The sequence below is a fragment of the Nicotiana sylvestris genome, chromosome 2, assembly GCF_000393655.2.
Source record: "Nicotiana sylvestris chromosome 2, ASM39365v2, whole genome shotgun sequence".
Taxonomy (NCBI): domain Eukaryota; kingdom Viridiplantae; phylum Streptophyta; class Magnoliopsida; order Solanales; family Solanaceae; genus Nicotiana; species Nicotiana sylvestris.
In genome coordinates, this window is record NC_091058.1 from 181,326,061 (window position 1) to 181,398,149 (window position 72,089).

At 38.5% G+C, this 72,089-nt stretch overlaps 1 protein-coding gene across 1 annotated transcript; it reads right to left on the minus strand.

Moving 5' to 3' along the window:
- Nucleotides 1–35,875: 35,875 nt before the first annotated feature.
- On the minus strand, nucleotides 35,876–39,328 carry LOC138886029 (uncharacterized). Its single transcript, XM_070167052.1, has 2 exons — nucleotides 39,006–39,328; nucleotides 35,876–35,891 (listed from the first exon to the last, which is right to left on the minus strand). Exons 1-2 carry the CDS (start codon nucleotides 39,326–39,328, stop codon nucleotides 35,876–35,878), a joined length of 339 nt encoding a protein of 112 aa, XP_070023153.1.
- Between the last annotated feature and the right edge of the window lie 32,761 nt (nucleotides 39,329–72,089).

Sequence of the window (72,089 nt, forward strand, 5' to 3'; positions counted from 1 at the left end):
AAGTGCCTGAGTCGGTGAAGAGATGCGGATAACGGTTCCGCATATTGAACTCGAACTCCCTGGTCGATGCCTCAGCAGGCTGACCTCTCCAGTGAACACGAACAAAAGGAAAACTTTTCGATCTCAACTGACGAACCTGCTGGTCTAGAATAGCTACCGGCTCCTCCTCGTAAGACAAGTCCTTCTCCAACTGGATAGTGCTGAAATCTAACACGTGGGATGGATCGCCGTGATATTTCTGAAGCATGGACACATGAAATACTAGATGCATGGCTGATAAGCTCGGTGGAAACACAAGTCTATAAGCCACCTCTCCCACTCGATCAAGAATCTCAAACGGGCCAATGAACCTAGGGCTAAGCTTGCCCTTCCTTAAAAACCTCATCACGCCCTTCATAGGCGACACTCGAAGCAATACCCGTTCACCGACCATGAATGCCAAATAACGAACCTTGCTGCCAGCATAACTCTTTTGCCATGACTAAGCTATACGAAGCCTATCCTGAATAATCCTGACCTTGTCCAAGGCCTCCTAAGCCAGATCCGTACCCAACAACCGAGCGTCTCCCGGCTCAAACCATCCAATCGGAGACCGACACCGCCTACCATATGAAGCCTCATAAGGAGCCATCTGGATGCTTGACTGGTAGCTGTTGTTGTAGGCAAACTCTGCTAAAGGCAAAAACTGATCCCACGAGCCTCCAATGTCAATGACATAAGCTCAGAGCATATCTTCCAAAATTTGAATGGCCCGCTCGGATTGCCCGTTTGTCTGGGGATGAAATGTTGTGCTCAACTCAACCTGTGTGCCCAACTATCGATGAATTGCCCTCCAAAACCGTGAGGTAAACTGCGTACCTCGGTCCGAAATGATAGACACGGGCACACCATGAAGGCGAATAATCTGCTGGATAAAGATCTCAGCTAACCTCTCGGAAGAATAGGAGACTGCCACAGGAATGAAATGCGCTGACTTGGTCAGCCTATCAACAACAACCAACATTGCATCGAACTTCCAACCTCACAAACTGATTGGTGAAAGCCTGAACGATTGACCGTGCAAGCACATGACTAGGCTCAAAACATCCAACCTCACGAACTGATTGACCAAAGCCTGAACATCCAAAGCAAGCAGTCTTTCACTAACCGAAATATAAGCAAGACTGCCCATACTGGCTGACTTCCTACTTAAAGCATCGGCTACCACATTGGCTTTTTCCGGATGATATAAGATGGTGATATCATAAAACTTCAACAACTCCAACCACCTCCTCTGCCTCAAATTCAACTCCTTTTGCTTGAACAAATACTGAAGACTCTTGTGATCCGTGAACACCTCACATGCCATGACATACAGATAATGCCTCCAAATCTTCAATGTGTGAACAATGGCTGCCAACTCCAAATCATGAACCGTATAGTTCTTCTCATGAATCTTCAACTACCGCGAAGCATAGGAAATGACCTTGCCATCCTGCATCAACACTGTACCAAGTCCAATATGAGATGCATCATAATAAATTGTATAAGGCCCTAAACCTATGGACAAAACCAACACCGATGCCGTAGTCAAAGCTGTCTTGAGCTTCTAAAAGCTCGCCTCACACTCATACGACCATCTGAACTGGGCACCCTTCTGGGTCAATCTGGTCATCGAGGCTGCGATAGATGAAAACCCTTCCACGAACCGATGATAGTAGCCTGCCAATCCCATGAAACTCCGAATCTCTATGGCTGATGCTGGTCTAGGCCAGTTCTTGATTGCCTCAATCTTCTTCAAATCAACCTGAATACCCTCTGCTGATACAACATGACCCAGAAATGCAACTGAGCTCAACCATAACTCACACTTCAAGATCTTAGCGTATAACTAACTATACCTCAAGGTCTAAAGAACCACTTTAAGATGCTGCTCGTGCTCCTCCCGACTACGGGAATAGATCAAAATATCATCAATGAAGACTATCACGAACAAATCCAAATAAGGCCTGAACACTTGGTTCATCAAATCCATAAAAGTTGTTGGGGCATTTGTCAACCCAAATGACATCACCAAGAACTCATAATGCCCGTACCGAGTGTGAAAAGCTATCTTAGGGACATCAGATGCCCTAATCCTCAACTGATGGTAGACAGATCTCAAGTCAATCTTCGAAAATATCTTGGCACCCTGAAGCTGATCAAACAAATCATCAATCCTCGACAATGTATACTTATTCTTGATTGTAACCTTGTTCAACTACCGGTAATCAATGCACATTCTCATTGATCCGTCTTTCTTCTTAACAAACAACACTGTCTCACCCCAAGGCGAAACACTCAGCCTAATGAAAACTTTCTCAAGAAAGTCTTGCAACTGCTCCTTCAACTCTTTCAAGTCAGGCGGGGTCATACGATATGGTGGGATAAAAATGGGATGAGTGCGCGGAGCCAAATCAATGAAAAAGTCAATATCCGTATCAGGTGGCATACCTAGCAGATCTGAAAGGAAAACCTCAGGAAACTCACGAACAATGGACACATAATTATTAGAAGGAACCTCGGCACTAGAATCACGAACGTATGCCAAATAGGCCAAACACCCCTTCTCGACCATACGCCGAGCCTTCACATAAGAAGTGACACTACGGGTTGAATGACTAGGAGTCCCTCTCCACTCTAAACGAGGCAAACCCAGCAAGGCTAAGGTTACAGTCTTTGCATGACAGTCTAAGATAGTGTGGTAAGGTGATAACTAGTCCATCCCCATTATGACATCAAAATCAACCATGTCCAGAAGAAGCAAATATACATGAGTCTCAAGACCTCCAATCACAACTATACATGAATGATGGACTCGATTTACCATAATAGAATCACCCACCGACGTAGACACACAAACAGGAGCACTCAAAGAATCACTAGGCATGACCAGATATTTGCAAAATGTTACAGCCCGCAATATTACGCTAATGTTACACTTTGTAGTATTAAGTTACGACGATATTACACCTTGTAGTATTGTACGTTAAATTTGTCGTAAGGTAATTGACATCAGTCCAAGGAAAATATTATTCGGAGATTATAAGGATTATGATATTTCAAACAAGTGATAAGTAAATTCATGAAGGTAAAAGGGTAAGCAAATCAAAAGAAATGAATTTCGTTGAAATTTGGCATTTTGGGATAAAATACGGCTCGAGCTAAAATACCCGGTATTTATGGACTAGTGCCATACAAGGTACGACATGGCCATGATAGTAAGGTTATAATGTATGTTATAGGTGGGTAGTATTTTAAGTAATTTGAGATAATATTTAATTACATGGGTAATTGGTTGATTACCGAGCAACGGGACATTACCTAGTTAATTAATAATTAGTGGTTGTATTTGGATAAGAAGTAAAAATCAACAAACGTGGCAGCCCATGCTTTCAATTAGTGACCTTACCCTATAATTGATAAGGTGGCAACATTTAACATTGCATGAATATGAGTAAAATTGGGTTCAGCGTTAAAGAACCAAGGCTTCTTACTGTGTATAAACAAAATGGAAGCAAGTGAAAGTGAATTACCAAGACCATATTAGAATACCTCTATTTCCTAGTAAACAAACACTTGGTTTCTACAGTGAGTGTTTCTCAAACTATATATCAAGCTTAGCCATGGGACAATTCCCACAAAATAGACCACTTTGGAAAATCCACATATTCAAATACCCAACAAAAAATGCAGCTGGAAGTGTAATTTTCAAACTTCATAATTCTCTTGGAGATGGTTATTCTTTAATGGGAGCTCTTCTTTCTTGTTTACAAAGAGTGGATAATCCTTCACTTCCTTTAACATTTCCTTCACGTCAAGGAACAACTTTGAGTTTGAAAGATAAAGCTTTTAGTATTTTAAAAAGTTGTGCCTAGATTTTTCAATGGGATTGTGAATACAGTGTATGATTTTGGAGAGAGTATTTGGAAGAGTACTTTGGTCGAAGATGATCGGATGACAATACGATCTAGTGATGAAGGAGTAGAGTTTTGTCCGATTGTTGTTACTACCAAAACATTTTCGCTTGATTGCCATAAACAAATCAAGGCCAGTTTGAACGTGTGCAAAGTGAATCGGATATTACTTCTTAGTGATATAAATTAACATGAAGCTATCAAGAATGCAACCCAAGTTTGATCCAATGTCTATGACCATCAACGAGTTCGTATGTTCATTCAAGGTTAGATGTTTATCAGAAGGATTTACTAGTCGAAGTCATCCAAAAGATGGGTGTTAGAGGAATTTTTAAGAGAATCGGCTCAGGTATGTTAAGGCTATCCCTTATTTTTTTTGGCATGATCCATATGATATGAACGAAACGTGCAAATGCACAAACTCCATAAGTGACTCTACTCATAGAAGTAATAGAAATATCTATGTTCTTTAATTCCCATGTGTCATAATATTTTATCATCTGTTCATGGGTCTTAGAAAAATACGAAAGTTGAAAAGAGTTTACTTTATGATATTGCTCAAGAGGCAAAGTAGTCTTATGACCTTCCGAATGATTTTATTGACGTATTTTTCATGCATTGCATTCATGTGCATTGACCCATGACCAAATGGCGTTATATATGCGTATATATGTAAATATATGTATATGGAATATGGGAGAAGGTTACGGCGTTATATACGCACCACCACCTGATCAGCTAGTATATGATGATGATGTTGCCCACAATGGCCGAAATATGATTCAAACGGCGTTATATATGCATATATATGTAAATATGATTCAAACAATGTTATATACGCGTATATATGTATGTATATATGTATATGGGATATGGGAAAAGTTATGGCGTTATATACGCACCACCACCTGATCAGCTGGTATACGATGATGATTTTGCCCGCAGTGGCCGATATGATATGATGGGATGCCCTCAGAGGCTAATGATGTTATGAAACATGTACCTATGCACGACATGACATTCATACACATACGCATGACGCTAAAAGTAATTTATGATTTACAAAGTTATTTAGACTTACAGGTTTAGTCATGTACTCTATATGTCTCCATGTCTCTTATGTATTTATTTATGTGTCTTACATACTCAGTACATTATTCGTACTGACGTCCTTTATGCTTGGGACGCTGCGTTTCATGCCCACAGGTCCCGATAGTCAGGTCGAGAGCCCTCCATGTAGGCTATCAGCTCAGCGGAAGATGTTGGTGCGCTCCATTTGCTTCAGAGTTGCTTGTTTGGCTAGTATGAGTTAGACGTATATTGTTTGGTATGGCGGGACTCTGTCACTACCTTTATGATATTTATGTATTCTTAGAGGCTTGTAGATATATGTCGTGTACGTGAAAGATTGTATGGCCTTGTCGACCTATGTTTTGAGTTTATAAATGATTATGTTGGCCTATTAGGCCTGTATGTCACGTGTATATGATGATGTAATAAGAAAGATGCATTACGTTGGTATTCGGTTGAGTAAGGTATCGGGTGCCCGTCGTGGCCCATCAATTTGGGTCGTGACACAAAATAAGATGACACATACGAGTAAGTAGACCCTGGATCAAATAACACTAACGCATCTCTATCACAAACAATAACTGTACATGTGATAACTGCATCTGAAGCCTCAGCTTCGGGCCTGGCTGGAAGAGCATAACATCGGGGCTGGGCCCTACCACCCTAAACTACATCTGTGGGATGGCCTACTGCTATCTGGCCTCCACCTCTAGTGGCCTGAGCTCCACCTTTAATACCTCTACCTCCACCTCTACCACCTCTACCCCCACCTCTAGCTGGCTGGAGGGGCTGTGGAACACCTAGTGCCTGGAGCATAGAACGGGAACACTGATGCTGAGAGCTACTCGGTGCTCGAGGGCAAAACCTAGCAATGTGACCCATATCACCACAAGTGTAACAAGCCCTCGGCTGCTGAGACTGCTAACCTTGATGACCTGAATGACCACCCCGAAAACTCTGAAGTAGCGGTGCATTAATAGGAGCAGGTGGTGCACTATAGTACTGTTGATCAGAATACTGCATCTGAGGACCACCACCACCTGAAGCACCATGAGAAACCTAAAGTGCTGACTGAAAAGGCCTAGGAAGATGGACTCTACAATATGAATCCCTGCCTCTAGATGAGGTACCACTGAATTGGCCTGAATGACGGGGCCTCTTGTCCGATCCATGACCAACTCCCTGCGACAGAACCATCTCCACTCTCTTGTCCACATTAGCCGCCTCCTGGAAGGAAATCTCACTCCCTGTCTCCCTATCCATATGAAGACTAATCGGCTGAATAAGTCCATCAATAAACCTCCCCATCCTCTCTCTTTCACTCTCGGTGGGAAGTATGATAAGAGTATGACGAGCCAAGTCGATAAATCTAGTCTCATACTGGGTGACAGTCATAGAACCCTGTTGGAGATGCTCAAACTGCCTCTGATAGGCCTCTCTCTGAGTGATGGGGAGAAACTTCTCCAGAAATAGCTGAGTGAACTACTCCCAAGTAAAAGCTGGCGATCCGTCCGGTGTAGCCAAACAGTAATCCCTCCACCAAGTCTTGGTTGATCTAAACAAGCAAAAAGTAGCAAAATCAACCCTATTGGTCTCAACTATCCCCATGTTCCTGAGAACCTCGTGACAGCTGTCTAGATAATCCTGGGGATCCTCAGAAGATGCACCGCTGAAAGTAGTAGTGAAGAGCTTGGTGAACCTATCCAACCTCCACAACGCAGCGGCAGACATAGCTGCTCCATCACCTATCTGAGCTACCACACCCGGCTGAACTGCTCTAACTGGCTGAACTGCTGGAGCCTTAACCTGAGGAGCTACCAGCTCCGGAGTGCGGGTAGTAAGAGTCTAAGCTCCTCCTCCAGCCTAAGAGACAGCTGGTGCTACAGGAAGCAAACCTGCCCGAGTGACACTATCCATAAGTCCCACTAGACGGACCAGAGCATCTTGGAGAACTAGGGTAGCGATAAACCCCTCTGGGACCTGAGCTAGGCCCGCCGGAACTGCTGGTGCCGGAACCTCATCATCAAAATCAACATAAGGCTCCGCTGCGGGTGTTACTGCCCTGGGCTGAGCTCTGCCCCTTCTTCGCCCTCTAGCACGGCCTCGGCCTCGCCCTCTGCCCCTCTTAGAAGCTGCTGCTGGGGCTCAGGCTGCTGTTCAGTGGATGAGGAAGCGCATGTTCTTGCCATCTGCGAAAGAATAGGGTAGAAAATCAATTAGCATTGAGAAACCAAACCACACAACAGGAAAGAATAAATGTGAAGTTTCTCCTAACTTTGTAGCCTCTGGGGATAAATACAGACGTCTCCGTACCGATCCCTGACACTCTACTAAGCTTGTTTGTGAATTGTGAGACCCATGTAACCTAGAGCTCTAATACCAACTTGTCACGACTCGGATTTCTCACCCTCGGGAGTCGTGATGGCGCCTACTAATATGAGATAGGCAAGCCAATCCTTTAACTACTTACTTCATTATCCAATTATTTCTTTTTAACAAATATAAGGCGATAACAATTGAACTGTGGAAATTAGAATTTGAGCGGAGGACATCAATAAAATATCTGAAATCTATGTCTATTGCAATTACTCAAGCCTTAATCACCCAAAACCTAGTGTCACAGTATCACTGAAGGACTAAAATTAACTACATACAAAGTCTAAAGGAATAACAGTACACTATTTCTAAACAAAAGGTAAATGAAACATGAAATAGGGATAAACAGAGACGCCAAGGCCTACGGGTGCCTGCAGGTGTACCTTGGATCTCCGCGTGGACTGAAGGTAGCCTCCAACTACGGTCCAGGAACTGCTCTGGGATCTGAACATAGTGCAGAGTGTAGTATTAGCCCAACCGACCCCATGTGCTGGTAAGTACCTAGCCTAACCTCGGCCAAGTAGTGACGAGGCTAGGACCAAACTACCAAATAAACCTGTGCAGTTCAAATATATATATACAGTGGAAAAGAAATACATAAATAACCTGTCAAGTATGGGAGGGGGGTATGCTGCGGGGGAAGATATCTATTCCGAATGGAAAGAAAACAAGTAAACAAAAGAAGCAATAGAACTCGGATATCATCAAAGAATCAGTTATCAATAAATGCACGGCATCACCCTTCGTGCTTTTACTCTCGTCCTCACCAAATCAAGCATATAATAAAAATGCGCACGACATCACCCTTCGTGCTTTTACTCTCTTTCCTTACCATATAACCAATAAAATCGGCACAGAATGGTACATCGTGAGGCACAACATCACTCTTCGTGCTTTACACTCTTTCCTCACAATCATACACGGCATCACCCGTCGTGCTTTAAACTCTTTCCTCACAAAACAAATAATACACGACATCACCCTTCATGCTTTAACTCTCTTCCTCGGCCAAACAACAATCACAAACAACAGGGCAAGGGAATAAATGAATTTGTAATGAAAATCACGGCAAGGGAACAACAATTCAACAATTAATCCCGGCAAGGGAACAATATCAATAACATCAACATCCCAGCAAGGGAGATACAAAATAATTCAACAATGGCCCAACAAGGGTGACATCATAATAATCTCTTCTCTTTCTCATTTTTACTTCACTCTTCACTTCACAACTCGAGCCAATGCTCTAGAGGGTCAATTATCACTTATACTTTCACAATTTGTTATACAACTTGAGCTAATGCTCCTCAATATTCATAGGTCACAATTCCTTCCACAAACTTTATACAACAAATAGAAAGCATCACCATGGCATGCAACATACAACGAAATCATGATAACCACAATATAAAGACCTACGGGCATGCTAGACACCAACATATAGATACTCATCACCATGCATATACATCGTACTCATCAATTTCCACATAGAAAATAGGACTCGACTCCTAATCCCTCAAGCTAAGGTTAGACCAAATACTTACCTCGATGCCACGAACACAATTCACGATTCAATTATAGTTTTGCCCCTTGATTCCACCACCAATTCGCTCGTATCTAGTCACAAGTTACTTAATTACATCAATAAACGCTAAATGAATCAATTCTTATGCATGAAAATGAGTTTTCTAAAGTTTTTCTCAAAAGTCAAAAATTTCCCCTGGGCCCACATGGTCAAAACCCGAGGTTCGAACCAAAACCCGATTACACATTCCCCTACGAATCCATATATAATTTGTTTTGAAATCGGACCTCAAATTGAGGTCCAAATCCCCAATTTTTGAAAAACCTAGGTTCTACCCAAAACACCCAATTTCCCCCATGAAAATCATTGATTTTAAGTTTGAAATCATGTTAAAAGATGTTAATGATTGAAGGAAATGAGTTAAAATTAAATTACAATCGATTTGGAAGAAGAGTTGTTCTTGAAAAATCGCCCTAGGGAGTTTGTGTTTTGAAAAGATGTGAAAAATGGGTTGGAAATCGTCTAAGTATAAAAGTTGCATGTCTCAGATATGGGAATTGCGAATAGGGGTTCGCAATTACGAACCCCGACCTCTGCTGGGTTAGGAAATTCGAAGGGGGAATCGAAATTGCGAAGTCACATTTGCAACTATAGGGGATTTAGATGTGTGTCGCATTTGCGAAGAAGGCTGCCCAGGCCACCTCTCGCATTTGCGCTGCAAGGCTCACATTTTCGAGCTTGCTACCAGCATAAAACCTGCAATTTTCTAAGTTCAAAATGCACCCTGTGGCCTATCCAAAACTCACCCGAGCCCTCGGGACTCCAAACAAAATAAACACACAACCTCAAAACATCCCACGGATTTATTCATGTAATCAAATCACCAAAATAACATCATGAACATCGAACTAAACCTCAAATCAATGAAATTCCTCAAAACTTCTTTAAACATCAAAATTTGAATTTAAGGTCCAAATCACGTCAAATGGATTTCGTTTCTTACCAAACTTCACAGGATTATCTTAAATAACATATAAGACATGTATCGGGCGCCAGAACCAAAATACGGGCCCGATATTATCAAGTTTCAATCAAAATTCATTTCCAAACCTTTCTTAGGCTTGGAACCTCGAAATTCGATTCCGGGCATAGCCCAAGTCCCATATTTTCCTACGGACCCTCCGAGACCATCAATTATGGATCCGGGTCCGTTTACCCAAATCATTGACCGAAGTCAAATTAATTCATTTTATAGTCAAAGTTTATCATTTTTCACAGATTTTCACATATAGGCTTTCCAGCTATGCACCCAGACTGCGTACGCAAATCGAGGTGATGCTAAAAGAGGGTTTTAAAGCCTCGAAATGCCAAATTTTATTTTAAAATAAGCGATGACCTTTTGGGTCATCACACTTGGAATAGTTTAATTGGTGTCCCAAGTCATCGGTTTATTTTAAAATCCCAAATCGAGGAAATTTCGACTTTATTTATAAGTTTGCGAACTAGAAATTCTAGATAAGGAATTATGTTAACCTAGGAGAAGGTGTTAGGCATTCCCATGTTTCGTGGTTCTAGCACAGTCGCTTAAACTATTGATAATTGGCTTATTATCTGATTTACTACACATTTAAACCTATTGTGCATTTTTAACTTTTAAACCCGCTTTTAATTATTTATTGTTACATATTGCGAATCATGTCACTGGAACCGTACCCACAATCTACAACATGTTTAGATTATTAAAGATTAAATGGTGGTCGGGTCACATAAATGTACCCCCAGATTTTACTAATTAAGCGACACGACTTCGTCGCGGGAACCGTACCCATAGCTATGACAATTATTTAATTAAACCGCCTAAAGCAAACCACGAAAGTTCGAGGCATTTACTATACTAATTTTATTTATGTGAGGGTCATAGGTTGTTGGATTCATTTGTGAATGAGACGCCTCAATTTATTTTAAAAGAAAAGATATGTATTTCTCTAAGGTAAACTAAAGATGCTTCTACTTTAATCTAATTTAAAAATAGGTATAACAACCACGCCACGGGAATCGTACCCGTAGTTGTAATAATTTAATCGTTCCTAAAGCAAATTATGGTGTTCATAAATTATTCTAAATTCAGGATTGTCGGCATCCAAATTAACGTTGAACTTCATATGAATATTGATAGTACCCCTTAGCCAAAGGAGCATAAAGTTTAAAAAAAATCTGCTAAGCAAAGGTATCTAATTGATTTAATAGTAAGTCTAAAACATATGTATAATAATCTCGTTAGCACACTGCCTAAATTTACTAAAAAAATACTAGACTTCAATAAAGAGGAAAGAACAATCAACTAAGACATGCACTATCTAAATTACTCAAACATTCCAAAATCCCTTTGCATCTTCAATTTTACCTTGGTATGAGAAGATTAACTATTCTACTGTCAGAAATAGGAACATGACAACGTCCACTATAATTCCCAACGACTCGGACCACAGAACTCTAATTAACGCAACAACCAAATGTCAATGGATTAGAATATATCATTGCAACTCAAGAAACACTCAATCAAACCTACATTGTCTTTAATACCCACAAGCAAAGAGTTAACAATCAGAATCACTAGAAATTGAGAATTCGATCAATCATACAATGGCTCACTCAAGATTTTTGTTCAGTATAAACAAATTAAAGCAGAGGGAGTAGTAAAGGCCCGAACCTGAGAAAAGCAATTTCGATTAATAAAGAGATTCCGACAATTACATGAACAAAAAATACCACAACTTCGATCAAAATTTGAAGCAACGATCAGCCCGGACAGAACCGCGAGCCGCCTCGGACAGCAAACAAAACTTCGAAACCCCCACAGTGCCTCAATCGAACTCCATGAATAAAAAATCATAAAACAGAAACACTTTTGTATATTTTTTTATCTTTTCAGAATTTCAATAAAACAAAAACCAAAGAAGAGCATTTTCTTTTCCCTAAATCCTAGCTACTGTTATGATCGGGAATTAGTTATCAAAGGAGGTCATGTGTTGGGCTTGTTCTCACGTGAGTCAATAACTTTCAACTCTTATTTCACCGATGTGAAAACTTTCCAATATATAGAGACAAGCAAGCGGTGAACAGGGTATTCGGAATTTTAATCCATTTTCGTAGCTTCTGCTTCTCACTTCTCTTTCTCTCTCTGTGTATCGCTTCGCTGCCTTCTCGTCTCTTCTCTTCTTCTTCTTCTTCTTCTTCTGCTCTCCTCTTTTTCTTAATTCTTCTTATCCATTGAATTAGGTAGTTCGATTTATGAATTGATGTATTAATTCCCAAACCTATAACTGATAGTACAAATTCGTTTGATCAATAAACTTTCCAATTTAGTTTCAATTCTTGAGTACATTACAATTGGTATCAGAGCCTAATCTTGGCACCTTTCTGAGTTGTCAACCATGGTAGAAGAAACCGTATTTGAGGATTTTGCAAAGACAATTCAGTCGGCTGGGGTTCGAATGGGGGCAAACTTTGATAAATTGGGTAAGAGATTGGATGGATTAAATTAGAAACTGGACAAAATCTTGGAAATGCTTGGAATCGGTATGGAAGATAAGGGAACTGATTATCAAGTCTTTACGGAGGATCAAGAAAGTGCAACAAAGGAAATAGAAGTTGGAGAATCTAACGATCAAGAGGTTCCATCAAGTGACGGTATCTTAAGATCAGTTGATGCGCCTAACAAACCTATGGTAGAACCCATGAACCTTGAAGATGCCTATGTTGGAAAATGTTTAAGCCTCAAGCGAATTGAGGCAAAGAACAAAATTTTCATACCTCCACTTGAAATCGTTAGGAAGTTAGATCCAACCAAATATGCCGAAATTGAGGTATGTCAGCAAGTTCCTCTTAGTCTTGATCTCGAATCTCTCTTGTGTGAGCACCACATGGTGGGACAATGTGCTAAGAATTTTATGTGCATAATCACTGGTGTCATGTTTGGTAGGAGTGAGGAATCCCATGATTCACTCAAGCTGTTTGATGAATTGCTCGAAATAGATGTCGCGCCTATTTCATGTTTGTTTGCGGACTCCTCTTACATGTCTGAAGATCAAAATGATGAAAATATTATAGAGTTTGATCCTGGAGGTACTATAATTGATGTGTTCTATATTAGCCTTATGCAGTTTATTGAGTCTAAATTTCCCTCGTTGTTGAGTGCTAGCTCTCAATCATGGTTACTAATTTGGGATACAAGCATAGTGTTTGATTGGCTAAATCAATTGAAGGAGTTGCTCGATGGAGAAATTGCAACTTGTGCCTCATTTTCTTTATATTTGTATTCTTTGAATTACACTAAAATACGACTCGCTAAAATTGCTAAGGGTGTAAACCAGTGGACTAAGAGGCGGCTTAATGGATTGTTTGATGTTTACTGGAAAAAAACAAAATTTGTTCTTGGTGAATAACAGGATAGTTGCTTAGCAGGTTTTTTGTTCGGAGGGGGAAAGTTTAATGGTGTAGTGGCTTCCATTTTATTGTTGATTGTAATCTTAAGGACCCAGGCAATGGATAATGGGCTATGTTCTATGAGAAATGTATGGTACTTCTATATTTGATGTTACAGGTGTATGACATTGAGAAAAGGCACAAAAGGGAAGGCAAGAGGCCAAATAAGAAGATATGTTGAGAGGTATTCCTTGAATTTGTAGCTCTTGAATCAGGTAGCCTGATGATAGTTACTCTCTTGAAATCATGGAAAATGAAGGTAGAATACAGGGAAGGGTTCAAGTTCCGACTCTTGAATTTTTCACTCAATGATTGTTCAAGTGAAGGCATATTTAAGGATGCATTGGTTGGACCTGGTTTACTGCTACAAGTTGCTAAAGGACTCACTGTAAGAGACTACATGGAAGAATAACTGGTTACGAAAATTTACTAAGTACTAATGATATTCACTACATCCTTGGTTCCTTGAAAACTTTTGGAATGCATAAAAATTTTAAAAGTGCAAACCAACTAGCAATTGTCGAATGTTGTGAAGAGATGCTCCCTGTGGGTAAAGAATTCAAGGGAGGACATGTAAATGCCGAAACTACATTGTGTCCATTTGACAATAACAATTATGGTAGCTGTTAGAAGTTCAACCACAAGCTTCTTAGCATGTTTGATTATCACAAGTGGAACTATCAGTATTGAAGGTTGTGGTACAAGTAGTTTACGAGGTTATGTCAATATTATTCTTGTTCTTGACCTTGAGAGAAGAAGTTATTATGGAAGGAAATATATGCTTGGTATTAATTTGGATGCTGCAACCGATTATCCTTGTCATGGCTTGACTCTAGTAGTTCACTACGATTTCAAACAAAGCAACAATGATCTGCAGGGCACTCTAAATGAGAGCATTGTTTTAACAAAATTTCTTGTGTTTATGATCACAAGAAACCTTTGTCAGCATGGTTCAACAATGACCTTGAGGACAAGGTCAATTTCAAGTGGGAAGGATTGTTATGATCGGGAATTAGTTATCAAAGGAGGTCACGTGTTGGGCTTGTTCTTACGTGAGTCAATAACTTTCAACTCTTATTTCACCGATGTGGAAACTTTCCATTATATAGAGACAAGCAAGCGGTCAACAGGGTATTCAGAATTTTAATCCATTTTTGTAGCTTCTACTTCTCACTTCTCTTTCTCTCTCTGTGTATCTCTTCGCTCCCTTCTCGTTTCTTATCTTTTCCATCTTCTGCTCTCCTTTTCTTCTTAATTCTTCTTATCCATTGAATTAGGTAGTTCGATTTAGGAATTGATGTATTACTTCCCAAGCTTGTAACTGATTGTACAAATTCGTTTGATCAATAAACTTTCCAATTTAGTTTCAATTCTTGAGTACATTACAGCTACCATTTTCTAATTATGTACTGTTCTTTTCTATGTGCTTGTGTGTTTATGTTTAGCTAAGGAGATTATGGAGAGTATGTGAGGGAATCCCTTCCTCTTTTGAGATTGGCGTGTGCCCTTTGATTTGTGAGAAAAGAGATGATTGAAATCTCTTTTGGGAAGGAGGGTCCTTCTGTCGCCGATCTCTCTTGTGTGTTCGCTCTCATAATTTTTAGGTCTAGGATCTGTAGAAGATGGGTGGAAACGACTCTTGTTTCTATGGGAGGGGATTGGTCTTGGTGTAAATGACGGATCTGAGGTCTATAGGTTCTAGGTCTCTTTAATTTAGAAGTTAAGTGTTATTTTATAAGGGTAGAAATTAGGTTAGGTCAAATGGAAAATGGGGTATGAGCTCAATATTTTTGGGCTTGAAGGGATTTGGGTCATGAATTTGGGCTAATTAACTTTGGGGTAGGAAGACTGAATCAAATTTTTTTTTTCATTTTTATTTTCTTTGATTTTACAATCTAATAAAATCCTAAATCAATCTAATTTGTAAAAATTAAAATTATTTATCTATTAAAACAACTAATTAACTTAAAACTAAATAAAAATACTACTTTCTAAATACTAAAAGCTAAATATGTGATACTGACCATTTTTGTAATTTTTTTATTATAAAATTAATTCCTACAAGCAAATTGGACCTAAGAAGACATGAAATTTAAACGTGACATTTTTGGTTTATTTTTAGGAGTTATTTTCATGTAGGGCAAAAATTAGGTGCTCACAGATGGACTTTCGGTTGGCTCCCGTTCACTGAAGTCATTTACATGTCAGCCGAGGTGTGCTATATTCTCTTAATGGGTCGCCGGAGCATTCAGCCATATGCTCCACACAGGGTACTGCGCCAACTAGGCAGGTATCAAACTATCCCACATGACGAAGATCTGAGCCGACAAGTCATCGAATTGGGTCCTAAAACTATGTTCCCAAAAGGAAAAGTTCGTCAGATTTGGAATGAGTGTAGATTTCTAGAGCCAAAAACCCGGGTGCGGGATCTATCTAAAGAAGAATTAGATCCTAATTACATGACTTGGTTTGGTAAGGTTTCAAATCCCTCGGGAGCCCGAACGACCTGCTAAAAAACCCCACGTCAAGCAATTCACTGACGATTCGCGGGAGCAATGGGATCGTTTGGCAAAAGAGGCAAGTTACAGGGCCACGATAAGCAAATTGGAGAGAAAAATCAGGGATCTCAAATTTGACAATAGTGTACAAACCGCTTCTAATGAAGGGGAAAAGAAGAAGTTGGCTCAAGAAAACAAAGCCCTTCGAGCCCAGATCCAAAAAATAAAGATAGCTGCTGAGAATTAGGAAAGAAACCGAGCAGATGAAAGGATCATAAATGGTCTTAGAAGGAAACTATCTGAGTATCAGGATGAGTTGGGAAAATCTGAGGTTAATCCAGCAAAAGCCCGAGCACAGCTGACAAAGAACGCAGAGGGACGAGCGGAGTTTATACGGCAGTTGAAAAGGAAATATGAGGGAACAGATGCAAATTTGAAGAAAATGCTAACTACCTTCAAAAATGATATGACCAACCAAGCTAAGAAGTTTAGAGCGGAAAGGAAACATTGCTATGTATTAATGTCCCAGCTAGAGGAAGATATGCAATAGTTGCAGGGTCAAAACCATCATGATGCCCAGGTGCTAGACGCTAGGTCTCAGCAAATAGGGCGGTTGCTCCAAGAAAAGGGTATCATCAGGGAGGGAGTTAGAGCAATTGCTGACTATATCGTCATTAAGTGTCATGAATGTGAAGACATGACTAGAACCACATAGGCACGTGGCAAGACCGACTGATGTCCCACAGACACCTGGAGTAGAAGCACTTATGTATTTTTGATTTTCATTTTGAGTTTGTATTTCATCTTCTAGTTTAAATTATGTTTCGAGTCTATTTATAGTTTTAAATTCCTAGAAAAAGTATGATAGAGTCTTTTGTAACTCAAAAAAGTAGAAGTTTTTATTAATGAAATTTTGGAAAACCCCAAAAATTGTTTCTTTACTTTTTGCATTTATTCCTTGAACTTAGTGATGATCTGATTCACGCGGCGTCGTTATACGTAGGCAATCCTCATCGGATCCGGTCATGATTTTTGTAAATATCTCAAATAAAATAGGAATGTGGAAAAGAGAAAAGCAAAAGAAAAACCAGAAAGAAAAGAGAGAAAATAGGGAAAAGAGAACGGGAACAAGAGAAAAAATGAGAGTGCAAAAGAGGACAAGAGAAGATCTGGTGAAATAAACAAAAGCTGGGATGAAACATGCAATAGTTGCAAAACATGTAGAAACACATTTAACTATATAGGTGCATCACACCACCAATGTGTGATTCCTTATGTGTTAATTGCTTCAAACTAACCGGTTTGTTGTCTACTATTGAGTATAGGTTCTATTTTTATGGTGGTTGATTTGTGGTAACCTGGCTTCACACCCATACTTTACAAGATCTATGGGCAGTGTAGAAATATCATCAGAAGGTCATCCACCAACGATTCCCATCTCAGAGGATAGCCCGCTATCAGTTATCCCAACCTCAGAGTCAGCGACAGCTGAAGAGAATAGGGCACTATGCCTCCGAGTGTTGGAAATGTGGGACGCCTGGTCCAATAGGAGAGAGCCGCTGAGTGCAATACCCGGTTTCCCCAAGTTACTTCCCAGAGTAAGTGGAAATTCCAATGTCCAGATAAATTACCCGAATACCCCACTTGGATACCCCACCATCCTAGCTCACTTCACTGGAACACCTTCTGAGGTTTGCCCCTAGGTGTTTCAGAAGTGGCCTCCAACATATTTACCGCACCACCAATATCAGCTGCGGTGCAACCCACTTTTCCTAGGCCAAGCTTTGATCCATCATCCTTCACCTTCCAAGTACCATCATTTCCACCAGAACCTACCCAGTTCACCACCAATTCTTACCCCCAATAACCCAGGTACGAGTTCACCACTGGACAGAAGAAGGCTACAAAGAACCCCGAGAAAGAGCAAATTACATAGAAAATGAGGAGTATGGAACAAAGCCTTAAGAATATAAGGTTTGAGCGGACAAAAGAGCGTATCCTACGCTGATCTATGTATGTTCCCACATGTGCACTAGCCCCTGGGTTTCAAGACCCCAAAGTTCGAAAAGTATGATGGGCGCGGGGATCCCATAGCCTAGATCAAGAGATATTGCAATCAATTAAGAGGGGGAAGGCGGAAAAGAATAGCTCCTAATGGCCTATTTCGGAGAGAGTCTAGTTGGCATTGCATCTGAGTAGTACATGGACCATGACATATCTCGTTGGCACATTTGAGATGATCTGGCTTGAGATTTTGTCAGGCAGTTTCAGTATATCATAGACATAGCTCGCCACAAGAATTCTCTGTTGAATCTCAAGAAAAGGTAATCGGAAAGTTTTCGAGAATATATTGTTAAATGGCGCAAACAAGAGGCCAGGTGAAGCCCCCGATGGATGAAACAAAAATGGTGAGTGTTTTTCTTCAAGCCCAAGAGACTGACTACTTTCAGAATATGATGTCTGTGATGGGGAAACCATTTGCTGAGGCCATCAAGATTGATGAGATGGTCGAGAATGGTCTGAAAACAGGGCGCATATTGAGCCAATCTTCCATAAGAGCTACATCCCAAGCAATTCAAAGCGGGTCCGGAGGTGTAGCAAATAGAAAGAAGAAAGAAGAGGTGGCGATGGCAGCTTCAAGTCTGAGAAACCCCCGTCCACCAAGAGGTTACTTCCCTCCAAGCACCCCACAACATTATTATCCTCATCAGTATGTGGCCTATGTTATGGATCCTCAGTCGTATGCAGTAACGAACGCCCAGCCATACGCTCGGCCAGAACAACAGTTCAACCAAAACCGAGCTCCATTTCCTAAAAATCACCCTCCTCACCAAGCTTATTATAATCCCCAACCTCCACAAAATAACTTCCCAACAATGCCCGTGCTCGGGAGCCACCCAGGAGAAAAAACTTCATGCCTATTGGTGAGTTATACTCTAGCCTTTTCCTTAAACTGGTCCAAATGGGTTTGTTGCAACCTGTACCCCAAACCAGGCAAAACCTAGAGTCACCCTCCTACCGAGCCAGTACTCGATGTGCTTACTATTCGGGAGCGAAAGGACATGCCACTGAAGACTGTTGAACTTTGAAATGTGCTGTTGAAAATGTCATAGAGCAAAAATGGATAGTGCTAAAGGATGAAGAAATTCCTAATGTGACCAACAACCCATTACCAGCTCACAACAACGAGCCGATCATTGGAATGATTTGTGAAGATAAAGAGTTTGATCCTGCTTTGAAAGTCATCATTGCAATTGCTGATATCAAGAAGAAGCCAAAGGCTGCTATAAAGCAGGATAAGGGGGAGAAAAAAAAGTAATCCCACCCCTCAAAGTGCAGAAAAGATAGTGGAAGCCAAAATTGGGGCAGTCTCCCCAAAAGATGCCATTCTCTATGTTCCCCGAGGTCACATGAAAGAGCATATGACATTAAGACCTCCAAAGAGGTTCGAGCTGAAAAAGGTACCTAAGATGTACATGCCTAAAGGGACCTATGTGGTACGGGGGCCAGTAATTTCACCAAGGTTGAATGAGTTTGTGGTTATTGCCGCGCACTGTAGAGGCCCATGACTGACCCTGCTGCCGTCCCATGGAATTATAACAAGTCGGTAGTAACCTACAAGGGAAAAAAGGTCCTAGGAGAAGTAAATTAAACTAACCCAGCTGAGAAATACCTTAACTTGGAGGATTTCAACAAAGCCACGAAGAAGCGTTTCCCACTCAAGAAGCCTGTCAGTGCCAAGGAGGTCGAAGAATTCTTCCGTAAAATGAAAACTACGGACTATGAGGTAATAGACCAACTCTGGAAGTATCTGCTCATGTCTCGCTTATGTCTCTACTACTAAGCTCAACGAAACATCAGAAAGTGTTGATAAAGACCCTCGATAAGGATTATGTTCTGATTGAAACCACTATCGAACAGCTAGAAAGGATGGCAAAAAGATTCTTCGCAGTCAATTAGATTTCCTTTAGCAATAATGATTTTCCCCCGAAAGGGGCCGCCCATAACAAAGCCCTCCATCTGACAGTTAAATGTGAGGGGTACTATGTAAAAAGAGTCAAGGTGGATAGTGGATCGGGGGTTGATATCTGCCCTCTTTCAACTTTCCAAAGAATGGAGACTGGGACTGAGAGAATCAGGCCTAATAATGTCTGCGTGCGTGCCTTTGATGGTATTAAGAAAGACACTATAGGTGAGGTCGATTTAATCTTGACTATTGGTCCTGTGGATTTCTAGGTGACATTTCAGGTCCTAGACATGGACACTTCTTATAATTTCCTTTTGGGAAGGCCTTGGATTCACACAGTAGGAGCCGTACTTTCCACTTTCCATGAGATGGTGAAATTTGAATATGAGGATCAGGATATTGTAGTCCACGGAGCGGACGAGCAGTCGATTTACTGGGACCCATTAGTCCCATGTCTCGAAGCTAGGGAAGGTAGTGAACATATAGTTTATCAAGCTTTCGAGGTGGTGGTCGCAGATCAATGTGAGGAGGGAAGCCCTTGTCCTCAGCCTTTTCTATCAAATGCATCCATCATGGTCTCTACTGAAATGATCAAGCATGGTTATAAGCCTGGGAGGGGACTCAGGGCATCATTGGAAGGTATCGCAGAACCTATCACTTTACCGGCCAGCAAGAAATTCTTCGGTATGGGTTTTCGCACCACAAAAACTTATGTGACATAGGCAAATGAACGAAAGAGAAATGGTTGGGTTTTACCTCAGCCAGTTCAACATCTATACAAAACATTTGTCAAGCCTAAGTACAATGAAGAAGAAGAAGATGAGGCATTCACGGCCGAGGAAATTGAAAACATATGTGGAGCCATGAGGCAGATGTTGTATGAAACCCATATGGTCCAGCTAGGAGAAGGCTCGAGCACCGCTGAGGTGCTGTATATAGGGCATAATGCCAAGTTGCAAAACTAGAAGGCTACTCGGTTCCTAGTCACGCGGGAATCCCGGTAGTCCAGTCTGCTACCTTTTCTATATCACAAGTTATTTTAGGGTGTAACATGGATGTTTCTTTTAGTTTACCTTCTTTAAATTCCAATGTAAATCCTATTATCTTCAAAATTCAATGAAATGAAATTAATATTTCACCCTTCATCCTTCTTTATTCTTTCTGATTGATGTTACTTTTTCTTATTTCTTCTTTCAGTTCTAATAATGCGGCTTTAAATAACATGACATGCTTGCACACTTCATGCCCTGATCCAAACGCGCTTTCTAATTGTAAAATAATGAATGAAGAACCGGAATATGATAAAGAAGAGGCTTTTAGGGAAATAAACCGAGAATTGGAACAATTCGATAATAAACCTAAGCAAAACTTAAATGAAACTGAGTTGGTTAATTTGGGTAGTTCTGAAGAGGTTCAAGAAACCATGATAAGAATTCACACGGATGAAAGAACCAGGGATGCATTGATCGAACTTTTGTTTGAATTCAAAGATGTGTTTGCTTGGTCCTACAATGACATGCCAGGATTAAGTGTCAATTTGGTGGTCCACAAGTTGCTGACTTACCCCGATTATCCCTCTATCCAGCAAAAGCAAAGGAAGTTCAAAACTAATATCAATGAGAAGATCAAAGAGGAAGTCACCAAATAGTTGAAGGCGGGGGTGTTCTGAGTGGTCCGATACACCACATTGCTGGCTAATGTGGTTCCTATACCAAAGAAAGATGGAAAAACTTGAGTGTGTGTTAACTACCGAGATCTGAACAAAGTAAGTCCCAAGGATAACTTCCCTTTGCCAAACATCCACATCCTTGTTGATAACTGTGCCAAACATGAGATACAATCTTTCATGGATCGTTATGCATGATATCATCAGGTGTTGATGGATGAAGAGGACGCGGAAAAGATAGATTTTACCAAACCTTGGGGCACCTATTATTATAGGGTCATGCCTTTTGGTCTGAAGAACACCGGGGCAACATACATGACAGCTATGGCTACCATCTTTCATGACATAATGCACCAAGAAATCGAGGTTTATGTGGACAATGTGATCATCATATCCAGAACACAGGACGACCATGTTGAGGACCTGAAGAAGTTCTTTGAGTGGCTGCGTAAGTATGATTTGAAGCTAAACACAGCTAAATGTGCCTTTGGGGTCCCGTCTGGCAAACTCTTAGGATTTATAGTTAGTCGGAGGGTCATCGAGTTAGATCTAACTAAAATAAAGTCTATTCGGGTTTTGCCTCCTCCGAAAACCAACAAAGAGGTTATGATCCTGCTGGGAAGGTTGAATTATATCAGTCGGTTCATTGCTCAGTTGACTTCTACCTATGAGCCTATATTCAAACTGTTGAAGAAAGATGTGGCGATTAAATGGATAGATGAGTGTCAAGAAGCCTTCGACAAAATCAAAGAATATCTATCAAATCCGATAGTCTTGATCCCACCTGAACTTGGGAGGCCTTTGTTTTTGTATTTGATAGTCATGGAGAATTCATTCAGTTATGTCCTCCGGCAAAACGATGTGACCGAGAAGAAATAGCTGGCAATCTACTATTTGAGCAAAAAGGTCACAAGTTATGAAGCCAAATATACCTTGTTGTAAAGGACTTGCTGCGCCTTAACTTAGGTCGCTCAAAAGCTTAGGCATTACCTGTTGGCCTATACCACTTACCTCTTCACTAGGCTGGATCCTTTAAAGTACATATTCCAGAAGTTGATGCCCACAGGGAGGTAGGAAAAATGGCAAATCCTGCTCATTGAGTTTTATTTAGTCTATGCATCGCATGGCAACGAAGGCCCAAGATCTAGCGGATCACCTAGCTGAAAACCCCGTTGATGATGAATATCAGCCTCTGGATACTTACTTTTCGGATGAGGAAGTAAATTCAGTTGAGTTAATTTTAGAAGACACCAATGCTTGGAAAATGTTCTTCGATAGAGCTGTGAACGCAAAAGGTGTCAGGATTGGGGCAATTCTGATATCACCCACTAGTCAACATTATCCAGCCACAGCTCGGCTTCGGTTTTTCTGCACAAACAACACCGCTGAGTATGAAGCCTGCATCATAGGCATGAATATGTCAATCAACCAAGATGTGGAAGAATTGATAATCATGGGAGATTCAGATCTGATCATCCGACAAGCTCAGGGAGAATAGGAAACCCGGGATGTCAAGCTTATTCTATACATGCAACATGTGGAGGATCTTAGAAAACGTTTCAAGTCAGTCGAGTTTAGGTACATTCCTCATTTTCACAATGAGTTAGACGATGAACTCGCTACTTTGGCCTCAATGTTGCCATACCCAGGCAATCTCCACATTGACCCGTTGAAAATCCAAATCCAAGAAAGGTGTGGTTACTGCAATATGGTTGAGGTGGAATCAAATGTTCAGCCATGGTATCATGATATCAAGAGATTTCTAAAAACAAAAGAATATCCCGAGCAAGCTAATAGAGACCAAAAGAGAACCATTAGAAGGCTTGGCAGCGGTTTCTTCTTGAGCGGCGAGGTCTTGTACAAAAGGACTCCAGATCTCAACTTGTTAAGATGTGTGGATGCCAAAGAGGCTGGTAGAATCATGCATGAAGTGCACACAGGAGTGTGTGGACCCCACATGAATGGGTACGTCTTGGAAAAGAAAATCTTTCGATCAGGCTATTATTGCATGACTATGGAAAAAGATTGCTTCAGTTTTGTCTAGAAATGTCATCAATGCTGATTCATGCACCACCTACAGAACTGCATCCTATTTCAGCACCATGGCCGTTCGTTACCTGGGGTATGGATATCATTGGGCCAATCAGGCCAAAAGCTTCAAATGGGCATAGATTCATATTGGTTGCCATTGATTTCTTCACAAAATAGGTTGAGGCAGTCACTCTCAAAGCTTTCACTAAGTAAGAAGTGGTAGAATTTATGCACTCCAATATCATCTGCCGTTTTGGTATTCCTGCAACTATCATTACGGACAATGCTGCGAACTTGAATAGTCACTTGATGAGGGAGATATGTGAAGAGTTTAAGATCACACATCAAAATTCAACCCCTTATCGTCCCAAAGCTAATGGTGATGTTGAAGCAGCAAACAAAAACATCAAGAAGATTCTTAGAAAAATGATCCAAAGTTCCAGGCAATGACACGAAAAATTGCCATTTGCATTGTTGGGATATCGCACAACTGTGCACACATCAGTAGGAGCGACCCCATATTGTTTTTTGCATTGAAGTCGTGATACCTGTAGAAGTTGAAATTCTTTCTGTTCGGATCATTGTGGAAGTCGAGATTGAGGACAGTGAGTGGGTCAAAACTCGGCTGGAACAATTAACCTTGATTGATGAGAAGCGAATGGCCGCAGTCTACCACAGCTAGTTGTATCAACAAAGAATGGCCCATGCCTATAACAAGAAAGTGAGGCCTAGGAACTTTGAAGTGGGGCAACTCGTTTTGAGACTTATTCTCCCTCATCACAAAGTAGAAAAAGGAAAGTTCGCACTTAACTGGAAAGGCCCATACATTATCAGGAAATTATTGCCAAAAGGGGTGTTGTACTTGGGAGACATTGAAGGAAATGATCCCGAAACAGCTGTAAATGCAAACTTAGTCAAAAGGTATTATGTCTAGTCTTTCGGGAGCAACAATATTATCTAATTGGGATGATGAAGGCTTTCATTCTCGCTACCCCAAACACTATCAACCCTTTGCAAACCCTTTGAGCCGGCTCCCATTATTTGATTATCCTCTTTGGAACCTGAAAGTGTTATTAAAAAATGAAATGAAAAAAAGAAAAAAATACAAAAAAAGGAGGAATAAAAGACAAAGAAAATGAAATGGAAAAAATTGAAAAAAAAGAGAGGAAAAAGGAAAGCAAAAAGAAAGAGAACAAAACAAGACAGAAAAACAAAAAGAAAAACAAAAACAAATGTTTTCCTGAACTACGTTCGACTTGATTCCGAAAGGATATGTAGGCAGCCTCTTCGGGGTTCACACATACCATAATAAAAATCCAAATTCTCCCAAATGTGAAATTGGGGCAGATGTTACAATGGTTCGCGATGATCCCGCCTGAATGGTTCCAAAGTTGTAATTCAATCCAAATTCTTTTTACCCCAAATCCTGTTCAAGCCTTTCCAATCAATTGGTAAGGGATGTCCAAAATTGGAGGATACAACTACTTGGATCTGATGCAATCAAATGAGAGAGTTTTATTGGTGAAAACTCACACGCGCACCGTGAGACGACAGTAAGCAAAGAAAGTGAAATGAGAGAGTCTTGTTAGTGAAAACTCGCAAAGAGCACTATAACGTGATGGTGAGAAGAGAAATGAGAGAGGTCAATTGGCTAAAAACCCGCAAAGGGTGCCATTGATCAAAAAGAGGGAATTCCTTAAGATCATTGACATAGACAAAAGTCCTGACAAGGTTCCTCGGTTTTGAGATTGGCTTATGATGTGTTTTTGGCGATATTGTATGGCTGCACAGATCGGGTATCCAGTCCAAGAAGCATGTCATGTCTATTGAAGTCTGTAGGCACTCCAGATAAGTCCTTCTTTCCACCCCGAAAGGGACACTTCTCTTTAAATTAACTTTCTTGTCCTTTGTTTACCTTTCTTTGAATCCCTTTCGGTTTAATTCTTCTCTGAAACTAATACAAAGAAAAAATGGCAAGATTTGTTTATAGAGTTCTGTTTGACAAAATCTGAATGCAAAGTAAAGCACCCAACCTCAGCGGGTACATCAAGTTGATCTGACTGGCCATGATGACCGATGCTCCGAAGTCAAAAATATTTAAAATGAAAGAAATCTAAAGTCAATTGCCCATAAAGGTAGAATAAGATTAAAAGGCTGAAGTCCCACACGGGTGAACCATCATGTGAAATTTTGGAAAGTCAAGGTCCTCGGTTTTAGAAAAGATATCGATCTCCAGAAAGCCAGCAAGCAACAGAGGTTCTCATTAAAAGAGTTGGACCGAGATCAAGTGATCAAAATGCACGCCCCAACCTTGGGTGGCCCGACCGGTGCTCAATCGAGTGAACACAACTGAACAAGCCTTATCAAACACTTTCTACCCAACTCAATATGATTAAGGAAACCATGCTTCCATTTATTTGGACAATAGAAAAAGTTGCACATTCAACATTGTTAGATCATTTCATATTACAACCTTAAACCATAATTAAGTTCCAAGATTACATACAGTCACAATTTAGAGAAAGAAGAGTTTGAGATTACAACTTAGTTCATAGACCCATCCAACCCCCGTACATAACCCACACAAACGTCTACGGAGCCTCTAAGGATACAAAAGGCAAGGATGACAATGCCGGCAACAAGGCCCCGGCTATACCTCAAAAGTAGATATCTATAACAAAAGATGTACAACATAACCCCTTCAAGGAGAAAGGGGCTCACCAAGACTTTGAGAAGATGATACTCTGCTACGCATGATCGGCACTATCCGCTATGAAGCCACCTACATTCATTTAAAAATGTAGCGCCCCCGGCAAAAGGGATGTTAGTACCATGGAATAGTACTAGTATGTATAACTAAATACCATCTTATTAGAAAGAACTATCATACAAGAATTCAAGGAAATCAAAAAAAGCAATCAAAGCTTTAACTGAACACCACATCATCAAATGAAGAGTCATACAACTTTCACATGATTTCCATAACTATAGCTTAGGCCATTTCTTTCATATGTTCATCATTATTCTCAATACCACCGCTATCTTGAGCGGAGTCCGATCACGACTCGATCGGCTAGACTGCCTCATTTGAGACATATACTTCAATCACCATTTCATTTACCTTTTTCCAGAATTCAATATTAGCACATTACCACCATGTGTGTGGCATGGTGTCCGATCACGGCCCGATCGGCTAGGCCGCCTTACCTAGGCGTTGTTCCTTTCTCATTAATCATCTCATTTGAATCATTATTTCACATATATCATATCAATTCATTGACATATAAAGCCACAATTATCACATCGTTTTCGCTTTCAATGTCAACCTTGCAATTTATGATCATAGGCACATACAAAAGCAATTCAAGTTGCAAGCATTGGTAAGATTTCACATAATTTGCATGATAATCCTAGTTTTAAGCCTTGACGTGAAGTCTAGGCAATGTCAACACGTGGTTCATATTCTTTGCACATCTTCAAATATCTCGGATAGTACTTTGCATACATTGAGGCACACCTTTCATGTTTAAACATCCAATTTCAAAACCAATTCATGTAAAATATCAATCAATACATCAATCAAGTTTTCAGTCTTACCACATTTGCACATACGCATACCAATGGAGCTCGATTTCTAATAGGAGCGATTTTAGCCATACATACCTCAACTGAGCTTTCCTTAATCATATAATATTCCAGAATGTTCGCACTTCAATCTATTTAAGCAATGTAGCACAATTGAACCCATAATCAGAAAAAGATCATAATTTAAGCTCGCTTGAGCATTTTATCAAGCATTGAGTGTTCATTAAGGCCTTACGGTCCTTTTATGGAAGATTACACTAGCCCATTCCCCATGACTCTCTATTTATAATTTCCCGATATCTTCTAAGAACACATGCATGCAATGCAATCTCCCTTATCCCCTTGATTTACCTCACTAATGACCCTTACAACTATGTATAAAATTAAGAGCTGAGGTGATGAAGTCTTACCTCCTGGGATGAAGGTTTAGGTGCCCCACTTGATTATCTTCAATGTTTTAACAAGGATTTGCGGAGCAATTTTGATGAAAGGCACTTCCCCTCTCTTGGACCCCCCTCTCACTCTAAAAGCACCAGGAAATAGGCTCAAAATGAGCTATTGCACAGGATATAACAACAGGGGGGTCGGGTTTAAACTTTAGAAATCTGGAGCCCCACCTCAGATTTGTGGTCGCATATGCAATCGCAAAGTTGACATGTGTCCCGCAGAACAGACCGCAAAAATGCTCCCAAAAACCTAAACAAACTGCCTGGGTATGCGTCAAGAATACGGTCTGCATGCCTGTTCTGCGATCGCACAATGCACCGCAGAACTACCCCTCGCAAAAATTCCAAGGGGATTATGCGATAATTATGCGGCCCGCATATCGACTATGCAATCGCATAATTGGCCGTATAGTTGAACTCAAAATTAACCATCACACTGCCTGACTTTGCGGCGACTATGCGGTCCGCATAGCTATTATGGGACCGCATAGTTGACCGCAGAATCGAAATTTTCTTGAAGACACTATTCTTTAACATTTTAATGCATAGATCAATCCAAAGGGTCCAAACCGCGGCGAGCTTGCGAGGAATTTAATGAATTTCTAACATATGATCCATACTTGGCACCACGAGATTCAGGATTTTGAGTAGAAATTTCATGGGGCCTTACATCCTCCCCCACTTAAGATCATTTGTCCTCGAATGAGGATCAAGGTTCACGCATCAGCAATCTTTGTGCAACCTCAGCTTTTCACAACATGAAACTGTCACTACCCAAACTGGAGGACCATGACTAGCACCCGGCCATACTTGCTGAGCATCAACGTACATTTTATCTAACCTTCTTTATTATCTTTTAGGGCTCACGAGATCAATATAAATTGTAGACATGGATCATGGACAACCAACAATAAAATATGATAGCATGAACATACATAACATGGGATGAACAGGCAATCAAGAAACTATATATAAGGTATGAGCTACGATGCTGCCATGAAAGACTATACAACAAAAATTCAGCCGACAAGGCATACCAAACTATACATGAGTCGACACCTGTCTATGAGCCTCTAAATAAACATAACTGCTGTAACATAGCCGGAATAGGGCCCCGACATACCCATTATATCTATAACAAAAATGCATACCAAGACTACGGCAAGTCCGAAGAAGGGATCTTGCCAATCACCGCTGAACTGGACAACTTACTGTGGTGGGGGAGTTGCGCCTGTCTGTCTATCAGGACCTACAACATGACATGTAGCATCCACAAATAAAAGGACATCAGTACGAATAAAGTATTAAGTATGTAAGGCAGGAAACCATAAGTACGAACAGTAATATAAACAGGGATAGAGAATATTGAACCTGTAACATCTAGGTACCTCTGAGGGCTACCGACATGAAAAGCATGATACATTATTATATATATAGAAACTTTTAAAACATACACCTCTGTGGGAATCATCATCATCATATCGTACCCGGCCGTAATAGGCTCGGTAAAAACGTACTCGATTATCATAAGGCTCGGTAAAATCGTACCCGACTATGTGGAGCTCGGTAATACCCAACTTATTAGTGGTTGCACAATAGGTGTCGTACCAGGTCGACTATAGCATGGCTCGGTAGAGTAAAATAGATACATATATATAATGCATGCTCGACTCATGGAACCGTGTTCTAAACCTTTCGGAGCGATGTAAGGTCGGTATCCTCTGTACACATTATTAGGACTAACTCTACACTACGAACCTTATAAAAATCAGGAAGTACCAACAACATTGATAACATAAGAATAAGAGGAGCAACATCAACATCAATCGTTCCATAAGAGGGGAAACAATGTAAGTACTGCTAGCTTTTACGAGTAGAGTATCTTTGGAAGCTCTTTCATTACATTATGCACAATTGGAGTCGTGCAAAAGAAGGAAATGGATAGCATCACATACCTTGTATATACTGCCCAACCTCAAGCTATGCAAATTTCATGAATCCTTAGTCTACAATAGGACAAATGACACTATCGTTAACATTTAAGCGACGTAACTACTATGTATCGACAACAACCTATTTTACGATGAAACGGACAGCACCTCCCCTATTTATATGACATCCAACAAGTGAAAACAATCACCAAACAGCCCAAAAACATCAATGTTAATCATATTTAACCTCCCAAAGCAATCCTCCATCCGATAACATTACCACCAAGGCGTTCGATATATATTTCACAAGTTGTAGCTTCAATAACTTAGCCGAAACTTGGATAATCTTAAATACATGTAGAGTAAGAGGTCCTTACCTTTACAAATAAATAACAACTCCAATTTGACCTTAATTGTCCATGAAATATCCCTCCAATGCTGTCACAACAACAAGGAAGCGAAACTAGAAATCAAATAGCATTTTTCGGCACTAGGATCACTTTAGAATGCTTGAAATCACCTAGGATTGATATCAAGAACTTGAGGGATTATTTACATAACATAAACCCCTTAAAACAACCTCCCACACGAGCTGGAACAACACAAAAATGAGCCACGGGATCGTATTGACACTTGATTTGTGTTGTTTGCCCTTTGTTTGGGTCTTGAATCTTGAGAGAACCTTGATATGGTGTTTCTAGGGTTCTAAGGTCTGAATTTAGTGAAAAAATGACATAAAACGGGTTGGAGGCATTATATATATATATATATCCAAATGTCCTAAACCGCATAAGTGGGCCCCATAGAGAGGTACTTGGCACGATCTCGCAAAAATGCAAATATATCTCTACTCTGAGATCGTATCGACAAACACTTTAATGCATTCGAAACTAGACTCACATATATTAAATTTTCTGGGTGGATCACCCCATAATTCTAAGTAAATTGGGAAAAAAGCTTAGTAACATTTGACCTAACGTTTACGTAAGATTATGAACCTAAGTTGCGACAACTTTTGTCGACTTTTGTCTCATAGCTCGTTTGAATTCAAGACTTCTGCTACAAATATTATATAATTCAAATACTTTAAAACACTACCTCTTGAGTGTATTAATAACCTCTAGGTTTACCCGAAAATACGGTTGACAACATCCTTGATTCGTTTAACTTCTAATACTTGTTAACCACCCTTTTACACCTTTGTATCATTTAAGACTAATAGGATTAACTTCTTATCATCTTAAAGATAATATCTTCATGGATTTACGTCAATTACCTTATGGCATGAGCTAACATATGTGAATATGGGTTGTAGCACCCTCATCCCCTTAGGAACATTCGTCCTCGAATGTAAGGGTTTTTGGGGAGTCCAAATCATCATGGATTCCAATGGAAATTTCCGGTCAATTTTCCCCTATAAAATGGTCACTAGCAAAACTTGCAAGTAGTTAAGCCCAACATATGACCTCACAAGGCTACATAAAGCATTATGGATATTTACATTATCTGCATATCACCATTTTGTATTAAGGAAGAGTATTCTCAAGTTATTGCTTACCTCATAGAGCAATTTCACCTTCCAATGTATCCTGCATTCCACCAGCATCCTTGTTATCTTCATTTTGGAATAGGTAAGGGTATTTAGAGTTCATCTCCTCTTCTGCTTCCCATGTCATTTCTTCCATATTCTTGTTCCTCCATAATACTTTGATGGAAGCTACATCTTTTGTTCTCATCTTGCGGACTTGTCAATCTAATATTGCCACTGGCACTTCTTCATATGCTAGATCATCTGTAACTTGTACATATTTGATAGGGACGACCCGAGAAGGGTCTCCAATACATTTCCTCAACATAGATACATGGAATACCGGGTGGACAAATTCCAATTCGGATGGCAATTCTAACTCATAAGCAACCTATCCAATTCGTTGAAGAATTTATACGGCCCAATATACCGTGGACTTAGCTTAACTTTCTTCCCGAAACGCATAACACCCTTTATCGGTGAGATCCTCAGGAAAACCGAATCACCAACCTTAAACCCTAGATCACGACATCGGACATCGGAATAAGACTTTTGCCTGCTTTGCGCTGTCCTCAATCGCTCCTGTATCACTTTCACCTTCTCAATGGCTTGGTGAACCAAATCTGGCCCATATAATTCTGTTTCACCGATTTCGAACCATCCAACTGGTGATCATAGTGCCTCGTATAGGGCCATTTTAATACTGGAATGGTAGATATTATTGTAGGCGAATTCTATGAGTAGAAGATGGTCATTCCAATTTCCCTTAAAATCAAGAACACATGCTCATAGCATATCTTCTAATGTCTGAATAGTAAGTTCAGCCTGTCCGTCAGTCTGCAGATAGAATGCAGTGCTAAGATTCACTTGTGTTCCTAAACCCTTCTGAAAAGACCTCCCAAAATTAGCCGTGAATTGAGCTCCTCAGTATGATATAATAGAGACCGGCACACCATGAAGCCTAACGATCTCCTTGATATACAAATTCACATAATCCTCAGCCATGTAAGTTGTCTTAACTAGCAGAAAATAGGGACATTTTGTAAGTCGATCAACTATCACCCAGATGGAGTCAAACTTATGATAAGAGCAAGATAATCCAATAACGAAGTCCATATTACTCACCTCCCATTTCTAAGTTGGAATCTCTATATTCTGAAGCAATCCATCGGGTTTCTGATGTTCTATCTTTACTTGTTGACAATTGGGACATTGGGCTACAAATTTTGCAATAGACTTCTTCATGTTATCCCACCAATACTGCTCCTTGACATCATGATACATCTTTGTCGAGCTGGGATGGATAGAATATCAGGTTTGATGAATCTCATTCATAATCTTCTCTCGCAACCCTATCGCTTTAGGCACACATAATCGGCCCTAGTATCTCCGTGCCCCATCTCCTCCTATCTCAAAAGCCATAATTTTACACTACTGAATGCTCTCTCTCGATCGTACTAAGATAGGATCTTCATATTGTCGTGCTTTTACCTTGGCTACCAAAGATGCTTATGATGTATTATATACAGTAACACCTCCGTCATCAGAGTCTAACAATTTGATTCTCATATTGGCTAGCTGATGAAGCTCTTTAGTCAACCCCCATCTACCTGCCTCAATGTGTACTAAGCTTCCCATTTACTTACGGCTGAGAGCGTCTGCCACAACATTGGCTTTACCGGGATGATACAATATCTCGGCGTCGTAGTCTTTTAGTAATTCAAGCCACCTACGCTGCCCCAAATTGAACTCTTTTTGCTTGAAGATGTATTGTAAACACTTGTGATCTATGTAGATGTCAACATGGATGCCGTATATGTAGTGCCGCCATATCTTTAAAGCATATATTACTGCAACCAATTCTAAATCATGGGTTGGATAATTCTTTTCATGCTTCTTCAATTGTCTTGATGCATAAGCAATCACCTTCCCATGCTACATCAATACGTACCCCAAACCTATACCCGAGGCATCACAATATACCACATAACCTTCTGTTCCTTCATGAAGAGTGAACACTGGTGTGGATGTCAATCGATTCTGCAGCTCCTAAAGACTACATTCACAAGCGTCAAACCACTGGAACTTGGTAAATTTTTGTGTTAACTTAGTCAATGGTGTGGATATAGAGGAAAACCCTTCTATAAATCGCCTATAATATCCTACTAGCCCTAGGAAGTTGCGGACTTCTAATGGTGTTGTAGGTCTCGGCCAATTCTTTACTGCATCGATCTTCTGAGTGTCGACACTAATACCCTCATTAGATATCACATGGCCAAGGAATGCTACTAAGTTAAGCCAGAATTCACATTTGGAGAGCTTAGCATATAACTTACGATCCTGAAGCGTCTCTAATACTATTCGCAAATGGCCCGCATGTTCCACCTCCGAACGAGAATACACTAGAATGTCATCAATTAATACGATCACGAACACATCAAGATAGGGCCTGAGTAGAGTATTCATGAGATCCATAAAAGCTGTTGGGGCATTTGTTAGCCCAGACGACATCACCAAGAACTCAAAGTGCCATATCTTGTCCGAAAGGCCGTCTTTGGTATATCCTTCTCCTTAAACCTCACCTGATGATACCCCGAACATAAGTCAATATTGGAGAAATACTTGGCACCCTGGAGTTGGTCAAAAAGGTCATCAATCCTTGGAAGTGGATACTTGTTCTTTATAGTAAACTTATTTAACTGTCGATAATCGATAAACATCCTTAATGAACTGTCTTTCTTCTGCACGAACAGAACTGGCACACCCCAAGGTTAAATGCTAGGCCTAATGAAGCCCTTATCTTGGAAGTCTTTCAATTGCGCCTTCAACTCTCGCAACTCTGCCGAGGCCATTCTATATGGAGGGATAGATATGGGTTGAGTGTCAGGCAACACATCAATGCTAAACTCAATCTCCCTTTCAAGAGGAAGGCCTGATATTTCATCTGGGAAAACATCTAGAAATTCATTGACCACAAGGATTGATTGTAGAGTAGGCGGCTTCGCCTACGCATCCCTAACGCGAACGAGATGATAAATATAACCTTTTGAGATCATCTTCCTTGCCTTAAGATAGGAAATAAACCTACCTTTTGGTGTAGCAATGTTCCCCTTCCATTCAATAAAGGGTTCACCAGGAAACTAAAACCTAACCATCTTCGTATGACAGTCAATATTTGCATAGCATGAGGCTAACCAGTCCATCCCCATTATCACATCGAAATCAACCATTTCTAACTCAAATAAATTTGCCAAGGTTTGACGACTACAAATCATCACTATGCAACCTCTATATACCCTCCTAGCAATCATAGAATCTCCTATTAGAGTAGATACCGCAAGTGGTTTACTTATCAATTCAGGTTCAACGCCAAACTTATTAGCCACAAAGGGTGTAACATATGATAATGTAGATCCCAGATCAATCAACACGTATACATCATATGAAAACACAGACCATATACCTGTAACAACATTTGGAGATGACTCGAGATCCTGTCGACCTACTAGAGCATAGGTTTGATTTTGAGCATCACTCGAACTCAGTACTGCACCTCTACCTCTACTACGACCTATCGACTGCTGAAAACCCTGTGGTCGAGGTCAAACTGATGAGGAAGAACCAGACATAGATCCTGTCGGCTGAGCCATACCACCACCTCCTCTGTTAGGACAATCCCGCATCATATGGCTAGGCTGTTCGCATGAATAGCACGCATCAGAACCTCAACGGCACAGTCCATAGTAGGCCTTTCCGCACTGATCACAACGTGGTATTGGGGGTCTCATCTGACTAGTATCTTTGTGGTGTTGCGAGCCTGATGCCCGTGAACTCTGACCTGGACCAGAATAGGTAAATCGATCATATCAAGGCCTCTGAAACTGTGGAGGAGCACCAGCTACAGGAGGCACCGAACTCCTCGAAGTATGGGGCGTGATGCTGCCTCTAAATTCATCAGAATACCCTGCAAATCTCGCCCTCTTATGTTGGCCCCTATCCTGCTCCCTATATGCCCTCTACTGGCGCTTTGCGATCCTCTAGGGTCTGGGTATAAGCCTGAATACGGGAAATATCCATGCCCTCCACCAAGGAGGCTGTCGTGCACTCATTTATCAGATGTGGTCCCAACCCGTCCACAAACAGATGCATCCTATCACTCATCTTGGCCACCATATGGGGAGCATACCTTGATAAAGAATCAAACTGCATACTATACTCTCGAACACTCATATTACCTTGTCGAAGGTTCAAGAACTTATCAGCTCTAGCTCGTTGTATCTCAACTGGCAAGTAGTGACGAAGAAAGGCCTCAGAAAATTCCTTCCACACAGTTGGAGGAGCGTTCGTACCCCTGGATCTCTCCCAACTATCATACCAGAAAATCGCTAAATCATATAATCGATAAGAAGCCAACTCTACTGCCTCCGTATCACTAGCATGCATAACCCGCAATGTACGATGAACCTGGTCAATAAAAGTCTGCGGGTCCTCCTTGGGGTCTAGTCTGATAAACATTGGAGGGTCTAAATTAGTAAAATCATGAACTCTTGTACTAACTGGTTGATCAGCAGCACCTGCATTCTGCCTCTGAGCCCGAGCAGCTACCAAGCTAGTCAACAACTGCAAAGCACTCCACATATCCTGGTCTGTAGTGCCAGACAGAGGAACTAGAGGTGTTGGGTGCCTCGTAATATCCTTTGGAGGAGACGGAGTAGATGAGGTATTAGAGGGCATCTCACTCTGAGCCTCACTTTGGCCTGCCCTGGCTTGGGGCACCTGACTGGTACCCTCTTCCGCTGTTGTATCAAGCCATATACTAATCGTTTGCTTCCTAGTCGAAGGCATCACTGAAATAAAACAAGGTGAATATTAGAGATGAACACTTACGACTCAACTCTATGCTCGATCTAGATTCAAGAAGAAGGTAACAACCCTAGATGTCATATAGCCTCCTGATTACAAATGTGGCGCACTACACATCCATAATCAAGACTCTACTAGACACGGATCATAGAAACCCCCTAGGACACACTTTCTTTGATACCAAGATTTTCACGACCCAAACTGGAGGGCCATGACTAGCACCCAGCCATACTTGCCGAGCACCAATGTACATTTTATCTAACCTTATTTATTATCTTTTAGGGCTGACGAGATCAATATAAATGGTAGACATGGATCATGGACAACCAACAATAAAATATGATGGCATGAACATACATAACATGGGATAACCAGACAAACAAGAAACATATATAAGGTACAATACAACAAAAATTCAGCCGACAAGGCATACCAAACTATATATGAGTTGACACCAGTCTATGAGCCTCTAAAGGAACATAAGTGCTACAACATAGCCGGAACAGGGCCCCGACATACCCATAATATCTATAACAAAAGTGCATACCAAGACCACAACAAGTCCAAAGAAGGAATCTCGCCAATCACCGATGAACTGGATAGCCTACTATATTGGGGGAACTGCGCCTGCCTGTATATCAGGACCTATAGCACAACATACAACATCCACAAATAAAAGGACGTCAATACGAATAAAGTACTAAGTATGTAAGGTAGGGAACCATAAGTACGAACAGTAATGTAAGCAGGGATAGAGAATATACAACCTGTAACATCTAGGCACCTCTGAGGGCTACTGACATGAAATGCATGATACATTTATATGTATATATATAAACTTTTAAAACACACGCCTCTGTGGGCATCATTATCATCATGTTGTACCAGGCCATAATACACTCGGTAAAAACATACCTGACCATCACAAGGCTCGATAGAATCGTACCTGGCCACGTGGAGCTCGATAAAACCCAACTGATTATTGGTTTTACAATAGTTGTCGTACCCGGCCAACAATTGCATGGCTCAGTAGAGTAAAATAGATACATATATATAATACATGCTTGACTCATGGAATCATGTTCTAAACCTTTCGGAGTGACGTAAGGTCAGTATCCTCTGTACACATTATTAGGACTAACTCTTCACTATGAACCTTATAAGAATTAGGAAGTACCAACAACATTGATAACATAAGAATAAGAGAAGCAACATCAACATCAATAGTTCCATAAGAGGGGAAACAATGTAAGTACTGCTAGCTTCTAAGAGTAGAGTATCTTTGGAACCTCGTTCATTTTATGTACAATCGGAGTCGTGCAAAAGAAGGAAAGGGATAGCCTCACATACCTTGTATATACTGCCCAACCTCAAGCTATGCAAATTTAACGACTTCTTAGTCTACAATAGGAGAAATGACACTATCGTTAACGTTTAAGCATCGTAACTACTATGTACCGACCACAACCTATTTTATGATGAAACAGATATCACCTCCCCTATTTATATGAGATCCCACAAGTGAAAACAATCACCAAACAGCCCAAACACCATCTATGTAATCATATTGAACCTCCCAAAGTAGTCCACCAACTGATAACACCACTACCAAGCCTTTCGATATATATTTCACAAGTTCTAGCTTCAATGACTTAGCCGCAACTTAGATAATCTTAAATACATGTAGAGTAAGAGGTTCCTTACCTTTAGACAGAAATAACAACTCCGATTTGACCTTAATTGTCCATGAAATATCCCTTCAATGCTGCCACAACAACAAGGAAGCGAAACTAGCAATCAATTAGCGTTTTTTGAAACTAGAATAACTTTAGAAGGCTTGAAATCACCTAGGGTTGATATTAAGAACTTGAGGGAGTATTTACATAACATAAACCCCTTAAAACAACCTCCCACGCGAGCTGTAACAACCCAAAAATGAGCAACAACAAGAAGAACAAGAAACTTAATAGCGCCACGGGATTCCCCACACTTGATTTATGTTGTTTGCCCTTTGTTTGGGTGTTGAATATTGAGAGAACCTTGAGATGGTTCTTCTAGGGTTCTAAGGTCTGAATTTAGTGAAAAAATGACTTAAAATGGGTTGGAGGCATCATATATATATATATATATATACATACATACATACATATATCCAAATGTCTTAAACCGGCTAAGTGGGACCCATAGAGAGGTGCTTGGCGCAGTCTCGCAAAAACGCGAATATCTCTTTACTCCGAGATCTTATCGACAAACGGTTTAATAAGTTGGAAACTAGACTCATAGATCTTCAATTTGGTATGTAGATAGCCCCATAATTCTAAGTAAATTGGGAAAAATGATTAGTAACATTTGACCTAATGTTTAAGTAAGACTATGAACCTAAGTTGCGACAACTTTTGTTGACTTTTTTCTCATAACTCATTTGACTTCAAGACTTATGATACAGATATTATATGATTCAAATACCTTAAAATACTACCTCTTGAGTGTATTAAGCACCTATAGGTTTACCCGAAAATACGGCTGACAACATCCTTGATTCGTTTAACTTCTAATACTTGTTAACCACCCTTATGCACCTTTGTATCAGTTAAAACCAAAAGGATTAACTTCTTATCATCTTAAAGATAATATATTCATCGATTTACGTCAACTACATTATGGCATGAGCTAACATACATGAATATGGGTTGTAACAGAAACACATCAACAACTCCAAATTTGGCTAATTCCCTAAATTTCCAAAAAATTTGTCAGAGTTTCCTTTGTATCTAGGCCTATCCACCTGTCAGAGGGCCCCAAAAACATATTCTAACAACATATACATGTCCCATAGACATAACATAACTTGTACGACACCAAACATGGCCGCATAGGCAACATATAACAAAAATAGATCAGTTTTACATAGATCAAATCAAAAGATAAGAGTTCATAGGGACCAATTGCATAAAAAGCTATTACATGGCTATACCAACAAATGTGGGTACGTCATTCTCATTTCTTCCTCTGCTTCCCAAGTGGCTTCCTCAACCTACTGGTTCCGCCATAATACTTTTACGGAGGCAATTTCCTTATTTCTCAATTTCCGGACTTGCCTGTCAAGAATGGCAACTGGAACTTCTTCATAAAACAGTTCTTCATTAACCTCAATAGTTTCAATTGGAACAATAGTGGATGGATCTCCCACCACCTTCTTCAACATAGACACATGGAGGACTAGGTGTACCAATGACATCTTGGGTGGCATCTCGAGCTTGTATGCCACCTGACCAATCCTCTGAATGATTTTGTACGGTCCGACATACCTCAGACTCAATTTTCCTTTCTTTCCAAATCGCAAGATAACGTTCATGGGGGAAACCGTCAAAAATACCCAATCATCTTCTTTGAACTCCAAATCTACAAATAATGAGCCCATTGTTAAATTGCTTCTCTTTCATATCCTCCACAAGTGATGATTTAGCCCTATTTTGCACAATCACTCCTCCTTCATTAGAGTCCGCAAGGCGAACTCCCAAACTGGCCAACAGATGAACCTCCCTGGCCAACGGCCTCTGATATGCCTCCAAATGAGCCAAACTTCCCATAGATTTCAACTAAGAGCATCCGCCACGACATTAGCCTTTCCCAAGTGATAGAGAATATCAATGTCATAGTTCTTGAGTAACTCTAGCCTTCTTCTCTATCTCAAATTACAACTCCTCCTGCTTGAAAATATATTGAAGGCTCTTGTGATCCTTAAATACATCCACATGGACCCCATACAAATAATGTCGCCAAATCTTTAGCGAAAACACCACTACCGCAAGCTCTATGTCATGGGTTGGATAGTTCTTTTCATGATTCTAGAGTTGCCTAGAAACGTAGGCTATTACCTTGCCATGCTGCAATAACACACACCCGATCCCAATACTCGAAGCATCGCAATACACCACAAATCCCTCTATACCCTATGGTAGGTTTAATACCAATGTTGTAGTCAATCTTGATTTCAATTCTTGGAAACTTCTTTCACAAGAATCGGACTACTGGAACTTAATTGCTTTCCACGTCAATTTAGTCAATGGAGAGGCGAGAGTAGAAAATCCCTCCACAAACCTTCTGTAGTACCTGGACAAACCCAAGAAACTGCGAATCTCTTTTGGAGTGGTAGGTCTAGACCAATTCTTTACTGCTGCAATCTTCTGAGGATCAACCATAATTCCTTCCTTGGAGATGACATGACCCAAGAACACAACAGATTCAAGCCAAAATTTACATTTCGAATTTTTTTGCATATAGTTGATGTTGCTGAAGAGTCTGCAGAACTGGCCTAAGATGGTCAACATGGTCCTCCCGACTTCGGGAATACACAAGAATATCGTCAATGAACACTATCATAAATGAGTCTAGAAAAGGCTTGAAGGCTTGATCCATAAGATCCATGACTGCTTCCGGGGCATTTGTTAGCCCAAAAGACATCATCAGAAATTCAAAGTGCCCATACCGAGTCCTGAATGCTGTTTTTGGGATATCCTGCTCCCTTATCTTCAATTGATGATACCCGGACCGCAAGTCAATTTTTGAGAAATATGTAGCACCTTGCAATTGATCAAACAAGTCATCTATTCTTGGTAGAGGATATTTAATTTTGATTGTGGCTTTTTTGAGTTGCTGGTAGTCAATACACATCCGTAGCGACCCATCTTTATTCCTTACAAACAAGACCGGTGTGCCCCACGGTGACACACTCGGCCGGATGAAACCCTTTTCTAGCAAATCCTTCAGTTGTTCCTTTAGCTCTTTTAATTCTGCCGGTGCCATTCTGTAAGGTGGAATTGATATAGACTTTGTGCCTAGCATCACATCGACCCCAAAATCGATCTCCCTATCTGGTGGAATCCTAGGGAGTTCATCTGGAAAGACATCCGAAAATTCATTCACAACTACCACGGACTCAAGGCTAGGCGCATCGGCATTAGTGTCCATAACCCGAACTAAATGATAGATACACCCCTTCTTGATCTTCTTCGTGGCCTTAAGGTAAGAAATAAACTGACCTTTTGGCACGACATTATCTCCCTTCCATTCAACAATGGGCTCATTAGGAAATTTAAGCCTCATAGTTCTAGTCCGACAATCAAGTTTGGAAAAACATGAATAAAGCCAATCCATTCCCATTATTACATCAAAGTTGACCATACCTAATTTAATAAGATCGGCCATGGTATCCCTACCCCGTACCGTAACAACACATCCTCTATAAACTTGAGCAGCCAAAATAGACTCACCAACCAGAGTAGACACCAAACATGGCTCATGAAGCTGATCCGGTTCTATCCCACATTCCATAACAACAAAAGGTGTAACATAGGACAAGGTGGAACCAGGGTCAATAAGTGCATACACGTCATGAGATTGGGCAGTCAGAATACCTGTAACAACATCTAGAGAAGCCTTTGTGGTTTGGCGACCACTTATAGCATAGAACCGGCTAGGTCCTCCTGAACTCTGCGCGCCACCCCTAGCTGCACCCCGGCCTACGAGTGTTGGGGTACCTCGAGCTGGAAAGAGGGATGAAGATGTAGCAGCTGCTGGGCTGGATGTGCTATGCCCCTACCCGCTCCCTAGCGGGATACATGACAATGCCTTTGAATATGACCCCTCATCCCACATCCATAGCATACAGGTAACTCCAAATAGCAAATCCCTGAGTGTATCTTCTCGCACCTGGGGCACACAAACCTCTACTACCGCTGAGATCTCTCTCCTTACCGACCCCACTGGTGGGATCCCCTGTTGCCCTGACTGGGCCTGAACCGACTCTATTGCTACTGCTGGCTGGGTCCCGATGGTAGTGCAATGGCTGAAGGCTGCGCAAAAGACTGGGATGGCCCTGACGATCCTCCCCTAAAGACTGATCTTCCCCCGCCTAGTGACTCTCCCATGTTTCCCGTAGACCCGGCCTTGTTGTTACCCTCTCTGTCCATTATGTTCTTTAGTTTATGGTTCTCTATGTCCTGATCAAAATGCTACCATCTTCCCATAATTCATGTCAAAATTCAATGCAGCCGTAGAAGCCTTATTTAATAGTCAAAGGATTAAGGCCCTGAACAAACCGGCGCACCTTGGCCTCTATTATGGGCAACATATAGATAGCATATTTGGACAAGCAAGCAAACTCCATATGGTACTCCCACACACTCTTTCTACCTTGCTTTAGGTTTTCAAACTCTGCTGCAGGGGCTGCCCTTGTCTCAGCAGGCAGGAAGTGATCTATAAAAGCATCGGCAAACTCGTTCCACCTCGTCGGAGGGCTCCCCTCCTCACGAGAATCTTCCCACAACTCAAACCACTAATAAGCCACCCCTTTCAGACGGTAGGCATCCAACTCTACTCCATATGTATCAGTTTCACGCATAACCTTGAGGGTCTTGTGCATCTCATCAATAAAATCCTGAGGGTCTTCTTCTGCATTGGCACCCGTAAACACTGGAGGGTTTAATGGAAGAAATGTATTCACCTTGGAACTGGTGGAATCCCCTTGCTGGCTAGATGAACTGGGTGCAGCATTTTACCTCTGGGCCTAAGAGGCCACTAGCTGAGTCAACCCCTAAGATCCCTATCAGAAATACCAGAACTAGAAGTTGGGGCTGGAGGCGGAACATGAGTATCAATGGGAGGGATAGTGGTACCCTCCGCAGATGTTGGAGTTGGGGTAGTCTGCTCTAGAATAGAAGAACCAGGCAAGGTGATAGTAGGGCGACTACCCTCACTCGCATTATCAAGTAGTGAATCATCAGCCACTACTCAGGTGGCATTGTCTTCTTGGCCAATTCTCGCTTTCTTCTTAGGTGTCATTTACTAAAAGATAGAACAATACACTACTTATAGGGGGAATAGTTTCATAACAAGTCTTGCCGCACAATCCAGAATATCAATGAAGGGTGTTATTTCTGAATGCCCAAGTAGCCTCCAACTTATAGATGTGGTCAACTACACACCGATAAGAAAGACTCTACTAGACACGGCTCTGAGACATCCCAGGACACATCAAAACTTTATGATCTGATACCAAGTTTGTCACACCCCAACCTCGGGAGGTGCGACCGGCGCTCAATCGAGTGAACCCAACTGAGAAAACCTTATCAAACACTTTCTACCCAACTCAATATGATTAAGGAAACCATGCTTTCGTTTATTTAGACAATAGGAAAAGTTTCACATTCAACATTGTCAGATCATTTCATATTACAACTTTAAACCATAGTTAAGTTCCAATATTACATATAGTCACAATTTAGAGAAACAAGAGTTTCAGATTACAACTTAGTTCATAGACCCATCCAACCCACGTACATAACCCACACAAACGTCTACGGAGCCTCTAAGGATACAAATGACAAGTATGACAATGCCAGCAACAAGGCCCCGGCTGTACCTCAAAAGTGGATATCTATAACAAAAGATGTACAACATAACCCCTGGAAGAGGAAAGGGGCTCACCAAGATTTTGAGAAGAGGATACTCTGCTACGCGTGATCGGCACTATCCGCTGTGAAGCCTCCTATATTTATTTAAAAATGTATTGCCTCCGGCAAAAGGGACGTTAGTACCATGGAATAGTACTAGTATGTATAACTAAACACTATATTATTAGAAAGAACTATCATACAAGAATTCAAGGAAATCACAAGAAACAATCAAAGCTTTAACCGAACACCACATCATGAAATAAAGAGTCATACAACTTTCACATGATTTCCATAACTATAGCTTGGGGCATTTATTTCATTTGTTCATCATTATTCTTAATAACACGCTATCTTGAGCGGAGTCCGATCACGACCCGATCGACTAGGCTATCTCATTTGAGACATATGCCTCAATCACCATTTCATTTCCCTTTTTTCGAAATTCAATATCAGCACATTACCACCATGTGTGCGGCATGGTGTCCGATCACGGCCCGATCGGCTAGGCCGCCTTACCTAGGTGTTGTTCCTTTCTCATTAATCATCTCATTTGAATCATTATTTCACATATATCATATAAATTCATTGGCACTTAGGGCCAAAATTATCACATCGTTTCCGCTTTCAATGTCAACCTTGCAATTTATGATCATAGGCACATACAAAAGCAATTCAAGTTGCAAGCATAGGTAAGATTTCACATAATTAGCATGATAATCCCAGTTTTAAGTCTTGACGTGAAGTCTAGGCAATTTCAACACGTGGTTCATATTCTTTGCACATCTTCAAATATCTCGGATAGTACTTTGCATACATTGAGGCACACCTTTCATGTTTACACATCCAATTTCAAAACCAATTCATGTAAAATATCAATCAATACATCAATCAAGTTTTTAGTCTTGCCATATTTGCACATACGCATACCAACGGAGCTCGATTTCTAATAGGAGCGGTTTTAGAAATACATACCTCAACTGAGATTTCCTTAATCCTATAATATTCCGGAATGTTCACACTTAAATTTATTTAAGCAATGTAGCACAATTGAACCCATAATCATAAAAAGATCATAATCTAAGCTCACTTGAGCATTTTATCAAGCATTGAGTGTTCATTAAGGCCTTATGGTCCTTTTATGCAAGATTACACTAGCCCATGCGCCAAGCCTCTCTATTTATAATTTTCCCATATCTTCTAAGAACACATGCATGCAAGGCAATCACCCTTATCCACATGATTTACCGCACTAATGACCCCTTATAGCTATGTATAAAATTCAGAGCTGAGGTGATGAAGTCTTACCTCCTGGGATGAAAGTTTAGGTGCCCCACTTGATTATCTTCAATGTTTTAGCAAGGATTTGTAGAGCAATTTTGATGAAATTCACTTCCCCTCTATTGGACCCTCCCTCTCACTCTAAAAGCACCAGGCAATAGGCTCAAAATGAGCTATTGCGTAGGATAAAATGACGGGGGGGGGGGGACGTGTCGGGTTTAAAATTTAGAAATTTGGAGCCCCGACTCAGATCTGCGGTCGCATATGCGATCACAAAGTTGACATGTGGCCCGCAGAACGGAACGCAAAAATTCTCCCAAAAACTTTAACAAACTACCTAGGTATGCGACAAGAATGTGGTCCGCATACCTGTGCTGTGATTGCACAATGCACCGCAGAACTTTCTCCCGCAAAAATTCCAAGGGGATTATGCGATGACTATTCGGCCCGCATATCGACTATGTGATCGCATAATTGGCCGCATAGTTGACATCAAAATTAACTATCACACTGTCTGACTCTACGGTGCGGTCCGCATGGCTATTATGCGACCGCAATAGTTGACCGCAGAATCGCGCTTTTCTGGAAAACACTACTCTTTAACTTTTAATGCACAGATCAATCCAAAGGGTCCGAACCGCGGCGAGCTTGCGAGGAATTTTATGAATTTCTAACACATGATCCTAACACATCACTCTCTAGTCGTTTTTACATCATAGGATCTCCACTCCCTAGTTGAGTTTATTTTTTTAGACATAGGATCTCCACTACATTGTCGCCTTTCCAACATAGGGTCTCCACTCCCTAGTTGAGTTTATTTTTAGACATAGGATCTCCACTCCCTGGTCGCTTTCCCAACATAGGGTATCCACTCCCTAGTCTCTTTTCCAACATAGGGTCTCCACTCCCTAGTTGATTTTATTTTAGCCATAGGGTCGCCACTCCCTAGTCGCTTTTCCAACATAGGATCTCCACTCCCCAATTGAAGTTAATTTAGACATAAGGTCTCCACTTCCTAGTTGCTTTTCCAAAATAGGGTCTCCACTCCCTAGTTGACTTTATTTTTAGACAAAGGGTCTCCACTGCCTAGTCGCTTTTCCAACATATGGTCTCCACTCCCTAGTTGAAGTTATTTTAGACATAGGGTCTCCACTCCATAGTCACTTTTCCAACATAGGGTAACCACTCCCTAGTTGAGTTTATTTTAGACATAGGGTCTCCACTCCCTAGTTGATTTTATTTAAAACATAGGGACTCCACTCCCTAGTCGCCTTTCCAACATAGGGTCTCCACTCCCTAGTTGATTTTATTTTTAAACATAGAGTCTCCACTCTCTAGTTGAGTTTATTTTTTTAGACACAGGGTCTCCACTCCTTAGTCGCCTTTCCAACATAGGGTTTTCACTCCCTAGTTGAGTTTATTTTTAAACATAGGGTCTTCACTCCCTAGTCGCTTTTCCAACATATGGTCTCGACTCCCTAGTTGACTTTATTTTTAGACATAGGGTGTCCACTCCCTAGTCGCTTTCCCAACATAGGGTCTCCACTCAGTAGTTGACTTTATTTTTAGACATAGAATCTCTACTCCCTAGTTGATTTTTGGCATAGATATTGGGCTCCACTCCCTAATCTCTTTTTCCCAAGGACACACAATCCTGATTTTATTGCTTCAATAAAGAAATTGTTTAGATTTTGTTACAGTAACTCACGAAATTTTTCGTGTGAAAACTGGGGCAGAAAAATTTCGTTCGTTTATTTGCTTTGGTGCCTAAATAGGTTTTCACTGGGAGGCACAAGGTTTGAGATGACCAGAAGAAGAAGTCTTAACCCAAATAAAAGAAAATAAGAAATAAGAAAAGAAGTTGAACTCAAGGTGCAGAAGCGGAGAAAAGATGCAGACTACTCAAATTTGATTGAAGTCACAAGCTTCGCATGTCCCGCCTTGATCCGAAAAGCTAAAGAAGAGTGAACCAGCAGTTGCAGCTAACGAGTATCAATATTTAGATTAGAGTCTGCAGGAAGAACCAGCCAAGACTCAAGATCAAGCTTTATAAGGTTATAGATAGGAATCTTATCACTCGTAGTTGATAGGCTTAGCTAGTTTAGCTTTTCATCCTTCATTTTGGTGTAATAAGGAGCTCAGCAAGTAGAAACAGCAGCAACAGCAGTGAAATCACAGTTTCCTGATAGTCCCAGCTACCAAACTTCCAGAACTATACTGACCTGATTCCTTTATAGCCAAGGTTATGTATGCAACCTCCGAAGCAAGGTTTAGTCGGGCCTTTTCAAAAGATGTTTCTCATAGAGTTTCAAACGGGCAAAAATCCCTTATAGTTTGCTCATTTTGTCTTTACCCGAAACCCTTTGAGTTTCTGAGCAAAGAGGGGCAGTTGTGAGCATGTGATTTTTTCCCTATACGAAATAGTCCTATAAAATCCCAAGAAATAGGTTTTCCGTTAATTATTTGCCATTTTAGGAATTTTTGTAGAATTTTCTTAATTATTTGTATTTTTCTGTGAATGTTTAATTTTTATTTAAATCATGAAAATTACCAAAAATATCATGAATTGCATTTGGGATTTGTTTTTATATTTTTTAGAATTAATCAGTAATTATTTGTTTTATAAAAAATTTAAAAATTACAAAAATAGCTCATTTTTACATTTTGGCCTTTTAATTTTTAATTTATTGAGTTTTTTCTTTTAATTTAGAATTAAGTTATATTTATAATTTTTATAATTAGTTAATTAGTTTAATTTCAAATTTTAGATAGTTTAGGATTTTTAATTTCAGGATTTTCAATTAAAAAAAAGAGAAAAAAAAAAGAAAAAAGGGGAATAAAAGAGAAAAGGGTTTTTAATTTGAGTTTGGGCCATTTTAATGCCCAAAACCCATCTAAAACTCCCCTTGACCCAAACCCAATCCCTGCCAAACCCGGTCCAGACCCGTCTAACCCCAAATGACCCCGTTTCTGTAACACTTGATCATAGCCATTGGATTTTAATCATCCAACGACTCGGAACTCACAATTCACTTAGTACAAAATTGTCCGAAGACCGGACTGTCACGCCCCAACCTCGGGAGGCGCGACCGACGCTCAATCGAATGAACCCAACTAAGCAAGACTTTGTTCTGCCCATCTCAATATGATTAAGAAACCATGATTTTGTTTATTTAGACAATAGCAAAATCGTACATTCAACATTGTTGATTCATTTTATATCACAACCTTAAACCGTAGTTAAGTTTTCAAGATCCCATACAGTTACAATTTAGAGAAACACGAGTTCAAGATTTCAACCTAGTTCATAAACCCGTCCAACACCCATACATAACCCACACAAATGTCTACGGAGACTCTATGGATACAAAAGACAAATTATAACAACGCCGGCAACAAGGCCCCAACTATACCTCAAAAGTGGAAGTCTACAACAAAAGATATACAATATAACCCCATGAAGGAGAAAGGGGCTCACCAAAACTTTGAGAGGAGGACACTCCGCTACGCGCGATCGGCACTTTCTGCTACGGAGCCACTTGCATTCATTTATAAATATAGCGCCCCCAGAAAAAGGGACGTTAGTAGCATGGAATAGTACTAGTATATATAACTAAACACCATCTAGTTAGAAATAACTTTCATACAAGAATAAGATAATTACAAGTATAACTCAAACACTTTAAATGGTCACAACATTATCAAATAAAAGAATCATACAATTTTCACATCATTTTCCCATAGCTTTTAGGTTTGGGGCATTTCATACTGTTCATCATTGTCCACAATACCACCGCTATCTTGAGCGGAGTCCGATCTCGACCCGATCAGCTAGGTTGCCTCATTTGAGACATATACTTCAATCACAAATACAATACCACCATGTGTGCGGCATGGCGTCCGATCTCGGCTCGATCGGCTAGGCCGCCTTACCAAGGCATTTCCCTTTTTGCGTCAATCATCTCATTTCAATCTTTGTTTCACATTTATCATTTCATAGGCACTTGGGGAAACAACTATCACGTCATATATTTGGCACTAGGCCACATCTCATATTATTCCTAATTTCAATGTTAGATATGTAATTTAGGATAGTATGTGCACACAAGAGCAAATCAAATTGTAAGCATAGATGAGACACCACGTAGATGGCACAACATATGCAGCTTTAATCTTAATTTAAGGTCTAGGCATTTCAATATATGATTCATATTCATTGCACCTTTTCAAGTTATCAAAAATAGCACTTCGACCATATTGAGACATATCTTTCACGCCTATAAGGTTGCAACTCCAATTCATGTGAAACAACAACCAATATAACAATCCAACCTTAATCTTACTGCATTTACACAAACACCAACGGAGATATATTTCTAAAAGATGAGGTTTTAGCCATATATACCTCAATTGAGCTTTCCCTTAATCCTATAATGTTCTGGAATGTTCGCACTTCAATCTATTTATGCAATGTAGCACAATTGAACCCATAATCATGAAAAGATCATAGTTTAAGCTCACTTGAGCATTTTATCAAGCATTGAGTGTTCATCAAGGCCTTATGGTCCTTTTATGCATGATTACACTAGCCCTTTCCCCATGCCTCTCTATTTATAATTTCTCCATATCTTTTAAGAGCACATGCATGCATTGTAATCACCCTTATCCCCATGAATTACCACACAGATGGCCCCCTTTTGGCTATGTTTCAAATTAAGAGCTTAGGTGGTGAAGTCTTACCTCCTAGGATGAAGATTTAGGTTCCTTACTTGATTATCTTCAATGTTTTAACAAGGATTTGTGGAGCAATTTTGATGAAAGACACTTCCCTTATCTTAGACCCTCTTTCTCACTCTAAAAGCACCAAGAAAGTAGGGTCAAAATGTGCTATTGCACAGGATATAATGATAGGGGTCAGGTTTAAAATTTAGAAATCTGAAGCCCCGACTCAGATCTGCGATCGTATATGCGATCGCAAAATTGACATGCGGCCCGTAGAATGGACCGCAACAATGGTCCCAAAACCTGAACAGACTATCTGGGTATGCGACAGAAATGCGGTCTGCATACTTTTTCTACGGTCGCATAATGCACCACAGAACTGCTTCTCACAAATATTCATACGGGATTATGTGATGACTATGCGGCCCGCATATTGATTATGCGATCGCATAATTGGCCGCATAGTTGACCTCAAATAAACCAACAAACTGTCTGGATATGCAGTGACTATGCGGTTCGCATAACTATTATATTATCGCATAATGGACAGCAGAAATGCATTTTCCTGGAAAACATTATTCCTTAACTTTATGAATTTCTAACATATGATCCTAACTTGACACTACGAGATTCAGGTTTTTGAGTTGAAATTTCACGGGGCCTTACATGGACCCCTCCCCCCCAATCAGACCCTTCTCCTCACTTCATCTATTCTCTCCAAAGAAGCAAACCCTAGCCGCCTAGGTTTCCTTCAGTGCCTCCACCATAAAACACCGCTGGAAATTGCCTCACGGTGGTTCAAGTGGTCCAAAGCCTCCCAAATTTACACCCTGAACTCCCCTTCATCTCCTTAGTCTATATCTTCACTCCTCTTCCTTAGAATCCTTGCCGGTTTCTTCGAATCTTAAATCGAAAAACCACGGCCAAAACCCTAGTTGTTCCAAACCCCACCAAATTCATACCATATAGTCCTCAACCCTCTCCCAACACTGTCTCACTATTAATTTCCCAAAAACCCCAGCCAAACTTCACGAATCATAAATCCCAGATTATTCCCCCTTTCTGATTTTTCGGTCAAATTTTGGGTCAAGTGTTAATACCCAATTTTTCCCTATATATTTTTAATATGCAAAATACCTTCAAAATAGCATATATGTGCATATGTAAGCATATCCAAATGTCTTATTATTTTTTTCATAATTTTTTAGAGGTTTTAAAATAAATTTATTTCCCTCTTTTATCCATAAAAAATCCAATAATTATTTTCAAAATTATTATTTTGGTAATTCATTTATTGGACTTCTATATTTCTACTAAAATATAGCTAAGGTAATTTTTGCATATTTTTACAAATTTATTTAGTATTTTTTAGCTAAATTACATATAATTGCAATATTAGCCCTTTTAAGATTCAATCGTATTTTATATTCATAAAATTAAGTCATGTATTTTTAAATTGGTAATTATATGTTATAAATTATTTTAATGCTTTCAATTTATTTCCAGAAATTTATTTACTTTTTTGTATAATTTAAAAGGCGAAAATTGGCTATTTAAATAATAGCACATTGGTATTTAAATTCTAGACTAAATTAAACCTCAAATCAGACCCAATTTCTCGGCCCAATTTCAATTAACCCGACCCCAACCCAATTAAACCAACCCAAACCAGGATTCCCCACCTACCATTTTAAATCTAGGCCGTTGATCATTTAGATCAACGACCATCGTTCCCCTTACCATTTTTAACCCTAAACGACCCCTTACCCTACCTCATTCTTGACTAAATGCCGCCCTTGAATCCCCCTTATCTCTCAACTCTCTCTGAAATCCCTCATGAATCCTATGGCTCATGGGTGTTTGTTTATATGGTTTCAAGGCCAGAACTTGAAGGGATATGGTCTAGTCCTTGCTCGACTACTGTTCATGGCCTTTCTCCGGCAAATCATGGCCTTTCAAGGCAGGTCCTTGACTTTTCTGGTTAGATCGGTAACTTTCAAGGTCTTTCTCACCTTTTCTGGGTTTTCCGAAACCTTAACCTTTAAGGTCTTTCAATTTTCTTTCAGATCTACCTTAAATCTATACTTACTATGAATTTCTTAAGTTCTTTCTCGAAGGTTCTTTAAACTTTTCTTTCAGAATGACTCTTCAATTTTCGATTAGGGTTTCTTTTAACCTCTCTTTTAAAGATCTCTTCCCTGATTTTGGTGTTGTTTTATGATTTTGCTATGTTACCTGTGTATGCTTTCCTTCTACTTGAGTCAGCATGTTTAAAACCCTAGTTTCTTTTAGTCTTATCCGAGTTCTGAAATTATTTGTTTAAATGTGTACTTGTTCGATTAAGTTCTTCGTTCTTGTTTGACTTATTTGATTATGAGTTTTACCATCTTTTAAACTTGATTATTGTGGAAAACCCTAGGTCTTTTGGTATGAGACTGCTTGTTTGAATGTATACTTGACTCGATTAAAGGTTCCTTGTTTCAGACTCTCTTTTCTTTATGTGACTTATTTGATTTTGAGTTTTACTATCTTTTTAACTCGACTATTGTTGAAACCCTAAATTCTCAAAATGTTTCCTCACCTGGTATTGTGAGACCTTTACTTATTTTTGACTCTCTTCTTCACTTTGGCTAATACGTGTGAGCCCCGACTACTTGACTCTGTTCACTACTAAATCCTAGCTTATTTCTGCCACAACTGTATGTTTGTGCTATCTCTTTTGCCAATATGTTTGGCCTCACATGTCTGATGTTCATGTTCGCTCTATTTATATGCTGAAGTTTCTTCCTTGATTGATCTCAATTTTGTGACTGATTACAGAAGTTTTTCTTTTATGAACCCTAATTTCACTCACCTGTTTAAAATTAATTGATTCATTTCCCTTTACTGTGATGTTTTACCTTGTTGAATCCTTTCCCAAAATAAGAATATTTTGTACTTAGACTTGATTGATTGCTTCATGCTTTTACTGCTCCTTTTATGGCAATAATCAATCTATCTCAAACTGATTTTCTATCCTGAAGTAGACCTACTGCTACCTGATAAACAGTGATTCCTTAATTAAAGGGAATCACTTGTGGTAATTGATTCTGACTTGTGATTCTTTCCGTGTTTGTGTTAAGACTTTACTTATTACCTTATTCTTCACATGTTTTCAAAACTATAAATACCCACCCTCTTTTATTTCAAAGATACGAACAATTGAGTTCAAGAACACAAACTTACACTAAAAACTTTCTCTCTTTTCTCTACTACTACTTGTGCTACTACTTTGTCTAGTCAGCTGAAAGCCAAGGCTAAAATGTGAAATTTTTGCTTACTTTTCCTTCATGCACTTTGTTTCTCTATTGGATCTTGGGTGTTTGTTTTTGTGGTTCATGGACATACCTCGAATGGATTTGGTCCAGTCCTTGCTCGACTTCTGTTCATGGCCTTTCTGTGGCCATTCATGGCCTTTCAAGGTAGGTCCTTGACTTTCCTAGTTAGATCAGTAAATTTCAAGGTCTTTCTCACCTTTTCTGGGTTTTCCAAAACCCTAACCTTTAAGGTCTTTCAATTTTCTTTCAGATCTACCTTAGATCTGTACTTATTATAAATCTCTTAAGTGCTTTCTCGAAGGTTCTTCAATTTGAGGGGTCATGTTTAATACTGAGATGTATACCTGTTGATACATATATCCATGGTTTCTATATTTCTCAGATTTATTTCTTTTCTGTGTTGATAACTTTCAAGTTTATCTTCATAGAATTCAATTTCATTTTCTATAGTTAATAAAGCTTTATTACGTAATCTATTATATCTAATTATGTCTTTGCAGGTTTTAATATTGTGTTTAACACAATCTATTTTTCTATTTATGTTACTGAGGGTTTTAAGAAGTTTCCATTTCTGGGTGTTATAGAATCTTATATAATGAAAAGTGTTATGTTTCATTTATAAACAGATTTTATTAACTTGATATGTGATCATTAATCTGAATATAAATCTAGTTCATATAGATCTAATATATCTATTTCTTGTGATACAATTAGTTCTGTAAATGCTTGTTCCATTACATATATTATTTCAAAAGTAACTAAAATATCATAAATTTTTCTTTTAACATCGTTATTAAGTCTGTTAAAGATATATAATATAAGTATTTTGTACTCAATATTTTCTTCTAATAAATACGTGTGGTTGTGGTTGTTCATTCAGATTTACTATTTATCCTTATCATGTATTTACTAAACATATTCCCTCTAACCTCTTTGTTTATCATAGAGTTTATCATATTTTAATAAGTTATACTGAACAATCTTTTCTGGTCACTACCATGTTTTTCATGCTTCAATCATTTACCCTAACAGCGCCTCAACTCTGTGTACTCCCCTAAACGGCTTCCTTGCCTACTGGTTTCCACTTTAGGATGGCATAGTCTGGGCTTAACTACTCTCAGCATTATTAGACAGGCAAACTTTCTCAAGATGTTCTTTATAACAGTACTATAACATGATAAACAATTATGATATTCAAGAGATTATAAGGAATATAAGAGTTTAGTTAAACATGATTATGAATAAACTTACCTGGTTTTGTAACTCATTTGAATGCTCCATATCTTTCAGAAGTTTGTATATAATCAGATATTTTATTGAGAGAAGATAAGGTGAGGATGAAGGTGTCTGAGGATGTCCTCCCTTCTTCTGATTTACAAAATATATAGAAAATTTAAACGACTCCTACTGTTCATGAACGACCTTTACTGTTCATGAATGTGACTCGTACTATTTACTTTACGACTTTTTTACATGACTCTTACTATTCATGAACGACCTTTACTGTTCATGAATGTGACTAGTACTATTTACTTTACGACTTTTTTACATGACTCTTACTATTCATGAACGACCTTTACTGTTCATGAATGTGACTAGTACTATTTACTTTACATTATGTGTTTCCAGTAGCTGTCTTCTTCTTTTGTCTTCTTGTTGATACCTTCATTCTAGTTGGACTTCTGGTACATAGTTATCATCTCCGTTGCACTTTGAACATATGTGGTCTGGATATTTGTGTCCTACTAGTTTGCAGTATCTTGTTAATAACTCGTTTGAAATAAATTCTTTTTTCAATGCTCTGGTAGTTGGTTGCATTTCTGGCTTTAATAATGATAAAATCCATTTCTGGACTTCATCCATATCTCCTTGTCGTAGTTCCTTTGAGTTGGCATATATCATTAACTGGTCTCTGGAATAGTAGCTCCAGATAGCATTTCCTTGTAGATAATTGTTAGCTAGTTCTTGAATAATAGTTGCTATACCAATTATTCTTTTATTGGCATAGAAACTTGGTATCTCCATTTTCTGTATCTCCGGTTGTTTCTCTATCTCTTCCGGTATTATCATATCTCGTGTTAGTCCTATCTTTATCACCTGTATTATGGGTTTTATTTCGTCATATAGTATTTCCGCTGGTGCTGTATAGAATTTGATGAAGAATAGGTTGCCTTTTGTAATTCTCTTGAAGGTGACAAATGCTTTGTATAGCTCTGGTATTCCAATTATTTCTTCTCCGTCGTGGGTATATACTGTGCTAAGTAGTCCGTAGTTGTAACATGTCTTTACTAGGTTTGCTTTTGTTTTTGGCTGGGCTATAAGCCTATTATATCCCTGTAGTTTTTGGGTTACATAATCCTGTGTTGGATCTGTAGTAGTAGTTGATCTAGGGTTTAGGTTCAAGAATGTCTGAATTTTATATATATTCTCAATATATGTTTGAGTAATATGGTTATATACCTTTTTGTTGTGGTGTAGGCTATTGGCATAGGTTGTAGTTTGTGGGGCTATAACTATTGCTTCTCTTGGCTTTTTTGATGTAAATGGCTTATCAAATACGTTGTTTAGGTTTACATTGATATGTGGCTTTTTGTTAACTTGTTTGCTTGTACCTGCAGCTGTATATAAAGCAACTGTGTTATGGGTTTTTTGGAGTTTCCCAACGTCTCCTTCTAACTCTGGAAGTTTAGAGTCTTCCGATTGACTTAGTTCCGCATTTTTATAGTCATGCTGCTGACTTAGCTTGCTTTCCTCTAGCTGTTGTAATCTTTTTCCCATACCATCCATCTGTAAAGATAGAGTAGTAAGGATTGTAAATATGTCTTTTGATTCTTGGCTTTCATCTGTTTGGGTACCTTTGTCTTGATAGGTAGTCTGCAATAACATTCTTGTCAGTTCGTATTACTTCAATTGTAAATGTAAAATTTTGTATATTCAATACCAGTCTCCTTATTTCCTTTGTAGTTACTGAATCCTGTACTTTCCGTGTTATCCACCATTTTACTTGTGTATTATCTGTTCTTACTATAAATTTGTTATAAACAATATATGGCTCAAATGTTAACAAACATTTATATAATCCAAATAGTTCTTTCCTATTTATCTCCCATTTTAATTGTGGTTCCCGTGTATGATCCGGAATAATATCTACAATGGTGTTCAATTTTTTCATTATCATATTTATATTTTAGAACTCCTCCGTAGCTGTGATCACTAGAATCAGTTTCTACAATATATGTAAACTGTTTCTTTTCATCTGGAAAATATAGTTTTGGTAATTTTTTACACATATTTTTTATCTTCTGTATATGTATTTTATCTTTTTCGTCAAAATGATATTCTATATCCTTTTTTAATTTTTTCTGTAATGGTTTTAAGTTTTCTGCTAATTTAGGAATATATTCTCTTACTTGGTTAACCAATCCTAAAAATGATTGTAATTTCTTTTTTGTATCAAGTGTTTCATTTAAATTAATTATTTTTTGTACTATATGGGTTTGCATTTTTATTCCGTTTTTATCTATTTGTATACCTAAAAATTCTATTTGATTTTTCATTACTTCTGCTTTCTTTTTACTTAAACTTATTCCTGATATTTCTACAATGTGTATGAATTTTTCTAGTAGTTTTATATGTTCGTTCTCTGTTCTAGAATATAGCAATATATCATCTATATATATTATACAATTTTCTAATTGGTTGAAGTAATTATCCATAAAATGTTGATACCTACCTGGTGCATTTTTATATCCAAAAGGTAATACGTTCCATTCGTAAAATCCTTGTGGTACTGTGAATGCTGTTAACTTTTTAGATTCATCTTCTAGTTTTAAATGGTAAAATCCCGATTTACAGTCAAACTTACTAAAATAGTTATATCCTTGTATTTGTCTGATTTTTAGTATTTTATTTGGTATCGGATAATTATATGTTTTTGTTTTTGCATTTAAGTTTCTATAATCTATAACCATACGGCTTTTTCCTCGTTTTTGCTCACTATGCTTATTTACTATAAATGTCGGGCTAGTATGTTTACTATTACTTTCTTGTATGTACTTATTGTCTAATAATTCCTTTATATGCATTTTAAATTCTGTTAAATCATTAAAATTGTATTTTAAAGGTTTTTGTGTTATTATGCTACTTTCATCTATTAGTTCAATCTTTATTTTTGTTTTATGTTTTTCCCATCCTCGGAGTGGATTATCATTATATAGTAATTCTAATTTATCTTGTAGTAATTTTATTTTATTTATTGAGAAAATGATTATTTCTATATTATGGTTGCTTTGTATTACATTTTCTAATTTTTGGGTAATCTTTTCACTTCCTTTAATCCAGGGTGTTGTTTTTCTTACTTTATTATTTACTCTTTTTGCTCCTAATTTTTGTTTACACGGGGTAGTAAACCACCAATGTGTTTTTGTTATAATATGTGGGTATAATTTGTCTAAAAATGGCATTCCTAATAATATATCTTTATTTGTAAATTCATAACTATATATTTCTTCTATGGTCAATATTTTATCCCATATTTGTATTTTTATATTCCTTGCTTTGTATGTTATCATACTTCCCTCATTATTGAATCCTGTTACTACTATAGGGGTTTTTAGCTTTTCCCATTTACTTTCTGGTAAACAATTATGTCTACACATGTTAGCTTCTGCTCCTGTATCCATCATAGGTGTATAATATCTATTATAATATCCTTCTACTATTATTTTGGCAAGTATATATATTTTTGGCATTATATTAAGGTTCTTTTTATTATTATTTTCTTGTTTTCATAACTTATTGTTAATTGCCTATCTTCTAATTTATATGGTTTGACTTTTTCTAACCATTTTATTCCTAGTGTAATGTTTTTATCGCCTTGATATATTTTAAAATTTATTAATATTGGTATTCCTCCAATAATTAATTCTTTTTCAGTTGTTTCTTCGTTTTTTCTTAACGCTTTTGGTAGTTCTGAATTTTGCTGTTCTATTGTTACTATCTCTTGTTCTGGTATCAATTCTCTTATAACATAATTCTCTTCCTGTCCTGTATTTATTAGTATTAAATATTTTCTTTGGTCCATTATTCCTGTTATATAATAATGGTGTGGGTTTATTTCTTCTATTTTTTGTTCTATTAATTTTTGTGGAGTGGTATAATTTATTCTTCTTGATGTACTTCTTGATGTACTTATTCTTGATGACGTTTCTGGCATTTCATTATTTATTCGTTTTGATGTGCTTAATCTTTCTTTTACTATTTCTAAATCTTCATCCATGTCTATTTCTGTATAACTGTAATCATTGTTGTCTATAACTGATACTATTCTTTCGAATGGATTTTCTATTTTTATTTTATTTATTTTATTTTTAGCTGTTATCTTATGTTTTGTTGTTAAGACATATAGATTTTTACATCTTGCTGTGAATATTTTACTTCCTGGTGCTAATTCTATTCCAGACATTTTCCAGTATAGTACTAATGATTTATCTATATTTTTATCATCTACTGCTACTGAATAGTTAGCACTTATTATAAATTTAAATTTTTGGTATATTAAGTTACCTCTTACGGCACTTATTATACTCTTTTCTATAGGTTGTACAATTCTATCATCTGCCAAGTATATTTCTATAGGGGTATCTATTCCTTCCCTAAAACATGCTTTTATTAGGATCTCCGTTCCTCCTAAGTGTACATATTTTATTGGATTTTTTGCTTTTATATCTTGTATTTCTTTATTTAGTAGTCTTTTATTTAAAATTGGTATTTGTGCTTTACCTTTGATGTATTTACAATCTATTATATGTTCTCTTTGGCTTACTACATAGTATTCTTCTTTCTGTCTTTTAAACCAATTCTTTATTGTTGGTACTTCTAATATTTTGTCTATGCTTAGATCCAATTCTTTTCCTTTTATTTGTTCAAATATATTAGCGTCAAATATTATTTTTTGTTCTGAAGATTGTTCATCTTGGTGTTCTTCTTGTTGTATAATTTGTATATCTTTTTCAGTCATAATTTTCTTCATCTGACTCTTCTATATCCTTGTTTATTTCATTTTCAGAGAACTCGTTTTCTGATATCTCATATATGCTGTCTTCACTGCTTAATTCATAATCTACATATTCTACTTGTGTATATTTATCATTATCTATCAATATTTCGGTAATTTGTTTCTTCTTTGGGTTTTTTGGTAATTTACAATCTTTGGCTAAGTGTCCTAGCTTTCCACAATTATAGCAAGTACATTCTGTTAGTTTTTTCTTTTTCCTATATGGTTTTTTATGTTTATAATTTTTTACATAATATCTTCCTCTTGGTTTCCTATATTTATATTTTGAATATTTTGATTTAAATTTCTTTTTCTTTCCTTCTTTTTTGTAATATTTATCTGTGCAGCCAAATTGGGGTGCTATTCTACTTTTGCAACATGCCAAATTTTTTACTAATATTTTTTCCATTTTCATGTTTTCTTTATATTTTTCACATAATTCTATAAACCAGTTTTGTAGAAATTTTATCCTTACTCCTAATGTATCTGCTAGTCCTGCTTCGTTCCAATTTTTTATTATTTTTGAGCTAAAGGGTTCTGGTAATTTTGTAAAATATAATTTTCTTATCTCTTTACTTTCATCCGGACTATATGTTCCTTTATAATAATAGTCTCTAAATGCACAAGTATATTCATCTATATAACACATATTACATATTGCTAATTTTGTCATTAAATTCCTATTTGTAATTTTTTCTTTATTTTGTTCTTCTACTTCTGTTGTCATACTACTAAATTCATTTCTTATTGCTATTTCATATTTATTTAATATATCTGTAACTGTTGTTGTAGTTGTACCGTCAAGTTTTTTATTACTCCTTAATGTGTCTAAGCTTTCACTTGATAAATTTTGTAACCATAATTTTACAGTTCCTATTAATGTTCTTTCTATATATCCTGGTGTTTCCGCTATTGCTATTTTATTATCTATTAGTTGTTTTGAGATATATCCTATCCATAATTGTATTGTTTTATTTATATCTGCTACACAATCTAGATCTAAAAAATTATATTGTTCAGTTATCTGTCTTGGTGCCCATTTCTTATTTAACCTTTTATCCCATAATGTTTTGTTTCTATCATATGCATCATAACTTACTCTGTAATAGGTTGAGTTTAATTGTTTTGGATTTTTTATTCCTGATGTGCTTGGTTTATCCTTGTTCATATCTCCTATATTTATTTCTGGGTTTATTTTTATCTTTTCTGTTTTTTCTATAAGTTCTGTGTATGTTTCACTTGTTTCTGAATAGTTTTCTCCTAGTTCTGTGTCTTTATCACTTTGGTCATTTATTTCGTTTATACTTATTTTTGATGGACTCTCCTGTACTTCTTCTAACTGTAATTTGAACTTTTCTATCTCATTTGTTAGTTTTAGTTCTTGTTCTTCTTCTTTACGTTTTTCCTTTTCTTTTAGTTTATTTGCATACATCTGTTTTAGCATCTCTAATTCTTTTTCTAATTCTGTTATTTTAGTGTTTTTTACTTCCTCTATCTGTTGTATTTTTTCTTTAGCTTGCTGTTGTATTTCTTTAATCTCTCGTTTTCTATCTATTTCTTCGTTTTCTTTTGTTATTCTAACCATGGCGGTTAAACTATCCTCTAGTTTTACAGTTTCTTTTTCTAACATTAAGTTTAGGTTATTTCCTATTTTTTTATATCTTCTTCCTAAGTTGGAAAATATTATTGTTATTTTTAATCCTTCTGGATTCTCATATGTTTTCTCTTCTAGTGCGAATTCTTCCTTATTCTTCTTTTATCTTTTAGATAACAAACATATTTATATTCTGTTTTAGATATTATATCGATTAATTTAGACAGCCTAGCTTTGTTTATTTTTGTGATACTTAAGTATTTATATTCTATGTATAGTTTCTTTAGTTTCTTTCTAATTTTCTGCGATTTCTTAGTTATTTTAATTGTTTCACCAATTTGCGGGTTTGTACTATTAATGTCAGTGTTATTTTTCATGATTTGCTTCTTAATATAAGTGTTTATTTTCCATAGCTCTGATACCAATTTGAGGGGTCATGTTTAATACTGAGATGTATACCTGTTGATACATATTTTCAAAATGACTCTTTATTTTCTGATTAGGGTTTCTCTTAACCTCTCTTTAAAGATCTCTTCCTTTATTTTGGTGTGGTATCATGATTTTGCTATGTTACCTGTTTATGTTATCCTTCTACTTTAGTCAGCATGTTTAAATCCCTAGTTCCTTTTAGTCTTATATGAGTTCTGAAATTATTTATTTAAATGAGTACTTGTTCGATTAAGTTCTTCGTTCTTGTTTGACTTATTTGATTCTGAGTTTCACCATCTTTTAAACTTGATTATTGTGGAAAAACCTAGGTCTTTTGGTCTGAGACTGCTTGTTTGAATGTATACTTGACTCGATTAAAGGTTCATTGTTTCAGACTCTCTTTTCTTAATGTGACTTATCTGATTCTGAGTTTTACTATTTTTTAACTCGACTATTGTTGAAACCCTAACTTCTCAAAAGGTTTCCTCACCTGGTACTGTGGGACCTTTACTTGTTTTTGACTCTCTTCTTCGCTTCGGCTAATACATGTGAGCCCTGACTACTTGACTCTATTCACTACTGAATCTTAGCTTATTTCTGCCACTACTGTATGTTTGTGCTATATCTTTTGCCAATATGTTTGGCCTCACATGTCTCATGTTCCTGTTCGCTCTATTTATATGCTAAAGTTTCTTCCTTGATTGATCTTCATTTTGTGACTGATTACAGAAGCTTTTCTTTTATGAACCCTAATTTCACTCGCATGTTTAAAATTAATTGATTCCTTTCCTTTTACTGTCATGTTTTACCTTTATGAATCCTTGCCCAAAATAAGCATATTTTGTACTTAGACTTGATTGTTTGCTTCATGCTTTTACTTCCCCTTTTATGGCAATAATCAATCTATCTCAAACTGATTTTCTTTCCTTAAGTAGACCTGCTGCTACCCGTTAAACAATGATTCCTTAATTAAAGGGAATCACTTGTTGTAATTGATTCTGACTTGTGATTGTTTCCATGTTTGGGTTAAGGCTTTACTTATTACCTTATTCTTCACCTATTTTCAAAACTATAAATACCCACCCTCGTTTCTTTCAAAGACAAGAACAATTGAGTTCAAGAACACACTCTTACACTCAAAACTTTTTCTCTTTTCTCTATTACTACTTGTGCTACTACTTTGTCTGGTCGGCTGAAAGCCAAGGCTAAACTATGGAATTTTTGCTTACTTTTCCTTCCTGCACTTTGTTTATCTACTGGTATGTCCTAGTTAATCTTCAAGTATCAACAACAACATGTTTCTTTAGCTGTTTCAGTTTCCTTCACCCTTGCCTACTTCTACTTATGTTTATGCAATCAATTTACATTACTAAGCATGCTGTAATCTGCTCCATCCCCTTCTAGATTAATGTTTTCCCTTATGTATGCACTCTGTCAGTCACTTGTTGTGTGATTTGCTGACTTATGAATCTCAAACCCCCAATATTCCCCAATGTGTTTGTGTTCTCTAGCTGGTTTGTGGGCATGCCAGCATCATCTATTGCTGTACATGACCAAATCTAACCCTTTCTGGGGTCATATGCTTCATGCAATGTAATCCCAAAACCCCTGACCCCTTTGTGTAACTGCTTATTCTGTGTAGTTTGAGTTTTATTACTATTGTTTTCAAATCACCCATACCACTTACTATTCTCAATCCAGTTTTAAATAAATCGTTGTGTTCTGCACTTCCACTATATTCTTAGAACCTTGGTTATGCCCTTCTCGTGTGAGCCTTGCCTTAGGACCCTTGAGCTCCCTCTGAACTTGGACACATATGGGATGGCCCTTCCACACTGCACTCATCTCTATTTGGTTATGCAAACCTGGGTGTAAGCACTGCCCGGGGTCCCTTGAGACCCTTAGGGAACTTTGACACACTCAGGTCTGAAAAAGCTTTGAAACAGGTGGCATTTGAAGTGTATTCCATAACTCAGAGAGGAAGTCATAATCAGGCTTCGTATGGTTATAACTTCTTATTTTACACATTTCTGATGTAATTCAGTATTTGGTCTGTAGTTTTGTAACAATTATTGGGGTTAGCTAGTGAAAAGGGATGGATAAATTATGCATGTTTTAGCTATTAGAAGGCTAGAGAACATGCCTATGGGATCTGTTATGTTCTAATTCAAGTTCTGCATGCTTCCACACTTAGAAACCATGACTATAGGATCTGCGCTGTTTTAATTCAAGTTCTGCGTGCTTTACTTTCACACAAATAGAAATCATGCCCATAAGATTAAAATTTATTTTAATAGAAATCATGCCTATAGGAATTTCGCTTTAATCAAATAAATTCTACATGTTTCATTTCATGTTCAATTAGATACCATGCTCATAGGATCAAAATCAGCCTTTAATACTTAGATACCATGTCTGTAGGAATTAAAATCAGCTATAGTAGAGATCATGTTTATAGGATCTTAAACCAATTTAGTTAAAAAATCAGGTTGACTCGTATTGTTCTGAATCAGTTTAAGCAACCTACTCCTTTTATTAATATGGTTTAAAAAGCATGCCTATAGGATCCAAATCGCATGTTTTGAAATTAACCACCGTTCTGCTGCCTTATTAATTAGTAATAGATAGCATGCTTATAGGACATGACCAATACACACTTAGGCATGCCTTAGGTAATTTCTTGATAAAACTGAACTCGCCTTTGTTTAGTTAGCACTGCTACCACTAGCACGCAGTCCTAATTCGGACTTCTTCTCTGAGTTATGTAATAAATTGGTTTGCTTCAACAATTAAAGCACCCTGCCTTAGTACCTTTAAATTCTGACCCTAAATGTATTTAAGTCATGCTATTTATGTGTTTTATTTGAGGAAGTATATATGAGCCTCTTAGTTGTTTATATGTTTTCCCTAATATGCAGTCCTAAATCCTTCCGGGACTGATAGGAATGGGATGGGTGATAGCATGCAATAGAGGTCGAGACTAATCTGCGCTTTAATACCTTAATGGGGTGGGAAGGGTATATATGAATATGATGACCGGTGCGCTAATACCATGTGTATCCCTTCTTCTGAGGAGTGTCATACCGGGCATCGCATTGATGTGATCCATATTATAAATAAACCTAGGACCCCCTTTTTTATATTCTCAAGTATTTGTAGAATTGTAACTCCTTTTCAAAATTAACCTTTTAATATTTATTTTTTAAACTCTTATGTGTTCAAACTTAAATTCCCTACTATTTGAGCCTATATTTGTCTATCTGCTAATTGTACAAAATTCACAAAAACTGTCTGGCTGGGAACCACACTAGTGGATCCTCAGGAGTGCCTAACACCTTCCACTTAGGATAATTTCAAGCTCTTACCCTATCTCTGGTTATAAAACAAACTTATAAATGAACTTTATAGGTGTCCTAATGCACCTTAAATCATTAGATGACGACTCATCAAATGCAAACCAGTTCCTAAAAGGAATAAGTTGTCCTATACCCAAAATGTCATAAACTCGATTTTCCGATGCAAAGAGGGAAAAAGGGGGCGCGGCATCAAGTGAACTTAAAACCACCATAATCGACTATTCTTGTTAAGAACAGTCGATTAATGTTGGTCAAGGTTCATTTATAGTTCGAAGAATTGGGACAAGTTCGTGATTTGAACCAGTTTTGAAATAAAATTCCGGTAAATCCCTTTCTTTTCTTTTGATTTGTTTGGTTTTGATTTTTGTTTCTTTTCTACATGTTTATTTGTTCTTGTTAAACTGCATGATTTTAGGGTCTTTTTCTTTTTTTAGTTGTTTGTTTACCCCGTGTTCAGTAGATTACTCAAAGATTGATAAAACTTTATTTCAATTTTGCATGAGTTTAGCATGACTAGGTTTCTGGTGAATTATTTTTCTGCGTTGTTTCCATTTTTATTTTTCTTGTTTAACTACTCCTTTAATACATTCTATAATTAAGCTTCAACATATTAGTTCAAAATTTGTGTAGTTGTCTTTTGGGGTTCCTTTCCTGATAAATTTTAGTTAGTCACTATGTAAATGCATATAGTTGTTTAGGTTTAATCTTGTTAGGTTTAATTAGATAATCATTTTTGCTTTTTGTCTAGGTTAATTTTAAGTTCAATTGCAACTATATGCCCTGTTTTGATTTGGATTGCTGTTGTCCTTGAATTGAAAATCAATAGAATTCTAGGGACCTAACTGAACAAAAGGTTTAGGTAAGAACTGCAATAAGCAGACTTTAGAAGGGAAATTTAGGAATTTTCTAATTGAAAAAATATCAGAATATTCTAGAAAAGGGATAGCTGGGCTCATTTGGTTAGTACAAAAGTACTGAAACCAATAGGGAAAACTAGTTGTCCAATTCTATTGGAATATGCTTTTGTGGCTGAGGAATAATTCTTCCGTGCACATGGCATCTTTGGTACCTATATATGGTACCATTTCTACACAGATTTGGGAGGATTTTTTAGCAATTGTCAGCATTTCACTGCACAAAAGTTCCATTTTTTCTTTCTAAAAATTGGGATTCCAAAAATCTTAAGAAAGAACTCCAAAACCTCTCATTTTCTGATTCTTTATAAGTGTAAAAACATGGTTTCAAAAGTAGAGAGTGTCTTGGTCTGCTAGCTGGGATTTCTGGGTTTAGTTGTTTGGTTTTTTTGGTCTGAAATTTTAATTCTTTGGGTTTGCTGAAGCTGTGCTGGTCATTGCTGCTGTTTTCTATTTCTGAGATTCCTCCATAGTCTTACCTTTAGCTTTAGCTGTTATTTAATTGCTGTTTCAAGGTACATATGACCCTTTTTCTTGTTTTGATTGCTTATAATTGAAACTTCAGATGAATATTATCTGTTTCTTTTTGTTTGACACTATTTGTATATGCTGGTTAAGTTTTACATGCTGAAAAAACTTTTCTTTCTCTCTCAGAATGCATGAGTTTTTTTACCTCAAGTTTATGTCATAATGTTTTTTTTATTTGTTAAACTTTAGTATTGATTATCTCATGCAAGTATGCATTTCTGTTTATTCTTGCACTGACTAAATAGCATGTTCAGGCTCCCCTCCTTAAAATAATGTTTGTCCATTGAGCCTGACCCTTACATGGTGAGGTTCATGGATTGAACTTCCCCTTTCCTTCCCTTTGAGTCTATTCTAGTATTTCACCAAGGCAATATGCCATGATTTTGGGCTTGAAACCTGTACTGATTCATGAGTTTAACCTTTAACATGGTTAAAACACATGAATCACTATTGTTTTTACATTATGTGTTTAAGTTTTGGGCCTGACAATGTAGTATGTTAGTATAACTGAAGTAATTTTGTGAATCTGACCTTTTCACATGGTCAGATCCATGAAATACTTAGAAAAAATAGAGGCTGATTTGGCAATAAGAAACATCAGGTTGGGAGCTTAAGTAAACAGCTTGTGAGAAGCAGCTCTGTAGATGTCCTCTTGTAGATCATATGCTTTGGTTTTGAAGAAGTTGATGGAAAGAATTTTTAAACCAGAAGAAACTTTCATTTTTTTTACTTTACTTTTTTTTTGAATTTTCTTTTTAGATGCTAGCTATAATGGTTGTTAGGATACTGATTCATTAGGAGTAAAAGCTTTGTTGTATAAATTCTTGGATTCACAATATTGTAAACAGACTGTTAAATTTTAATTATTAGTAGGCTTTCAATAGTAGATTTTACTTTTGTAATGAACATGTTTAGAGTTGTATGTAAATACAAATTGGGTTGCACTTGCAAGTAGGCCCAAGTCTTGGGCTCACTCGAGCAAGTCTGACCTGGGCCATTGGGCTTGGGCAGTTGGACTCCACAGCTTGACCCATCAACAGATATTTTTCTTTCACTAATTACAGATGCATATATGATGTATCTTGCAAATTAATGTAGTAGAATTAATTTTCAAACTAGCCTTGTGCTTCGATTTTTCTTTCAAGAATGACTTCGTTTCATCCTTTCTTCACTAATTCGTATATATTGTGTAAAAGGTAGATAGGCCCAAATGCAGATAACCATAATTGGGCCTGCCTGGTATGAGCCCAATGTGGGTAAAGATTAATTGAAGTTATGACTTGGGCAGAGGAAATTGGAGTTCTATTCTCCTGGACCAACTCGTGAGCCCAAAGACAGCCTTAAAGCTAAATTGCCCAAATATGGAGAAGCTGCTGGCCCATTCCCCTTGTCCAAAATGACTAAAACTAGTTTATAATCAATAGCTTCTTTGTTAAGTTTAAGTTAGTTTTAAAATAAGAAAATCCTTAGAATCTCTTAATTAAGTACTTTTCTTTTAAAACCTTTTGAGGTGTGCCATTTTCCCTTTAATAACCCATGACCCTCATGAACTTAATTTAAACCTTGTAAAATTGAGGTGTGCCATCAATTGAACTCTCCTTGGCCCTCATAAATGTTGTTATTAATTTGAAGCCTCGTAGTTGCTTTGGGCGCGTTACTTAAATAATTCATCATAGCTACGGGTACGGTTCCCGTGACGTAGTTGTGATTTTAAATTCTGAGTGTACATTTTATGTGACCAAATTTCAATTTCTCAACAATGTTAAATAAAACGTGTTGCAAACCACAGGTGCATTTCATGTAGAGTGGTTTATGATGTGTTTTAAATGACATTGAATCTTCCTAAAAGCGGTTATAAAGTTAAAAAGCACAATAGGTTTAAAACTTATAATTAATCTGATAAATAGGCCAATTATTGATATTTTAAGCGACCGTGCTAGAACCACAGAACTCGGGAATGCCTAACACCTTCTCCTAGGTTAACAGAATTTCTTATCTAGAATTTCTGGTTTCGCAAACTTTTAAAAATAAAGTCAAAATTTCCTCGATTTGGGATATTTTAAATGGCAAGTTTTCTTCCCGTATGTTATTTTAATAATGTAGTAGATGTTATTCAGGTTCATATCTTAGACGCATGCTTAGGGGTATTTGACATGTAGGACACAAGCACCCGTCACGGCCTATCAGTTTGGGCCGTGACAAAAGTTGTATCAGAGCAGTTTTGTCCTAGGGCGTGTCTAGTAGAGTCTTGTTTATGGGTGTGTTGTGCATCACACTTATAAACAAGAGGCTATACGACGTATAGGTTGTTATCCTCTATTTTTATCTCAGATCATGTGATACAAGAATTCATGTTCCTAACGATATGTTAAATTTTCAATGATGCCTCCATAGAATACTGCCGCCTAGAAGGGAAAGTCCGTGGCTGGTGAGACTACTAGTCGAGCGCCACGAGATACCAGGGCTCGGGGAGAGTCTCATGGTGAGGTTCCATCTCACACTTCACATACCCCGCCTTTTCCAAAAGAGCTCCGAGGGGTACCAGCTCCAGCTCCCGCCCCTGTACATTCTGCACCTCAACTGGATGTGCCAGGTCAAGAGATGAGAGATGCTATTCAGTTATTGACCCGATTAGTAGCCGCACAGGATTGACGTTAGGAAGTAGGATGCCCCTCCAGCAGTATGGCATGAGTTTACGGAAGCTTTTCTTTATCATTATCTGCCACCAGAGCTTAGGCGAGCCAGAGTTGATAGGTTCTTGACCATTCGACAGAGTTAATAGGTTCTTGACCCTTCTACAGCTCCCGATATTGTATCTAACATGGAGGATCGAGTTCACTAGTTCGTGATAAGATTAGAGGCTCACTCGCTTAACGATTGTATGTCGGTCTCACTTCAGCCAGACATGGATATTTTTCCTATTTAGGCATATGCTCAGGGTGTAGAGGAGCGTAAACAGAAACAGAGGATCGATTGTGAGCATGATAGGGCCCAGAATAAGAGAGAGAGGTCTTCGGGTCCTTTTGGTGAGTTTCGAGGTGGTAAAAGGCAGGAGTACTCGAGGTATCCATCCCAGCCCTCGGCTAGCGTGCCCCCTCAATTTGGCGGTAAGAGATTTGATCGTTCTATATATTCAGGGTCTAGTCAGAATTTCAGGGCCTCAGGTTCTCAGTATAGGGGTGAGTCAAATCAGATGAGGCCACCTTTTCCACAATGTGCTCAATGTGGTAAGCATCATACCGGGCAGTACCGTATGTGGTTAGGTATTTGTTATACTTGTGGTTATCCAGACCACGTTACGAGGGATTGTCCAATGAGAGGTGATGCAAGCATAGCTTAGCCGTCGAATCTGCAGTTGGTTCGTCATCTTCAGTACGCCCCCTTGGCAAGGTCCCCAAGCACAAATGAGTCATGGTAGAGGCAGAGGCAGAGAATCTAGCTCGAGTAGCCCTCAGAACTGCATTTAAGCATTGGCAGGACGACAGGAGCAGGAGTCATCGCCTAATGTTGTTACAGGTATATTATTAGTCTCCTCATATGATATATATGCACTGATTGACCCAGGTTCTACCTTATCATACGTTACTCCATTAGTTGCTGGTAAGTTTGGCATAAAACCTAAATTGGTTAAACCTTTTGAGGTATTTACACCTGTTGGGGACTTGGTGATAGCTAATCAAGTATATAAGGGTTGTATAATAGTAGTTCATGGCCGACCAAACATAACAGACTTAATCGAGTTAGATATGGTAGAATTTGATGTTATAATGGGCATGGATTGGTTGGCTTCTTGTCATGCCAACATTGATTCAAGATCAAAGATAGTCCGACTTGAATTTCAAGGGGAGCTTGTTTTGGAGTGGAAAGGTAACACGGCATTACCGAGAGGTAGATTTATTTTCTATCTCAAGGCAAGGAAGATGATCAGAAAGGGCTGTATTTATCACTTAGTTCGGGTTTAGGATGTGGAAGTGGAGTCACCAACCATTTAGTCCATCCTTGTGGTGAATGCGTTTCCGATGTTTCCCCAATGAGCTTCCGGCCTCCCGCCAGAGCGAGAAATTGAGTTTTCTATTAACCTACTACCAGATACTCACCCAATATCTATTCCTCCCTATAGAATAGCCCCCGCGGAGCTTAAAGAGTTAAAGGAACAACTAAGGGACATGCTTGAATAAGGTTTTATCAGACCTAGTACGTCACCGTGGGGAGCACTTGTGTTGTTTGTGAGAAAGAAAGATGGTTTCTTACGAATGTGTATTGATTATAGGAAACTGAATAAGGTGATGATCAAGAATAAGTACCCGCTTCTGAGAATTGATGAATTATTTGATCAGTTACAAGGTTCCAAGTATTTTTCAAAGATAGACCTGAGGTCCGGGTACCATCAGGTAAGGGTTAAGTATGAAGATATTCCGAAGACAGCATTCAGCACTAGATATGGGCACTTTGAGTTTTGGGTTATGTCGTTCGGTCTGACCAATGCCCCAACAATATTCATGGATTTGATGAACCGTGTGTTCAGGACCTTTTTAAATCTGTTCGTAATTGTATTTATCGGCAATATATTGGTGTATTTTCGTACAAAGGATGAGCATGCAGATCATCTGTGTACTGTGCTCAGAGTTATACAAGAAGGGAAGCTGTATGCAAAATTTTCTAAATGTGAATTCTGGTTGAAATCTATAGCTTTCCTTGGGCATGTAATTTCGGGTGAAGGTATTTGGGTGGATACACAAAAGATTGAGGCAGTAAAGATTTGGCCTAGACCCACAACACCGACGGAGGTTCGTAGCTTTCTCGGTTTGGTAGGTTATTACAAAAGATTTGTGGAAGGATTTTCTTCCCTTTCAGCACCTTTGACAAAGTTGACTCAGAAGGGAGTAAAGTTTCAATGGACTGATGCTTGCGAACAGAGTTTCCAGGCATTAAAGGACAGATTAACCTCAGAACCGGTTCTTACGCTTCCAGAAGGGACCGATGATTATATGATCTATTGTGACACTTCAGTTGTTGGATTAGGTTGTGTGCTGATACAACATGGTAAGGTTGTGGCTTATACCTTTAGACAACTAAGAAAGCACGAGAAGAACTACCCGACCCATGATTTAGAGTTAGCTGTGGTGATTCATGCACTAAAGATGTGGAGACACTACTTTTATGGAATTAATGTTGGTATCTATACAGTCCATAGGAGCCTCTAGTACATCTTCAAGCAAAAGGAAATGAATCTACGTCAAATGAGATAGTTGGAGCTACTTAAAGACTATGACGTTGATATTTTATACCATCCGGGGAAGGTGAATGTAGTAGCCGACGCGCTCAGCCATAGATCTATTGGTAGCCTGTCGTATTTATAGCTAGAAAAGAGGGGAATAGCCCATGAGGTTCTTCAGCTAGCTAGTCTTGGAGTTCGGTTACTGGACTCAGGTAACATTGGAATTACTCTTCAGGATACAACAATATCCTCTTTAGTAACTAAAGTAAAGGAACACCAGTACGAGGATCCTGGGTTAGTTCATTATAGGGATACCACCCTTCAGAAGGAGAAGATGCCATTTGAAATTACAGAAGATGGGGTCTTCTGATATCGAGGACGATTATCTGTGCCTGATGTTGCAGGGCTGCATCGGTAGGTTATGGGAAAAACTCACTATTCTCATTATTCTATCAATCTAAGACCAACAAAGATTTATCATGATATCAGGAAAGTGTATTGGTGGGACAGAATAAAAAAGGATATGGCAGAATTTGTTGCCTAGTGTCCTAGCTGTCAGCAAGTTAAGATTGAGCATCAGAAACCCGATGGGTTATTGCAAGCTATGGAGATTCCGACTTGGAAATGGGAAGTAATCAATATGGACTTCATCGTAGGCTTACCTCGTACCCAGCGTAAGTTCGATTCGATATGGGTGATTGTTGTTAGGCTTACAAAGTCAGCCCATTTTCTGCCCGTTAGAACTACATATTCCTCAGAGGATTATGCAAGACTTTATATTAAGGAAATAGTATGACTGCATGGTGTCCTTGTATCTATTATCTCGGATAGATAATCTCAATTTATAGCTCACTTCTGAAGGTCCTTCCAAAAAGGATTGGGGACTCAAGTAAGTCTTAGTACAACATTTCATTCCCAGACAGACGGACAGGCTGAGCGTACTATTCAGACACTGGAGGATATGTTACGAGCTTGTTTAATGGACTTCAAAGGTAGCTGGGATGATCATCTTCCGCTTGTTAAGTTCGCATATAATAATAGCTACCATTCTAGTATTCAGATAAGTTCATATGAAGCTCTTTACGAATGGAAGTGTACGTCGTCTATAGGGTGGTTTGATGTTGGAGAATCTAGATTAGATGGGCCAGACCTGGTTTAGCAAGCTCTAGAAAACGTAAAGCTTATTTGGGATAGACTATTGACAGCTCAGATTCGACAAAAGTGATATTCTAACGTGCGGTGATGAGATTTAGAGTTCGGGGTTGATGATTGGGTATTCTAAAAGGCGTCACCTATGAAGGGTGTGATAAGGTT

What these genes read in the sequence shown, in the direction of transcription:
- LOC138886029 (XM_070167052.1), bottom strand. Translation starts at nt 39,328, where the DNA reads ATGGGCTCATTATTTGTAGATTTGGAGTTCAAAGAAGATGATTGGGTA.